Source organism: Elaeis guineensis, chromosome 3, assembly GCF_000442705.2.
Source record: "Elaeis guineensis isolate ETL-2024a chromosome 3, EG11, whole genome shotgun sequence".
Lineage (NCBI taxonomy): Eukaryota > Viridiplantae > Streptophyta > Magnoliopsida > Arecales > Arecaceae > Elaeis > Elaeis guineensis.
This window is the reverse complement of record NC_025995.2, coordinates 118,696,766-118,768,854: the sequence shown is the minus strand read 5'-3', so window position 1 is coordinate 118,768,854 and position 72,089 is coordinate 118,696,766. Positions and strand designations below refer to the sequence as shown.

General features: G+C 37.6%; 3 protein-coding genes, 1 long non-coding RNA gene and 2 pseudogenes across 4 annotated transcripts in view; 3 read left to right on the top strand and 3 right to left on the bottom strand.

Moving 5' to 3' along the window:
* LOC105040557 (transcription factor bHLH162) overlaps positions 1-496 on the top strand; it is a 1,079-nt gene extending 583 nt beyond the window's left edge. The window contains exons 2-3 of the mRNA XM_010917128.4: positions 1-63; positions 209-496. The exon at positions 1-63 is cut by the window's left edge and continues 279 nt beyond it. Coding sequence (XP_010915430.1) covers positions 1-63; positions 209-286 — 141 coding nt within the window. The 3' untranslated portion in view covers positions 287-496. The remainder of the gene's footprint in view (positions 64-208) is intronic.
* Positions 497-18,873: 18,377 nt separating this feature from the next.
* LOC105037845 (wax ester synthase/diacylglycerol acyltransferase 11) lies at positions 18,874-34,358 on the top strand. The gene is made up of 5 exons (XM_073253309.1): positions 18,874-19,156; positions 20,795-21,364; positions 23,434-23,793; positions 33,828-33,965; positions 34,069-34,358. Exons 1-5 carry the CDS (start codon positions 18,923-18,925, stop codon positions 34,216-34,218), a joined length of 1,452 nt encoding a protein of 483 aa, XP_073109410.1. The 5' UTR covers positions 18,874-18,922; the 3' UTR covers positions 34,219-34,358.
* A 1,805-nt stretch (positions 34,359-36,163) lies between these two features.
* On the bottom strand, positions 36,164-36,632 carry LOC140856144 (uncharacterized; annotated as a pseudogene).
* Positions 36,633-40,752: 4,120 nt separating this feature from the next.
* Positions 40,753-41,217, bottom strand: LOC140856143 (uncharacterized; annotated as a pseudogene).
* A 3,496-nt stretch (positions 41,218-44,713) lies between these two features.
* On the top strand, positions 44,714-46,811 carry LOC140856142 (uncharacterized). The gene is made up of 3 exons (XR_012139505.1): positions 44,714-44,939; positions 45,520-45,571; positions 46,613-46,811. It is a non-coding gene; the product is annotated as an uncharacterized lncRNA (long non-coding RNA).
* A 5,295-nt stretch (positions 46,812-52,106) lies between these two features.
* Positions 52,107-52,725, bottom strand: LOC105040558 (protein RALF-like 22). The gene has a single exon (XM_010917129.4). The coding sequence runs from the start codon at positions 52,531-52,533 to the stop codon at positions 52,159-52,161; it is 375 nt and encodes a 124-aa protein (XP_010915431.2). The 5' UTR covers positions 52,534-52,725; the 3' UTR covers positions 52,107-52,158.
* Between the last annotated feature and the right edge of the window lie 19,364 nt (positions 52,726-72,089).

Here is a 72,089-nt window from a genome sequence, read left to right as displayed (position 1 = left end):
GAGATTCTGAATGCCAACTTCTTGGTGGTCGGCGACAAGGCTGTCCACTCCATACACTCCATGGTGATGAACGTATTCAACATATATAACTACTATTATATATATATATATATATATATATATACTTGCAATTAATCACTAGTTGCCAGCAATGGTTACTTATTGAATACCTGCTTCTTCTTCTAAGTTGGAAGTGTTAATGGTGCAGGTTGCGGATCCTAGAGGTGGTTCTGAGGCTAGCAAGGTGTTGGAGAGACTGAAGAAAGCATGTCATCCGTGCTGGTGATGTTGAAAGCCTGTGTGTGTGAAAAGAGAAGGTTTGTTTAGATTCTTAGGACAAGCCGAAAAATAAACAGTGGAAAAAGTAAATCATTTTCCGTAACGGGGGCTACCGTTTTTTTTTTTTCTTTCTTTTTTTTGGTCTCTACTTTCTTTTTGAGTCATGTATCCCCTATGTTGGACATGAACTGGATGCCAAAGATAACTTGCTTAAGAATTGTTGTGGGTCCTATATTTGCGTAACACAAGGGGTTGCTACGATAGGATCGAAACAACCCCGAGCTCATGGAACAAAGCCTGATTGCTTAACGACCACATGAGTCATATTAGCAAGTTTGCATATTTTGGCGTTTTCACCTTAGAAGTGATGGCAAAGGTCTGTTTCTGATTGTGAGTTGTTTTTTTTTTTTTCATCATATTTTCTTTAATGGTCTTTACTGTTTGAAGAAAATAATATGTGGCTGCGATCACGCAAAAGAAAGTACTTGGAGTTCTTGTCTCAATTATGTTAAATGCGTTTCTACTTTTATTTGAGACTTTCCTTCTGTTGCTCGATCGCTCTTAAAATAGAAACCATGGATTTATTAGATTTTTTTGACAGAAATTGATACAAGAGTGCCAAATAGGTGGCAGAGTTTCCATTTAGGATTTCCACCAACAAAGCCTCACGGTATTTCCATCATGATGGTAGAAAATTTTCTGCATGAATCGAATGGATGTATATTGTAGATTTCATTGCAAAATCGACATATCAAGCAATGAAATATGGGAAGAATAAATGAGCTCTTTACATCCATTTTGATATCTAAGTGGTCTTTGACCTTCCCTTCCATCAAACAAAAATATCTACGTAGTTCCATGTATATTTCTATGTAAGATACACATGAAGCAGCAACAGCAAACAGTGGCAGATGAACGTACGGTATGAGAGAGCCTTCCTACATGGTCATGATCGAGTTTCATAGCCACATATTGATGAAACTAATTGGAAGAAGCCAAGTTAAGAAAATTATCACATGAAAATTCTTTTTGATTTTGAGCATCTTAATTATCTGCATCCATGTGAATTTTACTTGCATGATTTTCTAAATGATTCTTTGGGAGTAGGTTTTTAGCTCCTTGTCATTTATCAATTAGCTACATACCCAAGGGTCCCATGCTCGCCCTTTTTTTTCTTTTTTTCTTGCTTGTCCAGCACTGCAAAATTGTGCACGGCGATCTATAAGAAAGCCCACGGTTGAGGTTGACATACTTGAGCCCAACTATCATCAGCTCCTAAAACCCAGCTCCAGTTTATCATCCTAAAGAATGGGAAAAGGATCTACAATTCCTCCAAACACTTTCGCCCTTTGCACGAAGTGTAACGACTCTGGTCCACCACCTTGATCAAGCTGATCATTCATATTTAACACTCTCCCAAAGAAATGTCAATTAGAGAAAGGACTGATAGGGATTGCTTAAAATCTAAACGGACATTATACGGACGGTAACTACGTAGCATAAAAAACAAAAAATGCTACGTCCATTTCTTCACTCTCATTTAAAATCAGTCATATCAGTCCTGTTGTAGGATAGGATTTTCCCTTTTCTTCGCCCTCATTAATTTGATGTTAGTCATGCTAGGACAGGATTTGGTCGAGTCTTTTTCTTAATTAATATAAAAAAAATTATTTATATAAATAATTTAATTTTTAATTTATTTATCAGATTGATGTAAAATTAATAAAATGTCATTTTGAATGACGTTTTATCATCGCCACATCACCCTCTATTTTCCACATAGATGATGTCAAAAAAAAATAAAAATAAAAAATAAAAAATACCAAATAATATGACGTTTTAAAAACATCATATTATTTGGCGTTATTAATCTTTTTCTAAAAAAAAAGGTAAAAAATGAAAAAAAAATAAAAAAATTAAATTTATAAAAAAATAAAAATTTTAATTTTGATAAAAATAAAAATTATCATTTAAAATTAGTATCCTCATTTCAAATTATCTTTTTAAAAAAATATCTGAAAAAAATTGGTGTAAAAAAAAAGAATCGAAAAGAAATAAAAAATATAATTCTAAAATTTAAAAAAATAAAAATTTTAATTTTAATTCAAATAAAAATCATCATTTTAAATTACAATCTCCTTTTCAAATTAATTTTTTTAAAAAAATATCATAAAAGAAGAAAAAAATAGAAAAAAATAAAAATTATAATTTTGAATGAATTTTAAAGAATAAAAATTTTAATTTTAATTCAAATAAAAAAGATAATTTTAAATTATTTTATCCATTTAAAATTAATTTTTAAAAAAATATCTCAAAAAAATCTTAAAAAATAAAAAAATAAAAAATACCATAAAAAAAGAAAAAATGAGAGTCAAATAAAAATTATAATTTTAAATTTAAAAAAATAAAAATTTTAATTTTAATTCAAATAAAAATCATCATTTCAAATTACTTGCTCCATTTCAAATTAATTATTTTAAAAAAATATATCAAAAAAATAAAAAATAAAAAAATATCATAAAAGAGCAAAATATTTAAAAAATGAGAAAAAAATAAAAATTATAATTTTTAAATTAAAAAATAAAATTTTTAATTTTAATTAAAATAAAAAATATCATTTCAAATTATTTTCTCCATTTTAAATTATTTTTTTAAAAAATATTCCAAATAAAGAAGTAAAAAATGAGAAAAAAATAAAAATTCAAATGTTAACTCAAATAAAAAACATAAATTCAAATTATTTTTTTATTTAAAATTAATTTTTTTAAAAAAAATATCCCAAAAAAATTATGGGGGTTAAAAAAATAAAAAATATCATAAAAAAATGATAAAAAAATGAGAAAAAATAAAAATTATAATTTTGAATTTAAAAAAATAAAAATTTTAATTCAAAATTTTGTTCATACCGCACCGTACGTAGCTGTTTGTGTCCGTACCAAATCGAGATGTACCAATGAGGTCCAATTCATCTCATAATTAAATTATCCGATATATTATTATTATTTACATTATAATTTCTATAGCCCTTTAAGCATAACTTTTTCTCTCCTAATGTTCTGAGACATATTAGAGTATGTGTAACTATATCCACAAAGTATAATATTCGATCACTTGAAATTAAATAATATAAAATAAAATTAATAATTAATAATATTAAATAGAATAAAAATATCAAGCGTACAAAAAATAGTATAATAAAAGTTTCAAAAATACTAAGTACAAATCTAAAAAAGACTAAATCCTACAAGGACGTCGTGGTGCCCATGGTCGCTTGGACCTTCTCAGGAAGGTCCTCAACGGCTGCTCTTGCTCCTGTTGTGATGGCTCCTCCCCTATATCAGTGGAGGAAGTCTGCTGGTCATGCTGCTCAGGAATAACGGATGCTGTCGAATCATCTACGGACTGAGCGACCCACTCAACCCTCTTATTTGAATACACGGATGGGCCTGAAAAGAAAGTATCATACTCATGTGGCCAACTGGTACCCAGTGATGTCATCTGGGAGATTTAGAAAGAAGAAGGCGCTGTCATTTGTGGATCAAAAGGTGGTGGCATCTGTGCAGCATCTAGTGATGACTTCTGCAAAATATGCGGTGATGGCATATGTGGAACATATGATGACGGCGTATATCTCATATCTGGCGCATCGACTGCTCCATACCAAGGTGTACAGCTATATGGATCAATACCAATCGCCACCAATATTTCGAAACTTGTCCTCTCTATCTCACGTAGTATCCGAATCCGTTCATCCTCATCAGTCGTAGATAAAGTACGACGAGCGTCCAACACAAGACCTGACATAGAATCAGTTTACAAAATAAAAATAAAATAGTCAATATACTATAAAATATAAAACAAAAATATAACACAAACAACATAAACTAATTTTTATAGTCTTACCAAAAGACGCACAGCAGAACTCTCGCCCTCGTATCCGAGAGCTGCATACCGAGGCTGTCTAATGACTCGCACTGTAATACTAAAAAACCAAGCCATGTAGTCATCGGTATATGAATGGCCTCTCAAAATGAGATCACCATGAATAATGTGATCTCGACGTGCATCCCAAATATCGATGTACTCTGCATATCTGATACGCCAGTCAATATAAGCTCTCCCTCGTCGATCAATACGATGAAGTCCCTGGCTGGTATCAAACTGCTCTGGGATATCCTGAATCTGACCAAACTGCTGCAGGACACGATCGAAAAGATGCCACTCTACCACATCAAAATAAATAAGTGACACCTTAGCAGTCCATATGTCATGTCCAACTGTACACATCTGCAGCAATATAGGCAATATCTCATCTGTATATGGCTCCACAAAAATTGATAGAGTTAAAATAAAAAAAATTAGTAAACTAAAATTTTAATAGATTATGAATGCTGTAAAATGATATTTATAAAAAATTCAAAATTTATCCGTCTATATGTATCAACTAATGTATCCAACGGGTACCTATAAATCTGTGCCACTCTCGTCGATACGTGATAAACGTTGAATGCAACGTTCCATCTGTTTCACAATCTACTCATGTTAAATAAATTTTATTGAATTTAAAATAGTAAATTTTAAATAAAAAAATAATATTTTTATATCTATATCCCAATGGTCTGTCCAGTCTGAATGGAACATCAGGATCATGCTGCTCTGATGGCATCTCGAGCAACTGTCGTCGTAATGGACTGATAGTCGGCATACGCTCCCATATCCAAATCTATAAATTTCAAAAAAATCGTACATGATATATCTAATGTTTGAAATATAATTGAATATTAAAAATAAAAATTTTTAATTCACATATCTGTAATAATACAAGATAACCATCAATCTCGCTCTGATCAGCATAAGAATCTCGATACATAGCTCTGTACCGGCAAGTTAGTACTGCACTGCCCCAACTGAGTCTACAAGCGAAGTCTAAATCCTCTAATAATGACAAAAACATCAACTTCATCTTATTCGATGAAATATCGGGTAACAGGATACCACCTAACAATCGCAGCATCTGATCCCTAACATACTGCTGCACCATCTCCTCTAGTGCATCATCCGCAATATGAAAATATCGATAACGATCATCCAAACACTCAATCCTGAGTTGTGAATGATCGAAAAAATGTGCGTCGGGCTCAAACCCTAGCAATCGCAAGCACAAAGCCTGCCACTCCAGAATGGTAAGCGTGGGATCAACTTCGGTAACTGGATCACCATCAACTGGTAGTCCAGTAAGGATGCTAACATCCTGTAAAGTGATGGTCGCCTCACCAAATGGAAGATGAAATATGTGTGTCTCTGGACGCCATCTCTCAAGCAAAGCAGTAATAAGACCAACGTCCATCTGTATACGATCAATCTGATATACTCTATAAAATTCGAGATATCATAAATAATCCAGCACTCTATGTGGGATGTCCTCTGTCCTCCAGAAGTCAGCATCGGATCGTCGTAGACGAAGATGTCTGGGCTCCTGCAATAAAATATAATAATTAAATAATATATATGACTTTTTAAAAAAAAAATAAATAGTAAATAAGATTGGAATGCTTACACCGCCATCTAAAATAGTCTGTGATCGATGGTACTTCTACAATATAAGAATACTGCTGTCTCGAGGATCGGGATATCGCGAATCGTAAGCTATAATACGCTAATGAATCTAAAATAATGATATTATCATAAGTATATTAAAAAATAAAAAATATGATATGATAGCCATTCATTTTATGGAAAATATATTTTAAACAAAATATTGTCACACAATATAACTTAAATACAAAATTCAGTTCATCTCAAGATATTAAACATGTATATTCAAATACAATCTCACAGAAATATATAAAACAATGACGAAAATACATCTTCAGAGCCTTTAATTTCTTCCACTGCTTGAAGTTGAAGTGTGTTGAAGTATCTTAGGACAGCGGCAGCGGTCATGACCCTGTTTCTTACAAATGTCACAGTGGTTCTTACTTCTTATTTGCCTATCATCCATCTCATTTCGTAGTCTTGTTGACTTTGGTCTACCTTTCTGCTTGGGTCTCAAACGATGATGATCAAGATTATATTTGAATATATGTGTATACATCCAATAATCTTCATGTGGTAATGGATTAAAGTCACCACTCCAAACATTCATATATGCTGTAATTGTATATGCATCATCTACAAAACCACTAAAATGTACAGTAATTTTTTGACACACAGCTAAAACGTGGGAATATGAATATTTGTACATGCTCCACTTTTCACAAGAATATTTTTTTCAGCTAAAGTAACAATATGAGAATTTTCTTCACCTCGTAACCCTACGCTTGCTCTCCTCGTAAGCACTTCATATATACCTCTTTGAAGGTTGAATGCTGTTACTCGGTGCTGGTTAGTTTTAACTTGATCTTCAGCAATCTTAATTGCAACATGAAAAGTAAAAAGATTATTTGGATTCTCCTCTACATATCTCAAAGCTTGGGCATGCCCCATATTGAAGTATTTCACAAGACGATAAAATATCATTTGAATACAAGCTGTAATTGGCATATTTCTAGCTCCTCGTAAAATACTGTTAAAAATCTCCGACAAATTTGTAATTAAGACACCATAGCGCAGGCCATCATCATGTGCCAACATCCACTTCTTCTTTTCTATCTCGGACAACCAGCTCCAAACCTCTTCATTCACTGTTCTGATCCTACCCATAATAAAGTTGAACTTGCGAACTTGATGAGTGCTTCCTGCTTACCATACTGCTCTTTTCAGCTGCACATTTTTAAAATAAGTATTGAAATTACTGCAGATATATCTTAAGCAGTATCGGTGATAGGCACGTGATGGACTCCATCCAATAAACTCATCTGCGATGGCATTTAATATACCTGGATGCCTGTCAGAAATTAAGCATATTCTATTTCTATCTTTGACGATATGTGTTCTGAGCTGAAAAAAAACTAACTCCAACTTGTAGTCGTCTCCTCATCCACAATTGCATATACTAATAGAAATATCCCATTCTCTGCATCAATTCTTGTTGCAATTAACATCTTACCTTTAAACTTTCCATACAAGTGCGTGCCATCAATGCTGATTATAGGATGACAGTGCGTAAAACCTTAGATAGATGGTTGGAAAGTTCAGAAAATATAATTTAAAACTTGAATATTGAAATTCACAGTTTGAAAAAAATTTCATGAAACAACTGTACCGGAATTTGCATGTTGAAGTGCAGCCATATAATAGGATAATTTAGTATAAGACGGCTCTCATTCTCCATAAATATCAACCAATGCCTTCCGCTTTCCATACCATGCTTTCCTATATGACACTGTATATTGAAATTGATCATTAACGGTTGCCACAATAGCTTCAACTTTAACATCGGGATCTTTCTCAACAATATGTCGGACTAGTGTGCCAATCATCCTTCCACTGACATGTTTGTGGTCTCGACTCAACTCCGTAAACAAACAAGTGTGAGGATCCTCATATTTTATGATTTGAAAATATCCATATTTTTTTAACAATGCAGCACAAAGCCTCCATTTATAATTTTGAACATTATCTGATGATGCGCATCGTACGGATCCTAAATTCGAATGTGACTGAACTACATTGTATGTCCGATGCTTCATAATGTGATAAAGATCAACAGCTCTCCTTACACAATCTTTACTCTCAAACATTAAACCTTTAGAAAATTCAGTCATCGAAGAGTTCTAAAACTGATAGTCAGAGTTCAATCTTCGACCAGCACTAACACAACCACCATCATCTAAATTTATATCGTTAAAAAATTATGGGGGTTCGTGCAAACGAGGTTGAGGTTCTCCCAAATTAATATTAGCTTGAACATCTTCATCATCATTCTCATCTTTACCATCATCATCATTACTGCTACTATCCTCATCCATCCAATAGTTTTCATCTCCGCTTTCATCTGACTCAAAACCTAGATTATCAGAATTTATTCCACCAACTATCCAGTCATCATTTCCTATATAAGTGTCGTCTCTCGCACTTACCACTACTTCTAGCAAAGGAGAAGTCATCATAGCAGAAGACACAGGAGAGGTTACCATAGGACTTTGAATAACTGGACAACTAGGATCGGGAGTAGTGAAATGTTGTTCTGCAAATACGGCCTCAACACTATCGGTTTGCACCATAGGAGTTACGAAAGGTGAGGAAGGCCCAAGAATATTGTCCGCTTGAGTTAAAAGCCGACTATAGTATCCAAAGCTCGGTACATCTTTCTTTTCAATATATAATTCTAAAAATCGACATTCTGAATATTTCAAAGAAAAGATCAGCATTTCTTCGACATCTTCATCATCATCAATTGGAACTAAGATATAATTGCTCTACATTAACTGTCCCGACAGATTAGGAGATTTTCATTTCAATTTTATTTCATATATTCCTTTGTCTACAGGAATACTGCTATATAAATGGTCCAATAATTCTTGACGTGATAATGATGAAGATACTCTAATTATTCAATTTGCAGGATGATTGTACTGCACACCAGTTTCATCATTCTGTATTATGCCATCATAATACAATAGTACATGAACTCGAGTACTGACCATTTTATCAGAGAAATCTATGACAAAATCAAAACCAAAATATTTAGTATTACTAATTATTTTATCGTTTCAAAAGATTTACATGATAAATATATCATATCATCAATAAATAGGTACAGATAGATCCTATCCCATTCAGAAATTGTATTAATTCTATAGATTAATTACATTAATCAAATGATACGCAAAAAGGACCGAAAGAAATTTTGACATTATTTTTCCTTAGTTCTCCCCACATGATTGAAAATATGTGAGAAAAACTAAAAAAAAATACTGTCCGATTTTCTCTCGAACCCTTCGTATATCATTCGAATAATGTAATTACCTATACAATTAAATACAATTCCCAAACTGTCCAAACTGGACAATCAATTGACCAATGTATATATTTTACGGTACCTGTATAAAAATATATAATCAAATATATATTTTATATGGATATAGTAGAATATCCTATATTGGTCAACGGACAGGTCTACATTTTCATGAAATGCAATATATTTTAAAATTTTTAAATTATGATCGAATCGAATTTTAAAATAAATCTGAATCTAATGAGATAAAAATAAAAAATAAAAAATAATGAAATAAAAATAAAAATTAAAAAGATCAAAATAGATGGGTGTCGCAGGACCGCACGGGTCCGCCATCAGAGGGCCGCCACGGGCCCGCCGCCGGGGGGCCACCGTCGGGGCCCGCCGTCGGGGCCAGCCATCGGGGCCCGTCGTCGGGGCTCGCTGTCGGGCCCGTTGCCGGGGTCTGCCACCGTGGATCGAAATAGAAGGGTGCCGCAGGGCTGCACGGGCACGCCACTGGAGGGCCGCATGGCCCGCCACCGGGGCCCGCAGCGGCCTGCCGCCGCCGCCTGCAGTCTGGGCCCGCTACAGTGGCCCATCGTCGGGGGGGCCACCGTCGGCCCTCTGTCACCGGCGGTCAAGGAAAAAGAGGGAGAGAGAGAGAGAGAGGAAGAGGGAGAGAAGAGGGGGCCGGCCAAGGGAAGGGGAGGGTCAGGGCCCACCGCGGGGGGCCGCCGTCGGGGCGCGCGGGCCCACCGCCGGCCGTCTGTTGTCGGCAGCCAAAGAAAAAGAGGGAGAGAGAGAGGAAGAGGGAGAGAAGAGGGGGCAGCCAAGGGAAGGGGAGGGCCGGGGCCCACCGTAGGGGGCCGCTGCCTGGGGTATAATTTTAAGAAAATAAAAGAAATATAATTCTAAATTTTAGAATTATAATTTATATTTCTTTTAAATTCTTTTTTTATGGTATTTTTATTTTTTTTCAATAATTTTTTTCAGATATTTTTTTAAAAAGATATTTTGAAATGGGGAAAGTAATTTGATATGATGGTTTTTATTTGAATTAAAATTAAAATTTTTATTTCTTTATATTTAAAATTATAATTTTTATTTTTTCTGATTTCTTTCTCAATTTTTTATGGTATTCTTTATTTTTTAAAATTTTTAAGATTTTTTTTAGATATTTTTTTTAAAAAAAATTAATTTTAAATGAAGAAATAATTTAAATTTATTTTTTATTTTAATTAAAATTTGAATTTTTATTTTTAAAAATTTATTCAAAATTATAATTTTTATTTTTTTCTTATTTTTTAAATAATTTTTTAATTTTTTTATGATATTTTTTAAAAAAATTAATTTCAATAGAAGATTGTAATTTGAAATGATGATTTTTATTTGAGTTAAAATTAAAATTTTTATTTTCTTAATATTTTGAATTATAATTTCTATTTCTTTTCAATGCTTTTTTATGATATTTTTAATTTTTTTATAATTATTTTTTTAATTTTTTAAAAGATAATTTGAAATGAGGATACTAATTTGAAATGATAATTTTTTTTATCAAAATTATAATTTTTATTTTTTTATAAATTTAAAATTTTAATTTTAAATTTTTATCATTTTTTTTTGGGGAATAATTAAAAGCGCCAAATGGTATGGCGTTTTTAAAAACGCCGTGGGGAATGACGTTTTTAAAAATGCCATTTGCAATGACGTTTTTAAACGTTTCTATTTTTTTTTTCCTCGCCTAGTCCACGTGGAAAATGAGGGGAAATGGGAGGATGATGTGGCATGATAAAACGCCATTCAAAATGACGTTTTATCATTTCTGCATCAATCCGGTAAATAAGTTCAAACTTAAATTATTTTGATAATTATTTTTTTTTAATATTATTTAAGAAAAGAGCTCGCTCAGCATATCAAATACTAGAATGCATAATTAATACTCCAGGATCTGAACAGACAGATGGAAGAAGATGATCAGAGTAGTTTTAGATTTTTGAAAGCTACGGCCCAACGACTGATATCTTGAAAGAAGACTAATCATTCTTTTATATAGAAGATATAATCTAAATTCCTCACAACAGTGCACTAGATGGGTTTGAGTTGTGTCTTTGAACATATCTCAACATAGATGATTAAATTACATTTTGCATAGATCTCAAAGCATTCTGAATTTTTCTATTCATCTTTCTGCACAGATTTGGAGATACCAATTAGGCGATCTGACGGTGGATTCATAAAAAAGAAGATGAATCCTTCAATCATATTATAAATACAATCTCTATCTTAATTGTCGCCGCTAAACTCCGATGGTATTGCATCAAGAGACCGGTCGGACATTCCGTTGGAGGTGGACCACTTTCTTCAATCAATGAATTTACAAAGAAAGTCCTCTCGCTATAGTATGTCTTGTGGGAAATCCTCTCTTTCTTATATAGAGATAATCATAAGCTGTTACACCAGAATCTGATAGATTATTAGGATGTATGAAGCCATGATGTGGCAAGCTATTAGAATTTGTCTACTAACCTACAATGAGGATTGTTAGCCATGAATATTAGTGACTAATCGTATTTACAGATTAAATTTGTTAATCATGGATGTCAGCTATAGATTGTACCATATTTTAAGGTTTGCTGGGAGATTTCAGAAATTATTCGAATGGCAGAATAGGCCGACAGCGTGAGGTCAGGATAGAGCTGAGGTTATGGCCCGGACAAATTGGCGTTCGTGCGGGTTTATAAGCACGGGCAATCTGGGAACACTAACTAGAGAGAGAGGGCCACCATGCTAGCACAGGGGCCACAAACAAGAGCGGTATTACACCCTTCTCCTCGAGAGGTCACGCAATGGAGACGTGTTGCATGAGGACGCCAGCTGTAGCTCATTACTATTCCTCAAACTCTGGCTTCTTGACTCCTATCGGAAAAAAAAAAAAAAAACTCTAGCTTCCAGACAATCTAAAGAAATAGCTGAGGCCCTCTATGGATGCTCAGGCTTTTTAAATTATTTTCAGTAAAAATAATTATTGTGATAAAAAAATTAGAGAAAAGGTTATTTGGAAATAATAATAATAATAATAATATTATTATTATTTTTGGTAGAAAGAAATATAATTGTTACGAGGGGAAGGGACATGAGAATTTAATGTAGTGCGAAAGAGAGAAGGATACCTAAGAATCTGCTTACAGCTATGGCTCATCAAAGAAGTCATGATGTTGAATCTGAACAATGAGATTGTAGTTGAAGCATTTCAATTGAATGACCCGCACAAGAGATGCTATTATCTCGCACAAGCAAGCGATGGGGAATCATTGTCCTCATCATCGACATAGCTGGCACAGGAAAAGGCAAACTCGTTAGAAGTTTTGGGCTCTCCTGCAAGACTAAAACAAAAAAGCTGCTATCATTGGACTGTTCTGATGTATGCGTGGATGACTATAAAGCCTTGATGACGTTAATAGGAGATAAAAGGGAGTGGCTCCACTTGGAAAAGATAACAGTAATGATGATGTGCAAAGCATGAAGTCGCCAGGTCACGTTTTCCCCAAACCAAGCTCGGTCACAAAACAAAAAAATGTGCGCTTATGGTTGGGCCGAGGCCCGAAAATTTTTTCCAGAGTCGGGCCAGAGCACGGGTATGTGTTGAGTCCAGCCCAAAGGCCCATTTAAAATCAGCTCGAGAAGACTATACCGGCCCGGACCCAATTAAGCGTGATTGGGCCTCATCCAGACCGTAATCCAAAACCCAATCACTAAGCCCTACTCTCAATCTTACAGAAATATATATCCCTCATCATCCACCATCGTAACATTCGCCACCCATCGTCGGTGCCCTGTCTTGCAGCTAGCCGGTGGGAGAGGATGGAGGGAGGGTGAGGATGGGTCCCTAAAGAGAGAGAGCGAGAGGGAGGGGTGGAGAGAGTGGATGAGGGGTGGGGGGAATGGGAGGGCGGTGCGACTGGAGACTGATTTGGGCTCAACCTTGTAATAATTTGGGCTTCTACTTATCCTAATTCTACAAAAAAAAAAAGGGGTAGCGCTTAAATGATGTCGTTTTTTGATATTGTCAATACAACATGCATGAATCAATCAATTAAGCATTTGAATTCATAAAAATATTCTTTTAGTCTGATCATCTGTGAAAATGTCAAATACTGAAAATTACCTGTGCAGTTTAACGTCAAATAAAGGTGTCATGCTGGTATTAAAATTTGCTGCAAGCTATGGTCCAAACACCGAGTGCCTTCAAACATAGTGGCGCAAACTCTTCCTGGCGATCTTGGGACCACTATGGCCCTCGACACGGTGTTGCCTGCGTTAAGTACTACACTTGATCTTAGCCAAAGCTGAGAAAGATACAGTGCCTGCAATAAGTTGTAGGTGAATTAGGTTAGCTGCCAGCTACCAGCTACCAGCTCCGTAGGCTCGCGGCAAGTGGCTCAACTTGTCAGCTCTCCAATCCTTGGCAAGGCGGATGCCAACCGTCTACCGCCAGTGACTATTTATTGCAAGAAGAATTGGTTCAACACTGTTCCCATTCATGTCCCTGCTTAGTTTCTTGTCCCACGGCTACAGGACTAATTCCTGGGTTTGTAGCCGGTTAAACAAAAAGATTATTAAGAAAGACTATGGATACTATGAATTGCTCCAATCTCATATAGCAACTGAGAAATGATATTAGTGAGGCGTCATGATGAAGCTTTTATTGCAATTTAGCTCGTTTTCAAAGCCACAAACTTTGGTAAACGTTGTTTGTGACCGGGGATTCAACGTGTGCATGCTCTTGTCTTTAATATGAGTTCAAATTTGATAATTGATGGTCTCATTGCAAGTTTAATTACTGCAGATAACAGAAAAAACTAGTGATCTTACATTAAAAAAAAAAAAAAACCTACTGATCGCGTCTTTTTCAACAAAAAAAACAGCTAATGATTACGTGCGTGGCATGTGATGATGATGGAACGCCCCAGATATCTACGTACCAAAAAATTAAAAACAAATATATCCTTAAGCCTTTCACGTTCACTCATTTTATGCTACATAGGATTGAGCACGGATCATGATGCGGTGTATAACATTGACCATTCATCGAATGATAGATGCCAGCAAATAATGCAAACACGCTATACGCTGTGCATACATGTGGCACATATTGTTTGTTGGCCGTTTATTCTGTGATGGACAGCTAGTATAGTATGGTACATCATGCGCACAACCGGCTCCATACAGGAGTATGTGTGGAGTAACCGTGAGAGTGCTCAAAATCCAGGATTAATTTCAGTGGTTGGTTAGAAATAGGCAGTCGATTAATGTGGCAACGGACCACTGAATATCTAATGTTCCTTTGTATCGGTGGCCCACTTTTGTCAATATTATATGTGATCTGTCCCATGTTACTATTGGTGAATATATTCTAGGAACTAGAACATTGGATGTCGGTCAAGTGGCTGATGATTTTAATGCTGAAACTGTAACTCGAATTCCTCTGGCGCAGGGTTTGTGGTTGGATCAACTTGTCTGGAGTCAAATTAACGATGCTGAGCTGGAGATCTCCATGAGGGTTGAACACTTCTGGTGGAAGTTTCCATAGAGAAAGATTCCTCTTAAGCTGGTGTTACACCGGAGGGGCAGTCTAGCAGTTGATGCTATTGCTTGTGATCTTGGTGATAGATGTATCGTAAATTGCGATCATGTTATTGTTTCTTGCGGATTTGCTGGCGAATGTTGGAACTTGTTGGCTAATGCACTTCATTTTGATTTTTTTCCTTCTATCTCTGTTGGCTCTAACGGGATACTTAGTTGACAATCGGAAGCAGAGGATGATCAGATCTATATATTCTTTTTTTGGTTGTGATGATCTAGCGTGCTTGGAAGCAGCAAGCGTTTCAGCAAGCTGCAGCAGGTCCTTCTCAAATAGTGAGGGAGTCCATGTGCTACATTACATTGCTGATGGGATGCATCACTTATGGGTAACTCACTCAAAGAACTGGGGTACTTCTAGTATCTCTATTTGGGGTGAATTGATGCCTCTGTACAAGGTTTTTCTGTTGCAACCGCCTTTGTCATTCATGATTCATTTCATTGCTTGGTATGAGCTGGTGGTCATTCGCTGCCCCATTTTCGGTAGTCTATGCAGATCGAATTAGCTGGGGCTTGGGTGGGTATTTTATTACCTGTAAATTTTTGTTGCGTAGGAGGTCTAATGTCAAGGTGATTCATCAACTGTAATTAATCTAGTGGCTTTCAAAATCATTTGTTCGTAGGGACGTTCGTAGTCCTCTGTTGCAACTTGCAAGATGTGTTGACCTGGAAGCAATCCTTCGATACCTTCCCTTGTTTTCCGTATCTAGCACGAGGGTAACCAAGCTGCGGATTAGGTGGCCAGGAAAACTTTGCATGATGTGCTTCACAAGTTCCCATGACTTTGCTCTCATATTATGGGCTGATGTTTCTGGTGTTTCGTACCCAACAATGTCGACAGGTGTTCATTGTTATTGTGTCCCAGTTCTCTGCAGGATGGATTACTTGTTCGCCAACTCTTGCTGGCAGTGTTTTGGCTGTGATTTCAGGAAGGACTGTACTGCTGTGTCTGCGATTGGATTTCTCTGCTGTGTTTTACTCCCATGCGTCTACTGGCCCGGGCTCTTTCCTGTCGGCCCTACAGGTTATTTTGCTGCTGAAACCCTCACTACAGGCTATGATATATTTTGCTCTCTTCACCTGCGCATTATGGCTCTTCTCTACCTCGCGCAGGCTGCAGATTCCCATCTTCAGGACGTTGTGATGTGGTCTTCACTTTTATCCTTACTTTTCGGTGAATGCAAGTCTTGTTGGATGGATCGTCTGCAGCTCTTGCTCCCTTTGTATCTCTCTTTTATCTTTTTGGTCCTGGACAAGGCCACAATTCAATCTTGCTCCTCTGTAGTTTTGCTGTATAGTTTTAACTTTTTCTTACATACCTGAACTTTAGTTTAGATTTTGCCTCCGCTATGTACCCTAAAAAATATTGTCAGACAGCATCATGCCGTTCCCAGCCTTCCCACATGATGCCAGAAACGGATCGCGCTGGTGTCCCATGTTGCTGAACCATCGTATTAATGGCACGACGCTGCAGAGTCTGAATACGGTGAAAGCATCTGACGTGACTGGAACTAGATGATGTAGGATGAGTCCATAGACCTTGGCAGTCCTCTTTTGCAGAAATTCTATGGGACTTCGAAGTGGTCCACCAGACATGATGGAGAAATTATTTGTTACGACCATTCTATTGTATATATCTTGAACTAATCAATAAAAAGTGAAAGCATCTGACGTGATTACAGCTAGATGATGTAGGATGAGTCCAGAGACCTTGGCAGACCTCTTTGTGCAGAAATTCTACGAGACTTGGAAGTGGTCCACCGGATACGATGGAGAAATTATTTGTTAAGACCATTCTATTGGATATATTTTAAATTAATTAATAAAAAATTATCATATTATTTAAGAAAATAATTTTTTTATTTAAAATAATAAAATTATCATCTGATCAATTATAATTAAGACCGATTTTTTTTCTTTTCAAAATTTTTAATAAAATTTGGATAACTATATATCATTTTTCTGTTATAAATGATGCGATAGTTTTTTATTGGTTTGTTCAAAATATATGTGATAGGGCAGTTCTAATCAATAATTTTTTTGGATTAACTTTTCTTTTCTTTCTCGATGAATAGGTATGGCGGGTCATTCGTGGCCAGCTTTTATTAAGAGACCCAGATAGATGTGCTTAGTTTGATATATCAGACTATAATCATTAATGATGCTCAAAGAGCATATATTCAACTAGAAGATATTTGTATTTATGGAGTTGGTATTTAAAAACAAATTATTTGTACATCAAAGTTGAAGGAATTTTTTTGTGACTGTTTTCTACCGACCGTGGCCCCGCAAGGCTCTCCTTGCAAGGTTAATATTTATCAAAATCAAACATCAGCTACACCTTTGTGTCACCTTTCAATTTAGCCTCTTTTTTTTTTCCGAATTGAAATGAAGTAAGTTACTTCCCTCAAATTTTATTGTTTATCTTAAAAAAAAACTTTTTTTTGTTTGGATCTGAGAGTGAAAAAAAAAAAAAAAAAAAACTCAGAGAGGAAGTTGGTCTTATCTCTGTTGCCGCATGGAGAAAAGAATTGCACGACTTCAAATCTTGCCGACTCAACTTCCATCTAAAGTCATGCTCATTTTTCATATGTCAATATTACCCAAAAGTATTTTTTTTTCCATTTTTTAAAATGGTAGAATCTATTATAAATGTACGCATTTTCTTATTTGGTTCCACCCAGATTTATTTGTCTCAGGAGAAGAGTATGTAATTAATTCATAATATAAACTCACAATTTAAGGCACAAGAACGGCTGCAACTGAGAGCCATTCCAAATAGCTGGGATAAACTACTTCTTCCCAATCGATCGACTCCTCTCCTTAGTCTTTTTCTGCGACATGATTTCATCTGGTTAATGAAATCAAGACCATTCATCTCGAAATATCACATGCATCAAACACTACATGAAAGGGTATCACAGCCACAGGAAGAATCATGTGCTATGGTATTCGCATAATCAAGAAGTTAATGCTAAATCCTTTGATGCTAATCCTTCCATTTGATTAGATGCATATTGCAACTTATGATGGATTAACAGAAATCTGCAGTTCAGTCACACGTGTCACACATGCAAAATGAAGTTTCGCTTGCCGTTTCATATTCACAAAACAAGGATATATAACGCTTTGGCGGTGGCAGCAACCAACTCTCACCTTTTCGGCAAAGAAATCCAGCTGAAGCTTCATCACAGTTATCTCATGGTATTTCTCGCCAAGCCAAGCTTTCAGTCTGATAATGCTATTTTTACTCGATCAATATCCTCTATGCTCAGATTGCATTGCAGAGTGCTGTGGAGCTCTCGATCGTTGCAATCAGAAACTATCAATTAACAACACATGGCATGTATGTCCTGATACGTGTGCTCATGAACCGTCTAGTTCGATAACCATCTATTTTCTGATGATAGTCATCGAGAACTGCACAGTATTTTACGGTATGGTTCGCACATGATGGAGGCTCTTTTCTCATGGTTTCCACGTGTGGAAACCCAACCTATGGTCGTTGGACTGGGTCGTAGCTTTTGCATGAAACAAGGATCCATTCACCTGCTTTGGCGAGAATCCACTGGATCACGCGCCACACAGCTCCAAAGCTCTCCAAACTCTGTCTTTTATCTATCTGCACGGGCCTGAAGGTGACCAGTGGATGGTGATCCTTGAATCCTTCTTTTGCGCGAAAGATGTACCCCGAACTCGCCATTGTCGGGAGATGGGTCCATCAATCGTTTTTTTCTCTTTTTAGTGATGATAAGGCAAGGTCCATCAAACAAACTCGCAACACCAAGGATCGTCTTGCGGCGATACCAACCAGACCCCAGACAATTTTAAAAAAAAAAAGAAAAGCCAAAACAATTAATGCGCATGCGTTGATATAATAATAAAAAAAAAGACGAAGGAGAAGAAAACCCCAAAAGGATGCGGGTGAATTGATACAGCTTGCCAGAGACCATGCACGATGCGCCTCGTGACTTGAAGAATTAATACCACCCACCAACCAAGCCTCTACCAACTTAGGCGGTGTAGGATTCACCGATTCCAAAGAGCTTCTTTCTTTCTTTTCTTCCTACGGTGCTTACCCTCTGAAACTATTTAAGTCAGGCTTGCATCCTCCGATGCCATATGCTACTAGAGTATCCAAGAGAAAAAGGAACAATGTTGGTGGTGGAAGGAGAGGAAGAGAGGAGGGCTTACAACGAGCCGGTAAGCCCGACCGGCCAATACTTCAATAGCTCGGTGCTGTCCATCTGCATCCTGGCGGTGTTCGAGTCCGATATTCCTATCGATGACTCCCCAACCATGTCGACACTGGAGAATTTGTTCTTGCCGGTGAACCCTCGTTTCTCCTCCATCATGGTACCTTCTCTGCTCTCTACCAGGCTAGACACCTATGCTGTTGACTATGTTCTTTCTGACTCTAGGGCTGTGTTAATTAATCTCTTCCAAGTTGTGTATAGGAGGCCAGTCAACTTGGCTACTATCCAGTCCCAAGTTGTTGACTAATTTTTCAAAAAATAGATGCTTGGTTTGCAGAATTTGATCTAGTAGATCTTTGAAGTGTGCAAGATGATACCTGGATGGGGACCCAGATGTTGGCATTAGTTTGGTTTCGAACAACCCTTCCTCAATTTGAACAGTATGATTAAAGTATGCAGCGTCTTGACTCTTGAGTCCAGGCAGATGGCTTGGCTAAAGCCCAAAAAGAGCCACCAATAAGATCTGTCCCTGTAGTCACTTGGGTTGGCTGCTAACATTGACATTTGCTAGTTTGCATTTTAGTGTCCATTTAAGTGTCATTGGCCCTGAAACTAGACATCTTGAAGCATTAATATATATATATATATATATATATATATATATATATATATATATATATATATATATATATGAAGGAAAATGAAACTTGGACGGTACAGATATAACAATTTGGACAGTACAGATATAGCAGTTCACGTTGGACATCTGCTTATAATACGGAAACCAGTATAAAAGCCATGTACTTCAGACCTGTGATTGGACGTAAGCTTTACAAAAGTTTGATATAAGAAAATGCATCTAAGCCTACCCAAAGTTCCGGAGCAAAGTTCCTAAACCAGGCTCTGGTATAAAGAGGGCTTTGTAGCTGGGAGCAGGTAGGTAGCTTGAATTAGGAAAATGGTGGGTTAATAGGTCTCTAATTCCATGTAATTATTATTTGGACCAGGTCCAATTGGATCACGCCAAATCCCACGGTGAATGACACGCCATGTTACCCCTTTTTTTCACCAATTCCTGATTGCGCGTTCATATGCTCCGAGATTTGTCCTGATTCACTTGGATCTGGTCAATGCAATAACTTCTCCACCATCCCAAGTTGGCATGCGAGGAAGCCGCGTGCCAGCGGCCCACTGCTAAGCTACTTAAATGTTTGAATCTGTACACAGGCACACTGACAGTGATAGTGTACCGCTTTTTTTTTTTTTTGAAATTAATGGAGGTCGGGAAATAAGCCACCAATCCTTTATTGATGAGAGATACGTACAGTGGAGATTAACTGCTATTTATTCTTTTTGGTAAATAAACTGCTAATTATTTTCGAAGTAACTGATAGAGAGAATCTTCCGGAAGTGGTACTACTAGAAAATAGGACGGTTAACTGTTATTAGTGAAAGAATGAGAGCGTGACACCAGCATGTGCCCCTTGCCAAGACATTTAATCATTGAGCTATTCCAATTAAAATACAATTAAGGTGTATCAACATTTCTTTCAAGAAATTTAGTTTTTTTTGGTACAGCTTTCAGAAATTTAGTTGGTAAAATCATTGGAGGTTGATGTCAATAACCTAGCTCTAATTTGTGCCCCCCATTCAATTGAATTGTACTTTCATCAATCTTATTTCTATCTAGACAAATAAATAAATAAATAAATAAATAATTTTTTTCATTATTTTATTTTTTATTAAAAAAATTCTCTCTCTTTTTTTTTTTTATTTACAAATCAACATTTTGAACCAGGTGCAAGATGAGCACGGGGTTCAACAGTGGAAGAGGGTCAAGGTCAAGCTGGAAGACCACGTTAAACTTCCTACCTTCCCCCCGGGCTTGGAATCATATGACCAATTCGTGCAGGATTACCTCTCAGAGATAGCAGTGGAGAAGCTCCCCCAAAGCCAGCCACTGTGGGACCTCCACATCATCAAGTATCCGACAAGCACCGCCGAAGGCACGATGGTGTTCAAGCTCCACCATGCACTGGGAGATGGCTTCTCCCTCATGGGAGCACTCTTCTCTTGCTTACAGAGAGCCGACGACCCTTCCCTCCCTCTCACCTTTCCTACTTCTCGAGAAAAAGCAATGAAGAAGAGTTTATGGGGGAGCATCCGTTGGAAAGTGCCTCGATTTCTCTCCATGTGTGCTAACACCGTCCAAGACGTAGGGTGGAGCCTTTGGAAGAGCAATTTGGCTGAGGACGACGTAACTCCGCTCAGGTCCGGCGCTCCGGCGGTGGAGTTTCGGCCGATCACCATCTCTTGCATCGAGTTCGCTCTTGATGACATAAGAAAGATCAAGGACAAAGTCGGAGGGGTAAGCTTAAGCTTTTAAATCTTGGAAAAATACACGAATAACACAAAAAAATCACTCAGCTGCCGTGGTGACTTGTTGGTTATTGTCCCCTTTCAATTGGGACAGTGGACTGGACAATCCAGCTAAGCAATGGGCCGCAGGGAAGCTGAGTGGCATTTTTGAGCAATTTTTTGAGTCACAAAACTGCTCTTGAATCTTCATATGCTTTGATTGTCATGTACTTAGGATTACCTAACATTCCTACAATATTGATTAATAAAAGATGTGACACATGGGTTTATTAGCCTAGCCGGTCCTAATTATCAATGGCTTAAGGTGTTGGGGATAAGTGTCACTAAAACTAGGTTTATCACGTGGGTTTATTAGCCAGGCCGATCCTCCTACCAACAACTTAAAGCTTTTGGGTTGCGAGTCTACGAAACCATACAAAGCCTACTCGGAGGGAAATTTCAGCAACGGGGCATATTGTAGTTTTTTTGTTGTTGTGCATTCTTGTCTTCATCAAGGAGAAAAAAGAACTTACATAGGTTTTAATTTTTTTTGGGGTCTATCAAGATCAGGCAACCCTCAAGACTGGTTGCAGAGGATTGCTAGTCTGATTTGGGATTTTTTTTTTTTCAAATTTGTGCATATTAAAAAATTGTTAAAAAAAAAATCATCTGTTCAATGTAAAAATGGGCAACTGATTGGAAGCTAGGCAACGTCTAACTAGCACCACCAACTTGGCCATATACAACACCAATCTCCAACTGCCACATCATCTCAACAAATAATTAAGAAATGATTTCATGGATGATCGATGGTGGTGCTTGAATGTGTATAGCTGATAAACTACGGAGAAATTGGATATATAAGGTCTTTTGATTGGACATCAATTGAGTGAGAGCATCTTATCTAATAAATGGATCTTAGCATGCATCATTTGTTCATATGAACATTCAAATAATAATAATAATAATAATAATAATAATAATAATAATAATAATAATAATAATAATAATAATAATAATAATAATAATAATAATAATAATAATAATAATAATCATATAGGTTTTTAAAATTAGTATACTCTAAGGGATGGATTGTGCTCCTCTCAGTATTAAGAGTGTATGTACTTCTCTCAAATTCATGATAATTAGGTCTTTTAATGGAAGATATACACTATTAATCATTATCTATATCACTAAAAATACTTAAAAATCAAATATCAAATATTTTAAGGATCTCTAGTCATCCATACATGAACATAAAAATGGATGGTTTTTATTATACCAATGTGCTTATATGATAAAGCATTTAAGTTGAGAATTCACTTTATTGTTCATGTTCTATCTATATAAAAATATATATAGAAAAAAAATTAATATATTTTAGTGCCTAGACAGTAACAAATGCAGTTTTGTATCAATTTAGTTATTCACTTTGCACCCACTTGATCTATACATTAGCAATCATCCAAGCATACGGGTTTTGGTTTGTGAAGATTTTTACGTGGCCTATAGATTATATTCAACAGGATGGGTCTTCAATTTAAATACTTTATTCTTGATTTTGAACTTGAGAGTAGTTACCCTTTCCTTTTGGAGGAGCAAAATCCATCTCTTTTATATTTATTTTTTTGTATAGTCATTTCTTCGAGCAAAATGGTAAAAAATAACACCATGGTTTCAAAGTTAAAACATATATGAAGAGAAAAAAAAAAGTAAGAAATAAAATAAAACGAAAGATAGGAAAATCAAAGTTACAAGAAGCCATGTAAAGAAGCTCAGGCCAATCCCTGCATAAATTAAGCAAGTATAAACCAAATTGAAAAGCTCAACCGGTCATGTTGTCACCTCATGTCTATTATTGTTGGCTTTAACTAGTTCGGGTGGAGTTGATTTCACAAGGTTTGAAAATTACTAAGTCAACAATCTAATTAATTAGCTCAATTTTGTATTCATAAAAAATTAAAATTTTAAGAAAGTTAAATGTGCAAAGACAACTTGCACTTTGTTATTATTAATATTCCGATTAAATGTTCTTTTCTGCATCTGTTAGCTTGATGTCTAACATAGAACTTTTAGTAGACCGTGAATGATGTGATCAGTGGAGTAATATTTTATGGGACCCAATTGTACATGCAAGCCGTGGGTCAGGGTCAAGGTAGGAGTGCTGCCCAAGTGACGGCCTTGGTATTGCTAAACACTCGAATCATCGCCAGCTACCAGACCGTAGAAGAGATGACGAAAACTAATGCCAAGTCTCGGTGGGGGAACCAGTTTGCCTTCCTCCATGTCTCCATCCCAATGTGTAAGAACGCCGACAAGGCCGATCCGCTCTACTTCATCCGAAAAGCGAGGAAGATCATCAAGGCAAAACGAAGCTCGCTTGCTGTCTATCTCACCGGCAGATTGCTCGAGATGCTAAGAAAACTCAAAGGCCCAGAGGTATGACTTATCGTTACAAAATTCTTCAATAAATTGGTGCGTTAATGTGGTAAAAATATTTGCCAATTTTGGCAATTTCTTTCCAAAAATAATGGTTACACCAATCCAAGTGCAAAAAACTATTGAACATGTAGGAAAAATATGAAGAAGTAGATTTTGTAGAGAAACTTAATATTGGCTGCAGAGGAGATGATTATATGCATAGGACTCAAGACTATTTATAAATATTATGAGATGTAGGACATTAAATTAAAAAATAAAATTCTAAAAGACATTGAAACACTCTAGGCATCCCACATAAATTAGTACACTTCGAAAAATTCTAAGAGACACTTGGACTTGACTTTTGGACTTCTAGAATATTCAGAATTTTCTCTTATATTTCTGCAAATTCATCATATTCCAATACTCCTCCATGATGAATTTGCTGGTGACTCCAAGTAAAGATCTTAGAACTTTAAATCTCTTTCTTGGCAGGGACTTTGTAGATATATCAGCAAGTTGGTTCTTAGACGTGCAATAGACAATCTCAACTTCTATAGAAGACTCCACTTTCTGAATAAAATGATACTTGACTTTCATATGCTTCGTTCTTCCATGATGAACAGGATTCTTGACAATTGTAATTGCTGATTGTCACATTGTATTTTAGTAGCCTCTACTTGTTGTATGCCTATATCTGCTAAAATTTTTCTTAGCCAAATAGCTTGATTCACAGCACCAGCAGCAGCTATATATTCAGCTTCAGTTATAGATTGAGCTACTGTTTCTTACTTCTTAGAGTTCTATAAAAACACTTCCGATCCCAGTAAAAAAACATATCCTGAAGTACTTTTCATGTCATCAATATTTCTAGTCCAGTCACTATCGGTGTATCCAATTAAACATACTGCATCACTAGCTTTAAAGAAAATTCTATAATCTAAGGATTCTCTTAGGTACCTTAATATCTGTTTTGCTGCTTCAAAATATGCTTGACTAGGTGATTGCATAAATCTAGATAATAAACTTGCTGGAAACATTAAGTCTGATCTAGTAGAAGTTAGGCAGAGTAGACTACCTACCATACTTCAGTATACCTTCTCTTTTGCTTTCTTTTCTCCAACATTTTTGGATAGATTTTCATTAGCCTCTAATGGTGTAGCAGTTGCTTTACATTGTCCCATGTAGAACTTCTTCAATAAATCTTCTGCATATTTCTTTTAGGAAATAAAAATTTTCTTCTCAGATTGAGAAATTTCTATGTCAAGAAAATGATTCATGACTCCAAGATCTGTCATCTTAAAAATTTTCTTCACATCATCTTTGAATGTTTGGATCTTTTCCTGATCACCTCTTGTGATAAGTAGATCATCAACATATAGAGATAAAATTATGATCCCAAAATGAGAGGAAAAGGTCCGGCCGAAACAGAGCAAAACAGGATTCACTATTTTCAAAGATTTTCCGACGATCCTGACGGCCGGCGAGGAGTTTAAAAATATGGGAAGAAAGAGAAGAGGGAGAGGAAGAAAGATTGAACCCTTACCTGAACTCCGGGGGCTTCTTTGACCTTCAATTTTTGGCGAACACGAGAAGAGGCTGCTGCGGCTTCTTCGGAGAAAAAGAGAGAAATCGGGCTCGAAGATCACCGGTGGAGGGTCTTGAGAGAGGGAGAGGCTTATTTATAGGGGATCCTAGAGTTCTAAAAGGCCTAGAGTTCTTCTCCGATCGGGATTCATCGGAGAAAAAGACTCCTTTCAGGAGTCCTCCTTCCATCCCTTTTTTTTTTTTTTTATATCTGGGTTATTATATTCTCCCCTCCTTAAAATAATTTCGTCCTCGAAATTAAGTTATATTGTTCTAGATACCTATTTCAAAGTATACATTCTTCATGTCATTCTCAAGCTTATAATAATATCTTATATATTATTTATTTCTCATGATCTTGTTATAACAAAAATTATTTGAAATTTCAAACTCATCCCTTCTTATTGATTTCTCAACTTTTTGAAGAACTGTAACATTTTAGACTTGTATTAATATACCACCGTTATTTGTCTAATACATTTCACTCGAAATTCATAATTATCTCAGACTACCCTTGATAGAAAATAAATAAAGGTCAAACATCGGGCGCTCTTCACAATCATCGATTTCTTTCTTCTCTTGACCTTCCAACAAATTTTATATGTAATCTCTCATCTTAAGAAAAATCTCAATCTTCTATATCAGTATGAGTAATAATATTAAATTTAAAAAAAATGAGATCTATGTCAGGATATTCTAAGTTTGAACTAATATCAGAACTATCAAGCTGTTAATAAACTTGAGATATCTAAAACTTTTTGGCATTATCTACAATGAAGTAACCTACTAACAAAATTATCCGACTATGATCAGATTAAAAATCATTCCTTATTTACAACTAATGTATTCCATAATATCTTCAGAATCAAAGAATTAATATTTCTAATCAAATTAACCCACCATGCTTTTGCTGCGCACTCTGATATTAATTTATCAAATTATTTAAGTCTATCAAAGATAAAAATATCCTTATATGTTAGATCAATCCAGGATAGATCTAACCTTCAAATTTCATATAGAACTTAGGGCAAAACCTTAAGTTTCTTTATCTTTACTACTTTTGGGTATAGCATATTAAATCTTGATCCACTTTCTATGTTTGAAATCATTGCATAAGTTTCATCACTTTTCAAAAAATCCGACATGTCTAGAATTAATTGGAGTTAATCTTAAATTTACCTTACAATCATTTAGATAATTTCTAAATTAATCTTTCTTTTTAAAAGAATTAATTCTAACTTGACAACTAAAAGAACTCAAGCCAACATCCTTAAATAGAATCAACTTGATTATTTCTTATAGAGCTCTCTTCATCACAACCCTTAATATTAATCGATAAATCCATAGAAAATCTTGTCCCTTGTATAAGTCATTCAAAATTTAACACTAGCAAGATGTCTTAATTTAATTTAAAAATCTGAACTTTGACTTGAATGATTAATACACTTCACCATCTTCAATAATCACAAAAAAAATCTAATCCAAAGATAGTAATATGAATTATTAAAAAGATTTCATCATAACCTGTATATCATTCTCTGACACAATAAATTTTCTTCTTTAATTTAACAATAATATCAAAATACTTTTGAACCACTTAGAAGAGTAAGCTTTTGACTTGAAATTCAATGCAACTTGAAAGATCAAGGAATCATATTCAGAATATGATATTTTGAGTAATCAAAAAATTTCATCAAGATGTGTATCTCATATTCTCATAATAAAATTCAAGTATATTTTTCATTTAAAATTGAGTTTCATATATGATCCTCTTGTAGGTTCAATACTCAAAAATATTTTTCTCTCATATGATGAAATTTCTTCTTAGACCATACCCTAATTAACTTTCTTTCGATAAGTCCAAAATTCATAATGCTCAGTCAATTATCATCGAAATTAGAAAAAGTATCATGATCTTCGATCATATAAGTTTTACATTCCAAAATCATCTAGTATACTCAACATAACTTATCAATACCTCCCACTTCATTCTAAGGTCAACTCTTTTCATACTTAGGTCAACCTTACTAATTAAAATCTAAGATATAACTCGTCAATTCTATTATAAATATCATATACCACTTATACATAAAGTTTCATCTTAATATCTATTGATTCGAAATCTAATTACTGAATCATTTATTTTATGTCTGTCATATTCCTTATGATCATAACCTAAGTTTAAATATCATTAAAATCATAATTTTAAATAATTATAATCTTAAGCTTAAATATCACTTAAATCATATTCTCTAATGATCATAACCTAAATTGTAATATCATTCTATCATACCTTTAATAATCATAATCTTAAACTCTGATTTTATCAATCATACTCTATTGATTATAATCTCAAGTTTTGATATCACTTATATGACAATCCCTAGTGATCTTAAACTTGGGCTCTAGTACTGTTCTGTCATATCCTAATCACTGGTATCATTTGCTCCAAATAAACGTAACCTAAGCTCTAAGCTCGGATGCCACTCCGTCACATCCTACATAAAGTTTTAATATCACTTCATAATCTTAGTGATCTTAAACCTAAGCTCTGATATTATTCTGTCATATTCCAATCACTTATATTATAATCCCTAATGATCCTAACCTATGCTCTGATACCATTCTGTCACGCCCCGAACCCAACACCCGGGTAGGATACGTGATGGCCGCACACTCCTTAGAGCAAGCCCTAAAGAATATGCAAGGCCAAAATAAATATTACAACCTTAACATCCATAACAATTAATTTCAAATATAATTCATAAAACCTTGCATAATTACAACTTAAATTTCTTCAATTCTCTGATCAGATACTATGACACTATATTTATCCTTCTGCTCACCCGTAAATCCAAGCCATAGCCAATCTAAGTCATCCTGTAACTCTGAGAAGAAAAAAGAAAGATGAAGGGGTGTGAGCTTTACAGCCCAGTAAGAATTTTCATATCACACTGATATAGTAATATAGTCTGAAAATAAGGATAAGCAATAAAATATAAAATCTCATGTTCAATGTCCAAAATAATGCAAACATTCATAAATTTTCTGTCTTGTCAAAATAGATGCATCATCATATGTTAACAGATAAAACACTTTTGTTCAACAATTATTTCATGTCTTATCTTTCATTTCTCCTTTCATAATCACATGATTTTTAACCTTTTCTTTCTGGTTCTGGACTATCCAATTCTATACCTCAGTCATCATTCGGATCGAATCCATTTAAAAAGTCTTTCAAGACTATCCCAGGATGAGCTCCTGACCGGCTGTCCCACGTACCAAAGCCCGGAGAGGCTGTCCCAGGCATAAGCTCCTGGCGGGCTGTCCCAGACATGAGCTCCTGGCCGGCTGATCCACCGTAAGCCAGTGGGGGCTGTCCCAGGCATAAGCTCCTGGCGGGCTGTTCCACATGACAAGACTAATCCAAACCATATATCTCTTTCTTTTCATTTAATCATTATGCGTTGATTTCATCAAATCAATTCTGACTTGCATTATGATCAATTCAGATATGTCATATCCATATAATCATGCCATCAATCTCTGATACATATATATTGACATAACATACTCATGCTCAAAATCAAATAACAGTATCTCAGGTATAATAAATTCATCGATCTCAAATCCGACGATGCAAAAACCAACGATGCAAGACCAATAGTAAAATAGCATATATATAATAGTGATCATGTACAGGGATTCTTACCTTTATCGGTGACTGATCCAAACACAGAAATCAATGTTCTTTTTTGATTTATGAATTTCTTTAACAAAATATTCCACTCGATATCATTTGCAGATGATCATCTCTTCGTAACCCTGATCAATATAAAAATCACATATGGAGAAAATTACCGATAATCGACCTGATAATACAAATCTAGGATCTCTCTTAGGATTAACCAAAATTAGGATTTACCTAAGTATCTGGATCCTCCACTGATCCATAAGACTTCTAGAGAAAGAAAATTCATGAAGAGAGAGAAAATTTTAGAGAGAGAAAGTAGAGAGAGAAAGTGGAGAGAGAAATCTTCATATCCTTCCGATGAGGCACTCATGATCGAGATCATCAGAGGTCCTATCAGAGTGACTCAATATGAATCAAGTGTTACAAATTTCGAATAGGATCAAACTGGGATCAGATCTCCGCATGAATTTCGGAGCAATCTCAAATCATCTTATTTTCATCTTCAAATTTATTCTAGGGTTCATGATGCAATCAGAGAAGAAGAAAAGATTCTAGAGAGATAAAATCCGTAAAGAGAGAGAAAAGTCTAGAGAGAGAATCTAGAGAGAGAAAATATAGAGAGAGAAGGTAGAGAGAGGAGAGAGAGAAAATTTTTCTCTCTTCTTCTTCTTTTTATTTTATTTTATTTTATTTTTATTTTTATTTTATTTCTTTTTATTTTTCCTTTTTCTTTTCTTTTCCTTTTTCCTTTTTTTTTCTTTTCTTTTTCTTTTTCCTTTTTCTTTTCTTTTCTTTTCTTCTTCTTCTTCTTCCTTTTTCTTTTCTTCCCGCGGCCTCCCTTGGCTGAAACAGGGGAGGACCGTGAGGTCCCCCCCCTCGGTGGCTCGGGCTCCGACGGGGTGGCGGCCTGGCCGGAGATCCAACAACGGCCGGCGATGGGGTTCGGCCGGCGGCTCTTTTTTTTTTTTCAAAAAACAGGGGATCCGTCCCCTTTCTTCATGAACTCCGACCATTGGCCGGTCGCCAGCGGCCAAGGCTTTCAGAGAAGGAAGAGAGATATATGGGAGTCCGGTCTCGGGGATGGGACGCCGCAACCGGCGGCGCCGGTGGCCGAAAAAGAGAGGAAAAGGTCCGGCCGAAACAGAGCAAAATAGGATTCACTATTTTCAAGGATTTTCCGACGATCCTGACGGCCGGCGAGGAGTTTAAAAATATGGGAAGAAAGAGAAGAGGGAGAGGAAGAAAGATTGAACCCTTACCTGAACTTCGGGGGCTTCTTTGACCTTCAATTTCCGACGAACACGAGAAGAGGCTGCCGCGGCTTCTTCGGAGAAAAGGAGAGAAATCAGGCTCGAAGATCACCGGTGGAGGGTCTTGAGAGAGGGAGAGGCTTATTTATAGGGGATCCTAGAGTTCTTCTCCGATCAGGATTCATCGGAGAAGAAGACTCCTTTCGGGAGTCCTCCTTCCGTCCCTTTTTTTTTTTTTTTTTAATCTGGGTTATTACACAAACTTATCAGTGAGACTGATAAGAGTCTTCTCAACTAGCTTTTGTTCTTTGATCTCCTCTCTATAGAGCCATAACTGGTTCACAAGTTCAAGAAGCCTAGAAGAATAATCTTTGATGGATTTTGATTCTTTAATCTTCGAATTCTCAAACTCCCTCTTAAGCATTTGAAGCCTTATGGTCTTGACCTTTTCAGAATCTTGAAACTCAGTTTGAAGAATCTCCTATGCTTGCTTTGCAGTTGTAGCATCAATAATTCTTGAGAAAATAGCCTTAGATACAGCAGAGTGTATGAGAGTTAAAGCTCCGAAATTTCTTATAGATGCCTCTTTTTGTTGCTTTTGTTGAGCTGCAGTTAGCTTAGATATTGCAATTGCAGTGAAGCCATCTTCAACAATATCCCACAAATCATATGCTAATAGATAAGACTTCATCTTGACAGGCCATACATCATAGCCTTCTCCCGAAAATGTAGGTGGTGGTGGAAGTGAAAAACTAGAAGAAGCCATACTTCTTCTATGACGGTAAACAAGTAACTTTTGGTTTTGTATCTTGAAGGAATGGTGTAGCAAAGGCTATCAAGAATTGACAAAAGCTCTGATACCACTGTTGAACATGTAGGAAAAATATTAAGAAGTATATTTTGTAGAGAAACTTAATGTTGACTGCAGAGGAGATGATTACATGCATAGGACTCAAGACTATTTATAGACATGATGAGATGTAGGACATTAAATTAAAAAACAGAGTTTTAAAAGACATTGAAGCACTTTAGGCATCACACATAAATTCTAAGAGTCACTTAGAAGAATTCCAAGAGACACACATGGACTTGACTTTTTGACTTCTAGAATATCCAGAATTTTCTCTTATATTTCTGTAAATTCTTGATATTCTAATGAAAATAGTCTTGTTGGTGTTCAAAAATAGTAGTTGGACATGACTCATGTAAATTTTTTTTTTTTTGAAAGTTTTAGTTAATCTAAAACAAAACTAGCTAATTTTGGTTCATGTTACCTAGTAGTTGGCAAGTAAGAAGCAAAACAGAAATGCATTATAAATGACAGCTTACCTGATCTCTAAGAAGCATTGTTGTTTGCTGCTTCTATGCAGTAACTGCATGCATTTTTCGATCATTTAAGATGTCAAGACAAAACCATCTGTTTTTAATCACTCATATCATATGTTCTTTCGATATCGACATCAAAAAACTGGTTAGATGTTTAGGATGTAAGTCAATATTGGACAACCATTTTTTTTTTTTTTGGAGGAGAACGGGAGGATTATCCATCCGGTAATGTCGCTAAAAGATATTAAGTAATGTTGGACCACTTAAAGTATAATAATGAATTAAGATGATACAAAACATAGAGATACTACCAAATGTTAGGTCAGAGGGCACAGTTCGTTGAAGACATGGAGAGGAAGCTCTTTTTTCTTTTTCTTTTCCTTTTTTTTTTTTTTTTAAGTGTATGGGTATCTACCATCATTCATCCTCTCCATTATTCAAATCCCTCAGTATTGTGAGAGCTAGTTTTGGTCCGCCTAAGGAGCCCAACCTTCGGCCCAGGTAGAATGGTGCAGTTAGAACCTCTCTTGAGTCTTAAAAGAAAAAAAAATCAAAATGAAAAAAAGAAAAAACATATTGATGTGCTAGACCGGATGAGTGATGGAGGCATGTGCATGATATAGATCATGACATGCTTCTTCCATATCATCATAACATTGAAAGATTAATTATTTTGAATATTTATTTCTTTAATATGAAAAACTTTTTGAAAAAAAAAATACAAATAATGATTTGAAGTGATCAGATGTAAATTATTTTGTCCTGCTCATTAATGCTCTTTTTAGGTCAGGGGGATGTTTCTTTCTTGATCTATTAACATATTGGATAATCCTTCTGCATGTATTGTGTAATTTTACTATAAATTGCTTTGGTTTTTCTCCAATAGCTCATGAATTATTTTTATTGAATTGATAGACATTTTTCATATTATTTTTGTTCTAACTTCGATGAAGGAAGAAAGTAACATGAATTATAACAACTATTTGTTGGAGCCTTTTTTTTGGGAAATAGCAACAGATAATGGAAAGAAAAAACCCACTATGTGTTTTTGCATGTATAGCCCTCATCATCATTTTGTGCTCAAATGCATGACAGTGATTTAGATATTCAATTTGTTAATTATGCCAAACTTTGTTTTCTTTACTAATGTGTTTGCTTTCTTTTACTCATCAATGCTCCTTTCAGATGAATGTGAGTTGTCTTTCTCAATTTACTAATGTATTGGATAATCCTTTATACATTTATGTAATTTTAATATAAATTGCTTTGGTTTTTCCCCAATAGCTCATCAAGATTCATTAGAACTCTCTTTATTAAATTAACAATATTTCTGTATACAGTTCACATCCAACTCTCATAATCATTTTATACTCAAATGCAGCAGTTAACAGCAACTTAGTTGTAGGTAACTCATAGGTCAAGCCTTAGAGATGTTTCACCACTTTTCACCTAGCAAAAGATTAAAAGTATGAAAATTTTGACCCTCCAAACAATCTTAAAAATTTACCCTTATTTTGGTTAAAGAAACTACAAAAGTAGCAAACTCTGCAGCACAACCGGCAAACATAGTCCATCTAAATTGAAGATTGACTAAAGTTACAACATTCACTAGAGTAACCATCAACTGATTTTGCCAAATTTACGTATAGAGCATGAGCAAATATGCAACAAAAACATTGTTCCACTGCATGACTGGATGCAGGGGCTTTAAGGTCTATGCTCGAGCATGTCGTCAGTAATGCTAATACAAGTGCGTAACTAAATGTTAACAAGAGTCACACATGTATCTCAAGCTCAACATGTACGTACTGCACTTGACCTCATAGTGAAAGCGAGTCCATATTGTTGCTCGGCAGCAAAATATAGCACCAAGCCAATCTCGATCAACGGGCTATGTCGACCATCAGCTTTCCCCCAAAACTCAAGACATGCCGATATATGTTGGTGCTACAACCAAGTGGCACCCATCCGGATATGAGAAACAACTCGAACTTTCATCCCGTACATTCTTGTAATCCTTTGTTCCAATAAAATTTGGGTGGTAGTTCTCCGCTACTTCCCTTTTTATCAACAAATTAAAAAAAAAAAAGTGAAACAAATCGAACTAGTAGCTGGAATCTAATCATGATATTGACTTACTTTCTATGAGAATATGATTGCACCAACTAATGCAGTGTCTCTTTTGTTTTCCTTAGGCTGCTGCTTTGTACATACATACAACACTAAGGAAAACAACCATGACGATCTCGAACTTGACCGGACCAATTGAGCAAATGATCATTGCTGGACATCCAGTTAGGAGTTTCCATTTTATGGTAGTCGGAGTCCCACAGGTAATTTATAATCACAAGAGTTCAATGTTATGTTAATGAATCATTTGTTATCAGCTTCTTGGTTCTCATGGCTAGTGATTGGAACTCACGAACTTGCTTGTAGAGCCTTACCATATCTGTCATAAGCTACGCGGGCAAGTTGAAGGTGGCTATGGGAGGAGAGAGAGGCTTCATAGATTCGGAGCTTTTGATCTTAAACCTGAAGAAGTCGTTTGAGAGGATCTTTGAAGCAGCAATGGGCAAGAGAACTTAAACAGGCTTTTCTACAGATAGAACAGATCTTTACAATTGCCGCTTCGAGATTAATTAATGGTTGCTTGATTCTTCAATCACTGATGAGAGGATTAAACAGAATTGTGCAGAAAGAAATAAGCATCAAGGCTGATTCCTGGTGTAACACCCTACATTTTAACACCCAGAAACTTTCCTGTGCGCGGATCTTGATATGTCAATGAACGGCAGATGGGTGACCGTGACAATTTATTTTTGATTCCAACATTATATCTCCAGTGGGATGGTTGTAAAATGCACAGTGCAACACGAATATTCGATCTACCCTGAACAATAATTTATCGTTCTCAATTCTGAGTTCAAAGAAAAAGCTCATCCTAGTGCCTGTTAGGATATTGAGATTTCTCTGTCACAAATCTTGATGCACTGATGATCATGTGCACAAATCTGAATGTGATATTGCAATCTAGAGTGCCTAGATTTGCCCAGCAGGATGAACCGAGTACCCAGCCAGCAGGCCTACCGGACTTTTATGAGGTAATATTTTGAACGCATCTACCTACTACCATACGAAAGAAAGGGTGGTAGAGCACCAATGCCATGATTAAATTGTATTTAGATTATTCTTTGGGATGGACCACTCAAGATTTAAGTATTTATAGAAACTCCAGTAGGTACGTAAATGAGTGTGACCACTAAAAACAAGTCTAAATTTTTCCCACCGTGAGCCCTAATTCTATTCATCTGCATGCTTCCACCACCTCTCGCATGCGGTACACATGCAAAGATATGTTCACAAGAATTCTGAAGCTAGCTACTACGAGGCCTACTTTTTTTTATTACGATTCAAAATTATATTTCCCTTTGGTGTGCCAAAAAAATTCTTAGCATGATATTCTACATTGAAAGACAGAAATATTATTACAGTGTTCAGTCTCAAAACATAAAACTTACATCAAATAAGGAGATTCAATGTTGTTGTGACCAACGTCAAATGACATCTAAAATGATGCAAGTTTAAAATAAAAAACCATCGGGAAAAGGTGTAGATCCTTTATTACCTGAGGCTATAGGAGCTTCCTGCCTGTAGGTGAATCCGCCAGAATAAATTGATGAGGCCCATCAATTTATTCGGCTATAGGAGCTTCCTGCCTGTAGATCCTTTGCTGGAGTTGCCTAGGATGGTATGCTCGGATGATTTACACATCACCCATCTCAGAGATGGATGTCTATCACCCATCTCTCAACTCACACCATCTTTTGGCAACTCCAGCATGGCATCGCTATCTAGCATACTTATAAGAGATGGGTAATCATAACCATCCATTTCCAGAATATATAGGCCGGTGATGAATTATCCAAGTATGCATCATTCTTTGTGATGCAGAAGACGTTCCGCAAAAGATCTGAATTTGTTAGAAAATGGTAGCTGCCATCACACCGTCCACCCACTTTTGCTGATTAAAAAATTCTAATAAAGATGACAGGTCCTTTTATGCCAAAGCAAGTCATTGGTCATATGATTCCATGGAACACACCCAATACGAAATAAAAAAAACTAACCAATAAGAAACAAAATAAATATTTCCTTATACTTGAGTTACTAATAGCTCACAGAACTCCATGAGCCATACCTCTACACTTATCATTATTGTTAATAATATGCATGTGGGGTATTATCCATAAAAATTGATACAATGCATGACAATCGATGAAATATAAAATTTTTTATTAATTTATTATAAATTTAACACAATACCATCATTACAACGAATATCTTTTTTTCAAAACCTTCATATGCTATACCACCTGGTCCACCTACGAAAGAAACAACTAGAGACGAGCAGCTTATTGGACACAACTTTTATTCCACCTCCCCAGCCTCAGTTCGACCCGTGCATCTGCATCATCTCTGTACTTCAGAAAAGTGCAGCACAGCAAACTCGGTGCATAACAACACCATGCAGTCAAGCATGCCCGCACGTCCCGTACTCACACCTAACCTCAGGCTTACACACCTTCCCACGCTCCCCGCAGTTAGCAACGTCGAAGGCCACCGCGGTGCACTTCCCATTGCAGCAGAGCTGTCCAGAACTTGCACTTATTGCCGCAGAGCCCGCAATTATTGCGATCGCCGAGCCCGTAGCGGCAGTGGTTCTTGCAGCAATAGCGGAGCTGGTTGCCGTCCTTGGCCTCCGTCCCCGAGCATATGTTGTTGGTGGCTGGATCACATTGGTCTCCTCTCTTCACATTCTCGGTAAGGAACGGGCTTCCGGACCGGGAGCTGAGGCTGAGGAAGTGGGCCATCATCGCGCTAGCGTAGCCATCCGCCATGGTGGGCACAATAAGGCATTGTACAACGATCATAATGATCAGCAAGATCAAGAGAATAGAGGCGGTGGGTCTTCGACAAGAGAGGTTTCGGGCCGTGGCCATGAATTCTCTCCTCTCTTATCTTTCGCCTTCTTCTCTTCTACAATCTCAGCTCCTCTCTTTTTCCCTATATATAAGAGGGTGGGCTTAGAGGTGTTAAGTGGACATTGAAAGAGAAGGGTGACGGGTTAACAAACCATGCATGAACTCGCATTCCTTTTGTGCAAGCTCTTTATCATACGGCTAGCTCTTTCGTCTGTAACTTTTTGCTTAACTAGTTAGGTGGAGTTGATGTATAACGAGGTCCGGAAACTTGCTAATTTATGTTGATCAAAAAAAAAAAAAAAAAAAACTTGTTAATTTATTTTAACCATATTCCACCTACCAGCATGAATTTTGTTTGCATCAAATTTTTTCAGAAACATACATGTGCGAAGGCAATTAGAACGTTTAAATTATTAATTAATAATCAGCTTCGATGTTCTTTACCCTGTACGTGCTGGGTTCAGTTCTAATTTACAGTTTTCTCCCGATTTTTAGCGGTACCGTGAATGATGTGATTATAATTGGAGTAATATTTTGTGCGACCCAACGATACACGCAAGCCATGGGACGTCAAGATCAATTGGGGGTGCTCAAGGCTCGAATCGTTGCCAGCTACCGAACCATACAAGAGATGACTCGACCTTACACTGAGTCCCGAAGGGGTGGAACCAATTTGGCTTCCTCCATGTCTTGATCCCCATGGCTATGAACGCCGACAAGGCCGACCGGCTCTACCTTATCCGGATGGCAAGGAAGATCACCAAGGCAACACTAGGCTCGCTTTCTGCCTCTCTCAAAGACAGTTTGCTCGAGATACTAAGAAAACTCTTAAGGCCTAGAGGTATGACCAACCATTACAAAATTCTTCTTAGATTGATCCATCAATGTGGTAAAAGAACTTGTCGATTTTGTATTCCTGTCGAACTAGCTTTAATCCCAACTTGCTTTGGCAATATTTTTAAAGTAATAATGATTTCACCAACCAAGTGCTAAAAAGAAAATGTCGTGTCACAGATATAGTAGTTAGACGTGCAGCGAGCCCAATAAGTTCAGCCCAACTCATGTCAAGAATTGGTCAATCTCTGTAGCTGGTAGTTGCGAAGAAAAAGGAAAACCAACCATATATTTGATGTGGCTAGGGATGTTGGAACAACTAACCACTTTTTTATCTCCCATGTTGTCCGATCTTTTGTATTTGTTATCAAACAAATGGCTAGATGTTAGGGATCTAAATCAATGTTGGGCCATTTGAAGGCTGTCATTGACTATATGATATGAAACTTAGAGATACCACCCAACTCTAGTTCGAATGTACCACCAAATCGTTAGATGTCAAGGATCCAAGTCCATGTTGGGTCACTTTAACCACTGACTATATGATGATATGAAACATAGAAATACCACTGAACTTTACTTTGAAAGCTATCAGAAAAATCTAGTTCGGATAGTCTCACTGAACTTTTGTTCTGATGGTTCAATCCCTTGCCATTAGAAGAGACGAGGTGGCAAATTATATCCTATACCTGTGTACCATGTAGGCATGTACCACACCATTTGTCCCGTCTCCTTCCCATAGGCCCCATTCATCATGCACACCACTCCATGATTGGCCCATAGGAGGAAAACGAGGTGATTGGCATGGTGCATAGCAATATTGGTGCACGTGGTTTCAACAACAATTTAGTGATGAATGGATTATGGATCAAGTTCTTAAAAGTGATGTTTCAACCAATTGTATGGATGGTTGTGGGCATCTTTCAACATTTTTTGCCTAGTAAAAATTAAAAACATATTTTTTTTGGGCACTTCAAACTAACTCTTTCTAATTACTACTAAACTTTAGTTTGGATAGTACTATTCCTTACCACTTAAGGCAAATGTTTTCAATTTCAAAGGTGTTAATTTTCCTTTCAGATCGGCCCTGTTTCTCAATGTCTCAATTTCATAAGTGTTAGGTTTGATTTACCTAGACCTGAAGATTTGATTTTTGGCATAGGTGAAAGAGAGTGTGGGTATGGTGTAGAAGTGTATGTACTTAGAATCCGGCTCTCATCATTCTGAAAAAGGCCACGGATACTCTACAATACCGCAATGCACCGCTTGGTGCATTGCATCGTGTGCGCCATTTATTGCACGATAGATGGCTGCACGTGATCATGCACGCATGTATATGCGGTTGTGCGCACTGTCTATCATGCGATGGATGGTACGAGCAGTGCACTGTACCGTGCGGTGCACTATAGAGGATCCGCATACATGTTGAGAAAATTGTAAAAGAGAAAAAAGAAAAAGAACTTCGGAATTTACCCTAACTTTGGTTACAAAATCTCAAAAGGAAGCACCACAAATCATAAACATAGTACATGTAAATTGAAGTTAACTAAAATTACAACATCCACTAGAGTAACAAATATTTAAATCTATTATCAGCACTCAGTGCATATAATTTTTTGCAATTTTGGCTAATTTTAAGAATCATTATAACCAATAATACCAAAACATATAACACCAGAGTCATATGTACTGTATCGGCCATCAACTTTGCCTTTGAAACACATTATATGGGCCTACATATATGGTGATATAGGCAAGTGGCAATCTTCCAAGATGAGAAGAAATGAAATGGTATATAGATTATTGCAATTTTCTTTAGAATATGGTTGCACCAACTAAGGCCGACCTAAATTTCCCACCAACCTGAGTCCTAGTTCCATTCATCTCCAAGCCTCCACCTCCTTTAATGGGCGATGTGTTTTGTGTGTGTGTGTCTATATATATATACATTCAAAAATTAAAATTTATTAAATTACTTTAAAGTAGATATGTCCGTGAGAATCAGAAAATAAAAGATCTAACGATTGAGAAGGAAAATAAGCATGAGTAGCAACAAATGATATCATCCAATCCACAGCATTGTTAGTTTTCTTAAAATCATGTTTAGCTTCAAAAGACTAGGGAGATAAGGAAAGATATAGTTCATGATAATTCTTATACTAATTTTGGACCAACCATTTTTGTTGCTTGACATATTACCCATTTGTGTACAGACGTCAGCATGTTGTAATTTCTTCAGTATCTTTAATATCTTTTTTTTGATAAAAAGGACAGCAGCAGCGGAGAACTACCTTCCAACTGTTATTAGAAGAAAGGGTTATAAGAATGTATAAAATGAAAGATAACTAAAGAACAGAAACAAAAAAATATAGCAAAAAGGTAGGATTTTCAACTCTCATCGGTTACAGACCCACATCCCAACATTGTAATTTCTTCAGTATTCAATATCAAAATGTAAAACGATCAAATGAGGGGATTCAATATTGTTTGACGACAAGTCCAAATTACATCTAGCTAAATGGGGCAATCTTTTTGAAAAGAAATATAGTAAAAACTATTTAGAAAGAGGGAATATATCCTGCATCACGCCTGTGGCCATGTATAGGAACTTTTTACCTTTGAGTGCATAGCACAAGAAGAAATTTATACAAGGCTCCTGCGCCTTTAGTGAAAGGAATCTACGAACTACTTGGCATGACGAGCGACAGGAAGTGATTGATGCTTTATACAACTTTAATGTGCATTGCATTGATCCTGCAAGGAGAAGCAATCCCTTCCTACCATGTTACATGCTCCGCTGTGTAAATATATATATATTTTTTTTGCCTGTTTTTGGTTACAAAGTTTGAGCCTGGTAGCATTATTGGTACATACTACAAATCTAGAATAGAGTCTTGGAAATGCTGCCTCAACTACGTCTAAGCTACTGTCTGCCTTAACTTTTGTCTAGGATGCTTTGTAGTAAACGTAGAGGGACACCACCGAAAAGGTGAGCTATGAGGAAATTCGGGGCATTAGCCATGCCTTCGCACCTATAATTTTTTTTCTTTTTTCTTTTTGAGGTTAAAATGCCTTCGCACTAATAAATTATTGTTGCTCAAAAAAGAGGCAACATTGTTACAAAACTCTCGTATACCATCCCACCATTTGAAAGAAATAATGCTAGATCTTACCAAAAAAAAATAATAATAATAATGCTAGAGACTCAACCAGGTTTATCAGACACAGAATTTCCATTCATCCCAACCCCAACCCTATCAGTGTACTTGTATGATATCTACATTTAGAAGTCGCTACCAAGTAGTCAAGCAAACCCGCAGCTCCCATACACCTAACCCCAGGGACACATACCTTCCCACACTTGCCGCAGTTATCAACGTCGTAGGCCACCGCGGTGCACTTCCCACCACAGCAGAGCTGCCCAAACTTGCACTTGTTGCCGCAGAGCCCGGAGTTATATACTGCGATCGCTGAGGACGTTGCGGCAATGGTTCTTGCAGCAATAGAGGAGTTGGGTGCCGTCCTTGGCCTCCGTCCCCGAGCAAATGCTGTTGGTCGCCGGATCACATTGGTCTCCTTTCTTCACATTCTGGGCAAGTAACCGGCTCCCAGGCCGGGAGTTGAGGCTGAGGAAGTGGTCCATCATCACGCTGCCATAGCCATCCTCCATGGCTGATGCAATGTGGCATTGCACGATGATGGAAACGATCACGATCGATAGAGTGGAGGCCGCTGATATTGTTGGAGGAGATAGGCTTATGGTGGCCATTCTCTCCTCTCTTAACTCTCGCCTTCTCTTGTCCACTCTCACGTCTTCTTCTCTTGAAGTGGGGTGGGCTTTGGGAGTTTAGGTGGATATTAATTTGAAAGGAAAAAGCTGGACTTTGAATATTCACGGGTTACACCATAAGCTCACATTCCTTTGTCTCGGCTCTTTAATTGCACTGCCATTTCTTTTATTTCACTAACGCGGCTCGATTAACAGATAGCGCATGATTTGCTTGCATCGGTTTCTTCTTACCAGGCTGAGGTTTCCTACTTCAATGACCTTGGTACAGTATTGGATCTTTCTGGGACAGCCCGTCGGTGGTGCTTAGAATCTGCTTATTTGGTGTCTCTCGTGCAGCCGGGCCTTTTTTTAGTATTTAGTGGGTTACAAGTCAAAATATAAGCACTTAATTGTGAGCTATCTAAGTTGTTAATTTCTCTCGTATGTCAATAGATCCTGTTGCCACAAAACTCCAAGAAGATACTGATATAGTTGAAGCTGGACAATGATGGAGATCCGCAATGCCAAAAAGTATCTATAAAGAAAAGTCTACACTTGTTGGGATATTTTAACGGAAGATCCTCCAATGTTTGAGTTAGCTGAAGTTTTGAAAGTAGTGGAGGAAAAATAACAATAACATTACAGTTAGGAGAGTAGAGAGAAAGCTCTAAAGTATTTAACTATTCTCGCTTTCTCATCTTAGGGGTTCTTCGTATTTTTTATATTTGGAGGTTAAGTCCATACGCCGTTAGCTGGAATTCGTGAGTTTGTTAGGCTTATTTCTGTAAATTGTTTGGTGACGTTCTAGGCTTTTATTATGGGAGAAATATTTTCATCTTCTTTGAATTGAGATTATTAGTAGTAGATGTCAAATGCAGACTTCTTCTGTTGGACTAGTCGATTCAATAGTCTTGATTTCACAGCTGGTGTGATCTCACCATATCATCTTGGATGCATCTTGCAAAAGAATTGATCCTGATTGGCTAGTCTTTTCCGCAACAAGTCCTATATTTAAATTTTATTAGTAAAATAGTCTTATTTGAAGATGGTTGGGCATGATTTGGTACGGAATTTAGAATCCATTTGAGTTTTCTTCTTTAATGGCAAGAGTTCTTTTTGTTACATGAATTTGAAAGTTTTATTATTAAAGGACGTTACTTATTACTACCCCAAAAAAAAAAAAAATTCTTATTAATTCAAAATGTGAGAATTGATCAGAAAAACTTGAGAATGAGGAGAGTTGATAGGATTTAGTGTTGTATTGCTGGGTATTATTATACCCAATGTGAAGATTAAGAACAAATAAAAACTCCAACTTGGCCATAGCGATTAATCTCTTACCAAAATGTGATGGATAAAGGGTTTAGATATTGCTGAATCATTAACTTTAGATTTTAATAGAATAGTTTCATGTTGATGGTGCCTTTGCTATATACTTAAGGAACTACTTTTGTTCCTATTCATTTTCTTCCACTGCGCCTTCTCAATTATACTCGTTTTGTTTTTATGTATCTAGTTACCAATATCCATATGATTTTCTAAAAAGAAGTGCTGAATCTGAAAATTAAAAAAGAAGAGACAAACTCAGTTACAACGAACTCAAACATGTGAAGTTTTTTCTTGTTATCTTCATTTGTCCTCAAAGACTAGGGACAGAACCTTACACTTGGTTTCGAGATAGAAGCTTATTAATTATCATGGACTACACTGTTCCATAATTTGAGTTTATAAATATTCTATTTGAAGCCCACAGGTTCGGATCTCATGCCTGAAATCGCTAAATACACGCAACTCGACCGGGTTCATAAAGTCGAAGTCCAAATTTGTGTCCGAATTAGGCTATAAAGGTCTCCCATTTAAACGTTCCGATATCCGAATGCTGACCTTTCTGTACTGGAACGTGGGTTCTATAATTTATTTGGTTTGTATCTTTTGACTTCTAAAATTCATCCAGGGTCTTTCCTAGGAATCTCCTACAAACTGCAGTTTGACATTCATAAGTTACGTCAGGTCGACTACAGTATGATAGTATCATGACATAACAATGAACGTAGTAAAATGTGTGTTTTGACTATGAAGAAAGAAAATTGAGGTAGAAAATGGCGATATGGAACTTGGCGGTGATTATTTTATTTTAGATGTTGCAACGCAAATAGCAGTACAATTGATGATTTTTTGATTCCTCTCATGAATCCATGACGCATGGATTAGAAAGTGAGAGCATGAAGGTTTCAATAGATAAGAAAGAACAGTGGTCTTTGATGCCATTTCAAGATCCTATCCAAAAGTTCGAGCATTTAAATGGATGGGCCTAACAGTTTACAAGCACCATAGGAGTCAACATATCCGATAAGGGACTATTATTTCTCAACAAGATAATGATGATGGAAAAAATTTAAATAATTACATGGAATGGGAGTTAGGGGACCAAGCGACCTCACTACACTTTAAACTTAAATTGTCATAGGCATGAATTAGATTTGAATTGAGAGATAATATGGTCCAATACACTCCAATCCATGGGACAAGGTAGAAACATACTGCAACAACAAATGGAATGCTTCAATGCAATATATGGTATGATTAAAGAGAAATAGAGTGAAAATATGTCCCAATTCCTGAAAGGAGCAGAAATGGCTCCTTATGGCAATAGCCATAGCTCAACATGTACATGCCACTATGCCAGGGAGTTGAACATAACATAGCCCGTAAGCATTAGTGGGGCCAGGCAAAGAGGATAACAACCTTAGAGGCATTATAGTTTTTCGTCGAAATTAAGATAAAATATTTATGTCTTATGAATTTGCTTGTGTCCACAAATCTTTGAAGGGTTTTGCAACTATGTTTTATATGGTTTTCTATGAAGATCGTAGTCATTACTCAACCTTTCCTTAATGCATCAAGTGCAATTAAAAAACTTGAACTTGCATCAATTCAAATATGAAACATTACATTCTGTCCATGCTCCCTTGATGATCATTGCGCGCATAAACTTCAAATCCGACACGGTCATGAGATGCATACCTGTCCCTTTCATGCCAAACAGACCAGTCTCATTTTTAGATGCATAAAAGTTCCAATTGGTGCGTTTAATTTACCTTTTGTAATTTTCATCTAAAATACTTCATTCACGCGTAGATGTTTCGCTAGACACGAGCACCTCCAATAGTGCGTTGCGTTATGAGTAGACCCACTCAAGCTTCTAACGCTCATGGCGTCCCTTCGCTGCATTACCTATTTACCTTCCTACCAAATAAATAAATTAATTAAAAAAAAAAAACTGTACCAAAAATTAAAAGCTACCGTACATCTTACGCGATGTCGTCCAAGACAAGCGCACCGGTTGAACGGTTCCTGATCAATGTAAAACATGTATTCTCTCAAGAGCCTTGGCAAACGGCCATAAAAGCCCCCAACCTCCCTTCGCTGGTGGCTTCATCCTCTATTTAAACCCCACCCTGCATCTCGCGCGCTCTCAGCTTTGAGAGCGGCCGAAGGCCACGAAGAGGAAGACCAGGAGAAGAGCGAAGGCAAGAAGGGCACGGGGCACCGGGCGGTTCTTGGAGGCGATGAAGCAGCAGGCGGACGTGTACGGCGCGCGCGGCAGATCATCTCCACATCGAAGTGCTAGTTTCCCCTTTCACCCTCGCCTACGACGTCGCTGCCTCCCCTCCCCGCGGCTTCGGCATCCCTGAGCTCGCCTCTCCTTCGCCGCCATCTTCGTACGCTGCGTCTTTCTTTTCTTGATCAGAAACCGCCTTCCTTTTTTGAGTTCTTGATCGGAGATTCCGGTTCTTTTCAGTTCGTGATCGATTTTTTTTAGTTTTTTTAAAATAGAAGCTCTGGAAAGCCCTAGTTGTACAATATCTCTGAGGTCTTGATCGTAGATAATTGGGTTTTTGGAGTTCCTGATCAGAAACAATTTCGTTCTTTGAGTTCCTGATTGGAGATTATATTGATCGGAGATTTTCGTTCCTTTGATACTTGAAAAATCCTGTTGTATAATATCTTTGAGTTTTTGACAAGTAGTTACGTCCTTTGAGTTCTTGAACAGAAGTATTTATTGTTCTTTTAATTCTCGGAAACCTTAATTATAATATATGTTAGTTCTTGATTAGAAATTACGGCAATTTGACCAGTTGATCGGAGAAATCACATTCTTTGCGTTCTTAACTGGAGAATGCGTTTTTTTTCCTGAGTTCTTAGAAAAATCCTGATTTTTGTACTTTGTCTCCCAAGACATACACACACAAACACACACAAAGCAAATGATAGTCGTTTCTTTTATGAGTTGGGTTGCAGGTGGTAGCAACTATTGGAACCTACGAATATTCCCTTGGAGTTTGGAAAGAAGGTGATCTGCCAGAGATAATGCTTTGTTTGGCTTTCTTGTTGATGCTTTGTCTTGTTTCCGGTATATCTTTTTGTTGCAGTTCTTTCTGTCATGATTGTATTTGTGGTATTTAGGGACCAGTATTTTCTTGATCTCCTTGCAACTTTATGTATGGCTTGTAGGTATTCCATAGACATTTGATGCTTGTGGCACCGTCCCTCTTTTAAGATTCTATTTTTTTAAAAAAAAAATATACATCAAAAAGGGGACTTGTGCACTGGAAGACAAAAGGAAATAGTTGAATGTAAGCGCTCATTACTAGAGAGAGAAAGTTGTACGATTTTATACTTCAGTTACATAGAAAAGTTTGATAAGCTTAGCTTGGTTTTGAAGATGCAGCAGAAGGTGCATTTAAATTGTTTGTGTTAAGACAGAATAGATTTGGTAACTTGTGCTCATGTGAATGTTGCCTTTTTGACTAGCTTCAGGTTAAGAAAGCCTCAATATCATTTACTTAGTTATATATATATGTATTCAGATACAATAATAAATTCTCTTAAACTTAAGGAGAGTGATATGAATATGTGCTTCCCAAATCTTAACAACATGCTCAGGGTTCATCAGTGCTCAGCTTTTAACAATTTCCTCTCTGTTTTTGTTCATGCAATTATTTGAGTAATTCAGAATTATTCATGCAATAATTGTCTTCCTCAAATAATACTACCGAGAAAGTTGTATTCTACTATGCATTGATATTGATATTCTCATGATTCATCAAGCCATGTGGACTCCAACTTGGACTAAATTTCCTAATCCAAAAGTATAAATCATGCAAACTAAAACTGCCATAATGTAGTGCACGTATGCTTGTTCATGCTTCAGTAGTCATTTCCAATAACTTTTTAAGGTGCTGGAAGTGTAATTCTTCCTTTTTTTGACCTTAACTGTAAAAGTAATGAGCAACCAGTTCCATTTGTGATAATAAATCAGAATGGACTTGTGCTTATAAATATGAAATACATTCTGTGGACTTACACATGGAGTTGTCTTATAATTTTCCAGGAATTATTGAACATGCAACGGTTGGCAAGCATTACGATGCACCATGTGCAAGGGTGCAGAGAAGGTGCACTATCAACTGAAAATTATGGCCCAAAAAGGTAGAGTCATGTCGATAATTGAAGTTTTCTTTTCTTGTCTTTTTTTCCAGCAATGGTATGGAGCTTTATCTGAAAAAGAAAGATTTTGTATAAAATTCCTGTATACATTTCTGACTGTTGGGAAATAACTATTGTTTCACGAACTTTTCCGTATATCAATTTGAGGAACTACAGGCAAATATCCAAATCTGCAGATTTAAATAATTTATAGTGATGTTCTGCACCCAGTACATATTTTGTTCGTCTCAGCATCATATCAGCATTTTGCAACAGGTGTGATTCCATCAACTCTTCTAGTATGACATTGGTCATCTGTCTTCATAAGCAACAGTTGTTTTAAAAACTGGAAACTGACGTAAAGGTTTTAGGGGGAGTGCTCTTATATGAAGGTGATATATAACATGAAAAGAAAATTCCTACTGTCAATAACTCAACCCTAGAGGTCTATTTCTTGAGGATGAGTCCACCCAATGACCTCCCAGTGCACCAAGCCCAAGTCATTAGACAACACTCTATCTCTACTCTGTACTTGTTGACTAGATCATGATAGAACCATGCCCTTCTATAGTTTCACCTCTTTGTCAAAACCTTACATATTTCTTTCCTTGTAAATGACAGCCAATTAGAACAAAGAAAAAAGTTCTATACCATTTTCTTGTTGTTAGTACTTACTCTTTTCCAAGCTAGGCTGGTCATTGCTGATTGTGGGTTTTCTTGTCTGGTACCAAAACAATTCCTACTCCACATCCATTATATACTTCTGTCTTGTAAAAGAATTTGAAAATTGTTATCAAGTTCTCACCAAACAATGCATCTCATTGATTTTCAAATTCTGTTTCATAGGTCACTTTGGACTAAGATCTTCTGATCAAGCAATACTTTGGATTTTTTGTACCTTGCAATGGAAATTCAGTTTTCCATCCCCACATTGGAGGCCACTGAAGGTCTAAAAGTATCCTTACCTTATAGGTGCTTCTACACCAATCTGTCACATCCTTGCTCCTATAATGCAACTCAAATGTATATGTCCCTCTCAGTCATCTGGAGAAGAACTTAAAATAGAAACAGCAAATAGACAAAGCGATACACTTAACTCTCTAAAGTATCACCATTTCTTCTATTTACAACCAATTCTAAGCTTCTCCTAGCCCCTTCTGCTCAACTTAACATTGCCAGGTCAGAGTCCTAGCATAATCTTCTTTGTAAAGTCTATCCATATTCAACCTTCTTCATAAGCTGACATTATCCTTGCATGCATTTCCTAACCTTCAAAGTCACCTTTCAGTTAACTCAATTTCAATTGCTTAACTCTTCTGATTCCCTCCTCCCTTGTTTGCTATAATCTGATTTGAATTCTCTAAGTTGTAACTTTTATTATTCTCCATACTACTCCTTGGTGGAAGTTTTCCTACTAGGAATATAGACAAGTATTAGTTAAATGGGGGAGTGTCTTCTGCCATTGTAAATGAGTTCGCTATTATGTTGACAATCTTGTTATGAATCCTCTCCTAATTGGGTTGAAAAAATATGAAAAATAAACAATTAAATAATCATGGTAAGCAGTAGAAATTCACCCTAATCTGTGACATGAAAAAAAGCATCTAAGAACTGTTGCATATTTATAAGTAGATGTGAACAAATTTTGAGGATAACATGAGACAGAACTTAATTTGATGTTTAAAGTCATTAGTGTGTCCATAGGTGACGATGGAGGTAATATCTTGAGGGAGAACTTGAAAGAGAACTTCATTTTCTCATAAACCTTTGTCAGTTTTCTTAGAATGTAGCATCCCTAGCTGACCTTCAGGGCAAACAAACTTTTATTTATTATGAGATATATTATTATTTAATTTCTTCTTTCTCACATAATCCATTATGTTACTTGTCGTAGCCTGTAGGTTTAACTCCAGTATAGTTTGTGCAGTGTTTTTTTGCCTCTTTTATCCTTTAAAATGGTAGCTGAGCAAATCAGATACAAAGAAGCTGAGATTGGATGGCAGTTTAGGATAAAAGACAGCATGATCTTTTTTGTTCTGGTCTTGGACTGCTCTTATAGAATGCGTCTTTTTCCATTATGGTATTGTCTAGTAAGACAAGCATCTAGTGTGCTTTATATTACACAAAAGCATGCATGTCAATTTGTGTTTCAGGTGTCTAGGCATCATGGTTACCATCTCAGCCAAGATATTGGTTTTTAACAGTACAGTAAGATGTATGTAGTAAATCCTCTCTTGTTATCTTGGATATGAACTGTTGTATTTCCACATATTAGCTGATTAAATAATCTCACCTGAGATTTTCAATCAATCAATTATATCTTGTTGCTTTCTTAATATTTATGCTCGACAAACATTAATGTTAAATTTAAAATGGTTATTTCCACTTCTACTGTATTGGCTGATATTTCAGTATCTTGATTGTTATATATCTCTCAAGATATTGAGTTTCTTAGTTTTTGTAACCAATGATAAACCAATATCCAGGTTATGTTGGTATCTCTCACCCAATGGGATGAGTGAAATATTATAGGTTCAGAGGTTGTTTGGCAGGAGACTTTCCATATGGAAAAAGCAATATAGTTTGTAATTTCACATAGGAAGTTACCATTCATAGGATCCTTTTGAACATGGATCATAGTGTTTTTGCCCCCTTGTACCATTGCTCGTAGCATGAGGGACCCAAAGATTACAGCCTTCTGGTTAATTACCATATGTCAAGTTGCAAGGATTCAACTATAATGATGAGTCAAGCAGAAAGTTTGTTGGGCATACAAGGTTCGTCTCTTACATTATTAAATTATTGGCATGCACCATATTTTTTATGGACTTTTAGATTTTTTTTTTTTTTTGATTACCAGCCTTGTGCATATTACATGAGGACCATATTTGAACTTAACCAAATTGGAGGTTAATTCACACCTTGACATATGCATAAACCAGAAATTAGCTTGATCTAGATCTTAATTGCAAATGAAATCATCAAATCTTTTAAAAAACTTTACATGAAACATGGCAAATGTGTATAACCACCAAATTGAACAAGGCTGTCAAATTAACAAAAGGCTATCTTATTCAGGATCTCATTTTGTTGCTCAACAACCAAAAATAAATAAATAAACATAGGATACCAAATCCAACATTCTATATTGCATATAACCCATAACACCTGGGCTCAAATCTAGCTTCATGATAATGAGGCCTGCTAAGTAAAGCAGGGTCTAAACTCACAATAAGCCAAATTCACCCTGCTTTTAGTTTTTGTTCGTAAGTTTATGGTGCACTTATATCTTTGCAAAATATTTGTATGGCCTCATGATTATTCTGATATTCTCTGCAAGCTGTAAACATGATTTTGAAAACCTTTTTATTCAAACATCATAGGACATCCATACAACCGGTAAATGTGCACTATTTTTCTCTCAGTCCTGTAATTATGTTCTGTATTCTGCCTGGTGATATCTTATGCATCCACATATGGATTTTTTTTTCTATTTTGCATCTTAGAGTTACTAATGAGTTTTTGTGTTCATATTGATTTGTGACATCGTATATGGGAATCTATATTGTATGATCAACTACAAGATGTGGTTGGTATGTGATAACCTGGTTGGGAGCACCTACAGGCACGATGTGAGTGTAAACATGTTTTTGAGGATTTTATGTACTCTTTCAGAAATATGAAGTGCAAACCTCATCTAATGATACCAAATATATATGTTTTCAAGAAACTGCTTCATCTTTCCTCTTTTCTTGTCTTTGAGGTTGTTGGAATATCAAACCATAAAATATAGTCCATTATGCCCCTATTGATATTGGTGAATGTATTGGCTGACTAGCACATTGATAGTTTATATGGGTGCTTGATGAAAGATTTTGCCACTAATTTATGTTTTAAATCATATATACAGTTAATGTTCATCCATAAGCTCTAGGTACAGATTTTTTGCATGTTATTTGCTATGTCTATACAACTTCATTTCCTATGCAATTTTTCCAAGAAGATACACAACTATACCATCCTTTTCCAAAGAGATACACTATCAACTGTATATTAGTTAATTTCTCATGTATTTTCTTATAAGATATTCTTTCAAAGAGAATTTTTGAAGAGAAATATATGTAGCTTATTCAGAAAGTGAAAAAAGTAACAGGGAATAAGAAAGTGAAAAGTAAGTGTATACTCTGGATAAAGTTGATAAAAAGGAAATATATCTTTGTTGCAGTAATATACAGCACCGAAGGAGGACGCGAGCAACTTGAACTCATTTATATTTGATAAATTTGTCATTGTTATATTTAAAATGATCTGACCACAATGATCCAATGTATTGAAGAGATTACTTTATGTTATCATTGTCCTACATCTGTCCAAGTTATCATTTAATAACCGAATTATTTAAAAGTAAAAATAAACAAATGCATGTTAAACAAATCTGAGGATTAGGCGTGTAATAGATATTTTAGTTGAAACAAGATTTGTTAGAGTTGTTAGAATTTAAAACTTTTAATAAGTGGGATTTAGGAAGTAAGATATGAGACCTGTGATAGTGGATGATAAGGCTTTGATTTAGGAATTTAACCTAACTTTTTGCATGGGCTGTCAGACTCAATAAAATTTTTGTGATTAAGAGGGAGATATACAGATTAGAATGGTAATTGATGGCTGAAGACTCAAAACTTGGTGGCATATGCGAGAGAAGAAACAAAACTGGAAGGTAAAAACAAGATCCCAAATGTATAACTCTAATCATGTTTAGTCTATTTTATGAGATTTGGGTTCTTTTATTTGTTTATTTACTTCACAGGAAGGATTTTCGAGTTTTCTTCCAAGTCTGCAGGATATAATTCAGATTGATCCAATTCTGGTCTGACTTATTAAATTGTTATGCATTTGAGCCCAATACTTAACCTTGGCTATCGCTGAGTGGTTAAGTTGGTTAAATTAATGCTTGAAAATCAGATATGAAAGTTAAGAAGCCATTGCTTGTCTGAATCCACCATGGCAACTTCAAAAATAGATCATTGTAGATAAATGAGAGAAACAGGATGCTTGATAATCTATATATCTGTGGTGCATGCTGCTGGAAACCAAATCATCCATGCAGCTTTTTATGCGCATTTCCTCCACAACATTCACGAAAACGAGTTAACCAGCCATAGGTCTCTTATTACAATCACAATACACGTTGGTAATAATATTAGTATAATTGTAGAGCCAGCAATAATAGCAGCACTCTTAGGAACAAATTTGATAGCATAGAATGGAATGGAAGTTACGAAAATTCACCGGAGGAGGAAAGTAGGGACCCCGTGATGGAGAGTAGTGACTCTGTACATAATAATAATCATAACAATAACCAAACCAGATCTCCCAGCTATTTTTCTCTTGCTAATTGCTTTTTCTTTTTTTTTTTTTTTCTGTTTTTTAATCTCTTGTTCGATCGGGTGCTCAGTTGAAGATCCTCTGGCACTGGGTGATGACGCTGCAGCCACGGCGGTAGGGGTTGGCCCTTTTCCCTCTGGAGCAGCGGTAGTACGAGTGGCCTCGGCGGTTGCATGGGACTCGGTTCCTGGAGAGCGCGCCGTAGCTGATGTATCTGACGCCGGCTCTGGCCAGGCCACGCCGGCTGATCCCGGTCTCGGTCTCCATCTCCGCGTCCTCGTCGGTGCACTGGCCTAGAAGCCCGTCACACGTGTCATCCCCCCTGGCGGCAAGGAAGTCCGCGAGGGCCTCGGAGGCCACGGTGTTGAGGGCCGACGAGTTGGCGACGCAGGCCACCGCCAGCAGGAGGAGGAGGAGGGGGAATACGAGGCGCGGAGCCATGCGGCAGAAAGGTGGTGTGGTTGGGTGGCTCTTGATCTCTTTGCTTCTTCCCTTCTTGGGTATCGGTTTTGTTGGTTATAGGCTGGCCTGGTCCCTAATTCCTTTCCTCTCGCGTGGGAGCGGGAGAGATGAAAGCCGAGTGGAGAGGAAGGCGGGGAAGGGTGGTGGGTTTGTGCAGTTTTGGAAAGCTAACGTATGGTGGGCTTTCGTTTGGAACGCCGTTTGGGCCGGGATCCTGACATGACGCCGAACCACAAACGAAAGCTGTGGCTAACTGGCATTTACTATATTTGCCACCCACAGTGTAAGCCTCCACTTACCCAGTTCTATATTCGGTCGTTTCTTAAAGTACCGCTTGTTTGGCCCCAATTTTGATGATTATGTCTGCTACTCAGACGGGCTAACTCGCAGGAAGGTGAAGACTGTAGGAAATGTAATGCAGCGCATCCTCCACAGGCATGACTCACGCGTATCTGAATACTTGCTGGTACTTGGATTTTTAGTTCAACTCTCATCCTCCGCCAACCTTCTCACTTTAAAAATCTTCTACAAATCGAGCACATGGAATGATGGAAGTTTTTGAGATGCCGGAAAGATATTTGTGGGATTCTCTTTTCACTTAAAAGCAAATATGGCGGTTCCACTCTTGGTTATTGATAAAGTTCAGCGATCTTTTCTTTGGGATCATGAAATTGGAAAATGTAGAATTCATTTGATTTCTTTGGCTGATTTTTGTAGACCAAAAATAGAGGATGATTCGGGTCCAGTTGATTCGCGAGTTCATTGTCGTTCTCTTCTTCTCAAAGAAGCAGCACCTTTGATACTTGGTTCATATTCACTTTGGGTTCAAATTATTATGGTAAAGTAAAAATTCAATGATGGTTGGGAGTCCTATTGTTGTGGGAGAAGGTATTCCTCTATATGGAGGGTGATGGCCAAAGAAGGGAGGTCTCTAACTCACTGCTTTCAGGGACTTGTTGGTAATAAATCATGTATTAAAGTTTTAGAAGATACATGGCTTGATTACACATCTCTATTACAAATATCTATGTACATTAATTCTGATTCGCAGTTGGATGATATGTCATTGTTAATATTTATCTCTTTAAATAGGGAATGGCATGAGAAAGTATTACATGACTATTTTGCTCAAGAGTTGATAAGTTCCATAAACGCTCTCCCCATTGCAAAAGTATTTGTTGCAGATTTGTTGGTTTGGTTAGGGAATTTTACAAGTTTTTATTTTCTTCGGGTGATCTAACAGTACAATCTCTAGCTTTTTTCTCTTTGGTTTAGCACCTTGATGTTACCCCATGAGTCAGGATTTTTTGACGGAAGTTAGGCTGAAACCATTTGCCATGTAATTCTTTTTTGATGCATAGGGGTATAGTTAGGGTTCGTAATGTGACTATTGTGGTGTATATGAGGATGTTAGCCGTGTATTGCTTTACTGTCATACGATGAAAGATACTTGAAAACTTCTCACTATAAATATCACGTCCCAAATCTGAGACATAATACGGTCATGCTATCAAGGGATGCAGCCCTCGATAATACGAAGCCACATTCATTTTTAATTATAATAACAAATGTATCATAAATAAAAGAAATAAAACGATTCAATTCAATTTCTTAATTAAATCAAAATTGGTTCAGAGCACTTAAATCTAAAAGTAAATATCAACCCAAGTTTCAAGATTCATAATTAAATAACTACAAGTCCGTGATCATAAAATAAATGAAACTTTCACTACAAAATTTTCAAGCTTGCTTCGTAGATTCTCAAGCCTAGATATTTTTCGTTGGTTCTAACCTTATTCCTCTGTACAAGAAAAAAAAATAAAAAGAATATGATGTACACTAGTCCAGTAAGTAGAACTTGCACTTGTTTATCGGATCAAGCATAAGTTTTTTATGATAATGCAATATTTAAAAAATAGCAGATAATACAAAATAAAGTATTTTATAGAATATATAATAAAATAAGTCATAAACCAATCATGCATGCATAAATCATGAATATTTCATAAATATATTTCGTAAATCATTCTTGTCATATGTCTATGTCATATTTTTAAATCTTGCTCACAGATATTCGTGTTATGATCACTTTATACCGTGATAGAGCCAGTGTTCTTAGTCGATAAGTTTATATTTTATATGTCAACTTTATACCCGCTAGCAGGGCCTGTGTTCTTATGGATGTTAACTCCGGATGTCAATCTTTCCATAGGGATTCGTTCGTAGCTATCTAAGAGCCTTTGAAATTTTTATATTTTTTTTCTTAAAACATACATATACATAAGTGAAAATCAATAAAATTCATACTTCATAGACATTCTATTTTTGTTAAAATATATTCATAAAATTCATATTCATAATAAAATATGTTTTTTTTCATATATCTCATATGCTGATCTTTGTTTTATAAAAAAATATGATTTCATCATCAACAATTCTTTACATAGAAAAATGATCATTTAAAAATAAATAACGAACGTAAGATCCACTTATCTCGATCGTCTTAAATCTTTAGTCTTTCTTAAATGAATCAGATAATTTTATTTAAAATATTAAATCATAATCAATTTTTATTTCATATATTTAATAAAATTAAATAATAAAAAAAATGATTGATTGGATGACCAGTCCGATAGACCATCCGGATACTAAATCGATTCGGAGTCATCTGTAAGATCAACATGGATCCCTAAAAGAGGAAAAGATAGTCCGATACAAGATCTATAGGTCTTTCTTAGAGAGAGAAAGAAGGAGAGAGAAATTTTAAAGAGAGAAAAAGAGAGAGAAATTTTAGAGAGAGAAAAAGAGAGAGAAAGAGAAAATCTTCTCTCTCTTTTTTTTTTCTTTTTTTTTTCTTCCCTTCTTACTTTCTTCTCTCTTTTCTTTTCTTCTTTCTTTTCCTGGCTGAACAAAGGAGGGACACGAAGGAGGGGGGCCTTGGTGGCTCGTGCTCTGTTGAGGTGCGACGGCACGGTCAGAGGTCCGACAGCAGGTGGTGGCGTTTGGTCGATAGTGACGGAGTAAAAGAGGGCCGGTGGCAGGCGGTAGGACAAAAGAAAATAGAAAAAAATTGAAAAAACAAGGGACCGCCCCCTTTCTTTAAATTTTCTCCGATCATTGGCCGATCACCAGTGGCTATGACCTTCGAAGAAGATAGGTAGAGAGGTGGGGGTCCAAATCCAGGAGTGAGACGCTGCAAACGATGGCGTCGGTGGTCGAAAAAGAGAGAACAAAGTTCGGTCAAATAGGGACAAAAATAGAGTTTTTGTTTTTATGGGATTTTCGACGAATTCGACGGTCGATGAGGGTGCACGATGCCATGAGAAGGAGGGGAAGGAAGAGAGAAAGGAGGGTTGGGGCTTACCTCCGACTTCGATGAGGTCTCCAACGAGGATTTGAGGCAAACACGGTGAAAGCATCCGTGGCTTCAATGGAAGAATCTGAGGAGAAGGAGAAAAGAAAATCAGTGCTCGACGTGGCCAACCATGGAGGAGGAAGGAAGGATTTTATAGGGCTCTTCCTCAGATTCCTATTTGCCCTAGGAGTTCTTGATCTAATCGGACAAGGGGAGGAAGAAGAAGACTCCCGTTGAGAGTCTTCATTTATTTTTTTTTATGGGCTTGATGGGCCAAAATCGGATGGGCTGGTTTATTAGAACAGGGTATTACATTCTATCTCTCTTAAAAATAAAGTTTTATCCTCGAAACTTGGTATATTTTTACTCTTTTACCAATAGGGATCTTAATCTTCATACTATCCTTACTATACTCTTAAATCTGGTTCCATCAATCCTAACTTCCTCATCTAAAATTTATTTATTTATTTTTAACAAGACATTGATGAAAGGAACTTTCCTAAGAGAAGATATAACATATAGTGGCTTATTTAATTCTATATATTTATTACTTGGAAGATGTAAAAGAAAGAGAAAATTCATAATCAAATAACATATGAGCATCTATGAGGTAACTAGAATGGTATCTGTAACTACTTGATTGCTTGTACTGACATCTTGTTGAGTCAAGATGAACACTCATGTATTTTCTTATTATTTCTGATCTGCTAGTTTGAAAGTCTTTGAACTGTCTTTTTTTCTTAATAAGACAATCTCATGCCATATGTCCTATTCTGCCGCATGAAAAGCATGCTCCCAACTTTTTGAGATAAAGTCCATAATGATTTTTGCCACAATATTCACAGATCATAGCTTCTTTATTATTCTCTGTAATATTAGTAGAATTTTTCTATTGATCATTTAAATTTTTTATTGGTCTCGAACTCTTTTTGCTACTCCTCTCCTGTTCTAATCTTTTTATCTCAGATTCTACTTTCAAAGCTCGTTCTAACATATCTTTATAATCATTAAAAATGTGAGAAGACAATCTAGATCGAATCTCATATCTTAATCATTGCTTAAATCTATTAGCTTTGCTCCTTTCAGACTCCATAAGCTGGGGGCAAAAACGGTCTAACTCATTGAATTTGTTTGCATACTTTAATACTGTCATTTCAAAGCCAAGAACTCATTTTTCTTTACTAATCTCATTGTTTCGGAGAAGTATTGATCATAAAATATCTTTTTAAACTTCTCCCAAGTCAACTGGTCATCGATATTCTCATAGACAGCCTTTATTGCAATCCACCAAAACTCGACGTTTTCTTTCAGCATAGATATGGCTAATTTGATCTTCACATTCTCAGGATACTGTAGGACATCGAACAACTTCTCTATCTTTCGAATCTAGGTCTCTGCAACTAGAGGATCAGGTCCACCCTGAAACAATGGTGGATTAAGCCTTTTAAACCTCTTATAATATGACTCTAATGATGGTGTAGGTTGAGGAGCAACTTGTGTCTGCTGTTGTTGCTGAATATGCTGAGCCACCACTTGACATACTCCAGCAATATTTGTCTGAGTGGCTGGCGCATTAGGAGCCCGCTTAACCGATTGGTTGGCAGCTCCCCACGACGTCATTCTTGCTCCTCTTATCCTAGCAGCCATATTTGCCAAAGTTTCGTCCTCCCTGTCACTCATCGTTTTCTATCCAAAATTTAACATTATTCTATTTCTATAACAAAGCAGTAGTACAGTTAATAAAATTTATCCTTCTTTATTAAGTCAGAATCTAACTATACATGACCTAACTATCCACAAATAGATTTTAAGTTCTATCCATGATCAAACCTATAGCTCTGATACCATAGAATATCACGTCCCAAATCCGAGACATAACACGGCCATGCTATCAAGAGATGCAGCCCTCGATAAACAAAGCCACGTTCATTTTCTTAATTATAATAGCAAATGTATCATAAATAAAAGAAATAAAAAGATTTAATTCAAATTTTTAATTAAACCAAAACTGATTCAGAGCATCTAAATTCAAAAGTAAATATCAACTCAAATCTCAAGATTCATAATTAAATAACTACAAGTCCGTGATCATAAAATAAACTAAACTTTCACTATAAAATTTTCAAGCTTACTTCATAGATCTCTAAGTCTGGATTTCTTTCATCGGTCCTAATCTTATTCCTCTGTACAAAAAAAAAAAAATAAAAAGAATATGAGCTTTACTAGCTCAGTAAGTAGAACTTGCACTTCTTTACCGAATCAAGCATAATTTTTCATGATAATATAATATTTAAAAAATAATAGATAATACAAAATAAAGTATTTCATAGAACATGTAACATCCTGTTCTAAATCGAGCCCACCCAATTAAGCCCATAAAGCCCAAAACAGAAAAAAAAAAAATAGAGAACGACGGGAGTCTTCTTCTTCCTCGAGCTCGACTAGGAGAAGGCCTCTTAGGGCCAACGAGGGACTCTAGAAAAGTCCTATAAATCCCCCCTCTCCTCCTCCATGGTCTGCTATGGCAAACGTCAGTTTTCCTTCTCCTTCTTCTTAGATTTTTTCGTTGAAGCTGCCGACTCTATTTTCATGTTTACCTCAAATTCTCGTCAGAGACCTCACCGGAGTCGGAGGTAAGCCCTGACCTTTCTTCCTCTCCCTCTTGCCCTCCTTCCCATAGCTTCGTGCATCCTCGCCGACCATCGGGATTGTCAGAAAATCCACAAAACATCATACCTTATTTTTTCTTGTTCGATCGAGCTCTTTCTTCCTCTTTTTGACCACCAGCGCCACCGCCCATAGTGCCGCACCCATAAGTCATGACCTCCACCTCCCTAGCCTCCTTCTCCAAAGGTCATGGCCACCGGTGATCGGCCAATGATCAGAGAAATCCAAGAAAAGGGACGGATCCCCTATTTTTCATTTTTTTCTAAATCTCCCACCGACCGAGTCTCGCTGCCGGCGATCTTTTGCTCTCTGCTGTCGGCCACCACTGTCGGACCTTCGATCGTGCGCCGCCCTTCGTCGGAGCCCAAGCCATCGAGCCCCTCCCTCGGTCCCTCCTCAAAAGAAAAGAAAAGAAAAAAGAAGAAAAGAAAAAAAAAAAAAAAAAAAATTTTCTCTCCCCTCTTTCTCCCTCTTTTTCTCTCTTCTCTCTCCACTTTCTCTCTCTACTTTCTCTCTCTAAATTTTTTCTCTGTAAAAATTTTTCTCCTCTTTTGTTTTCTCTCTCTCCTTCTCTCTCTAAAATTTTTCTTCCTCTATTCTCTATCCATCTGATTCATGGATCCTCGTATGAGCTAGAGATGATGTACCCAAAGCAATCTGAAACTGCTTTAATATCTGTGCAAGATATCGAACATCATCCCGATCATGTCAAATACCCTTGAAACCTACTATTGATGAACCTATTGATTGATATTGATCTTGATTTCACTTCATGCTTCATGATTCTTTGATCGAGTCACCTACATCTGATTTTTGGTTAGAAAGATCTGAATTATCCCAACATCCGCGTACCGGTCCAGTCTTCTTTCTTTATTATTGAATTAATAAATATAAATTAATAATATTTTTAATAGTTAAATAGGTTTGATAAATTTATCTATCAAAGTTTGAAGAGCTAGGACAAAAAAGATAAGTAATCCTGACACTTTTACTTGCTTTTGAAATTATTGATTATTTTAACATGAAAAAAATTATTTTATATTTTCATAGAATAAAGATCTAGCATATGCATTGTGAAATTCATGATTTATCATAAAATAGTAATTTATGAATATTTTAATATGAATGATTTTTTATAAATATGAACATATATTTATGAAATATATGTCTGGTCATAAAAGGAATGATTTCACGATTGTTTTACTGTTAAAGATTATTTATGATTATGAACTTTATAAAATTATCTAGTATCTTATTTAAGCATGATTTAAGAAAATATATTTGATGAAATATGATTTAAGAATGTCTATCTTAAGAAACATGGAAAAAGGCTCTCAGATAGCTATGTACGATCTTGCCAATGGGTGATAGTTATTGGCATATGACCTTGCCAATGAGTAATAGTAATTGGCATTCAACCTGCCAATGGATAATAATAGTTGGTATACGACTCTGCTAATGGTAATAGTAGTTGGTTCATGATTATGGTCTTGTCACGGGTATAATAGTGACCTTAGCATTTAGTCTGAGAGAATTGACAAATGATTTATAACTTTATATACAAAGTTGATATAATTTATGAATTTGTGTATGCTGTGCATTGAAAATTATGTTTGTGTAAATCGTATGATTTATGTATATGCAAGAACATTATTGATTTATGATATATTGTTATTATAAAAATTTTATGTTTCAATGATAATCATCTTTTCTAAATGATTTATTGATGGATGTAAAATTTGTGTTGATTGGATAAGATAGTGTAAAGTTTACTTACTGAGCTGGTGGAGCTCATATTTTTTTTTCTTTTTCTGTCCAGACAAATAAGGTTAGAAATAAAGATGATCTAGCTGGAGGATCTACACCAGTAAGCATGGAGATTTGCAGTTGAAATTAAAGTTATAAGATTATTATGGGCTTGTAATCAACTACTGATAATTTTGTTATATGGTTTTGTATTTGATTTTGAATTTAGATGCTTTGAATCAATTTTGGTTTAATTATTTGATGAATAATGAAACTGAATCTTTTATTTGATGGATTTTAGCTGATTATGATTAATTGGCTTCATGTTATCATGGCTCCATCCTCGGTAGCATGGCCGATTATGTTCCGGATTTGAGCGTGACATTTAATGGTATCAGAGCTATAGGTTTGATCAAAGATAGACTTAAAGTCTAGCAATGGAAGATAGGTCTCGTTTAACTAGATCATATTTAATTGAACAAGAATAGATAAGTTTTTCTTAAAATTTCTGTTGCTCATTTAAGAAAGTTAGGATTGATGGAACCTGATTTAAGAGTATAGAAAAGATAGTATGAAGATTAAGATCTCTATTGGTAAAAGAGTGAGGATATATTAAGTTTCGAGGATGAAATTTTTTATTAGAGGGGTAGAATGTAATATCCTGTTCTAAATCGAGCCCACCCGATTAAGCCCAAAAGCCCAAAAAGAAAAAAAAAAAAAAAGATAGAGAATGAAGACTCCCAACGGAAGTCTTCTTCTTTCCGAGCTCGCTCGACTAGGAGAAGGCCTCCAGGGCCAATGAGGGATCCTAGGAAGAGTCCTATAAATCCCCCCTCTCCTCCTCTATGGTCTGCTATGGCAAACGCCGTTTTCCCTTCTCCTTCTTCCCAGATTTTTTCGTTGAAGCTACCGACCCTGTTTTTGTGTTTGCTTCAAATTCTTGCCGAAGACCTCACCGGAGTTAGAGGTAAGCCCCGACCTTTCTTTCTCTCTCTCTTCCCTCCTTCCCATGGCTTCGCGCACCCTCGCCGACTATCGGGATCATTGAAAAATCCATAAAACATTATGCCTATTTTTTTTCTTGTTCGATCGAGCCCTTTCTTCCTCTTTTTCAGCCACCACACCGCCGCCCATGGTGCCACACCCATGGGTCATGACCCTCTCCAAAGGTCATGGCCGCTAGTGATCGGCCAATGACCGAGAAATCTAAGAAAAGGGCGGATCCTCTGTTTTTCATTTTTTTCTAAATCCCCCGCGGTCGAGCCTTGTTGCCGACGATCTCTTGCTCCCCGCTGTCGGTTGTCACTGCTGGACCTCCGACCGTGCCGCCGTCCTTGCCACAGCCCGAGCCTTCGAGCCCCTTCCCTCGATTCCTCCTTAAAAGAAAAGAAAAGGAAAAAGAAGAAGAAAAGAAAAAAAAGTGAAAAGAAAAAAAAATAAAATTTTCTCTCTCCTCTCTCCCCTCTTTCTCCCTCTTTTCCTTTCTTCTCTCTCCACTTTCTCTCTCTACTTTCTCTTTCTAATAATTTTCTCTCTCTCTTTCTCTCTCTAAATTTTTTTTCCTCTATTCTCTCTCCATCTGATTTATGGATTCTCATATGAACTTGAGATGATGTACCCAAAACAATCTGAAACTGCTTTAATATCTGTGCAAGATATCGGACCTCACCCCGATCATGTCAAATACCCTTGAAATCTATATTGATGAACCTATTGATTGATCTTGATCTTGATTTACTTCATGCTTCATGATTCTTTGATCATCACCTGCATCTGACTTTTGGTTAGGAAGATCCTGAATTATCCCAACATCCGGACTATTAGTCGAACTAGCCATCCGATCTATAGTCTTCTTTCTTTATATTGAATTAATAAATAAAAATTAATAATATTTTTAATATATTAAATAGGTTTGATAAATTTATCTATCAAAGTTTGAAGGATGGATGAAAAAGGTAAATAATCCCGACACTTCTTACTTGCTTTTGAAATTATTGATTATTTTAACATAAAAAAATTATTTCATATTTTCATAAAATAAAGATCGAGCATATACATTGTGAAATTCATGATTTATCATAAAATAGTGATTTATGAATATTTTAATATGATGATTTTTTATGAAATATGAACTCTATATTTATGAAATATATGTTGATTATAAAAAAATGATTTCATGATTATTTTACTGTTAAAGATTATTTATGGATTATGAACTTTATAAAATTATCTAGTATCTTATTTAAGCATATTTAAGAAAATATGATTTGATGAAATATGATTTAAGAATGTCTATCTTAAGAAATATGAAAAAAGACTCTCAGATAGTTATGTACGACCCTGTCAATGGGTAATAGTTATTGGCATATGACCCTACCAGTGGACAATATAATTGGCATACGATCCTGCCAATGGGTAATAGTAGTTGGTATACGACCATGCCAACGGATAATAGTAGTTGGTATATGATTATGGCCCTGTCACGGATATAATAGTAATCTTTGTATTTAGTCTGAGAGAATTATTAAGAATCATAATATGAAAAGAATGACAAATGATTTATGACTTTATATACAAAGTTGACATAATTTATGAATTTATTTATACTGTGCATTGAAAATTATGTTTGTTTAAATCACATGATTTATGCATGTGCAAGAAATTATTGATTTATGATATATTGTTATATAAAAATTTTATGTTTCGACGATAATTATCTTTTCTAAATGATTTATTGATGCATGTATAAATTATGCTTGATCTGGATAAAATAGTGTAAGGTTTACTTACTGAGCTGGTGTAGCTCATATTTTTTTTTCTTTTTCTGTCCAGACAAATAAGATTAAGAAACAAGGATGATCTAAGCTGGAGAGTCTACACCAGTAAGTATGGAGATTTGCAGTTGAAATTGAATTTATAAGATTATTGTGGACTTATAATCAACTACTGATGAATTTTTTTATATGGTTTTGTATTTGATTTGAATTTAGATGTTCTAAACTAATTGTGGTTTAATTATTTGATGAATAATGGAACTGAATCTTTTATTTGATGGATTTTAGCTGATTATGATTGATTGGCTTCGTGTTATCGTGGGCCCAATCTCTCGATAGCATGGCGTGTTATGTCTCGGATTTGGAACGTGACATAAATATAATAAAACAAGTCATAAATCAATATGCATACATAAATCATGAAATTTCATAAATATGTTTCGTAAATCATTCTTGTCATGTGTCCATATATGTTTCTAAATTTTAGTCATAGATATTCGTGCTATGGTCACTTTATACCCGTGACAGGATCAGTTTCTTAATCGACAAGTTCATATTTCATATGCCAACTGTATACCCACTGGTAGGGCTTGTGTTCTTATGGATGCTAGCTTGGATGTGACCTTCGCATAGAATTTGTTCATAGCTATCTAAGAGTTTTGAAATTTTATATTTTTTTTCTTAAAACATACATATACGTAAGTGAAAATAATAAAATTTATACTTCATAAATATTCTATTTTCATTAAAACATATTCATAAAATTCATGTTCATAATAAAACATGCTTTTTTTTTCATATCTCATATGCTAATCATTATTTTATAAAAAAATATGATTTCATCATCAATAATTTTTTGCATGAAACATGATCATTTAAAAATAAATAAGAATTATAAGATCCATTTATCTCGATCGTCCTAAATTTTTAGTCTTTCTTAAATAATCAGATAATGTTATTTAAAATATTAAATCATGATCAATTTTTATTTTATATATTCAATAAAATTAAATAATAAAAAAATAGTTGACTGGATGATCAGTCCGATAGACCATCTGGATACTAAATCGATTCAAAATAATGTCGCTGAGGTCAACATGGATCCCTAAAAGAGAAAAAGATGGCCCGTTACAAGATCTATAGGTCTTTTTTAGGAAAGAAAAGAGGAAGAGAAATTTTAGAGAGAAAAAAGAGAGAAAAAAATTTAGAGAGAGAAAAGAGAGAGAAAGAGAAAATTCTCTCTCTCTTTTTTTCTTTTTCTTTTTCTTCCCTTCTTCCTTTCTTCTTTCTTTTTTTTCTTCTTTCTTTTCCTGGCTGAACAATGAGGGACACGAGAAGGGGGGGCTTGGTGGCTCATGCTCCGACGAGGTGCGACGGCATGATGGAGGTCCGACAGCAGGTGGCGGCGTCTGGTCGATGGCGACGGAGCAAGAGAGGGCCGATGGCAGGCGGCAGGCCAAAAAAAAAAAGAAAAAAATTGGAAAAACAGGGGATCGCCTCCTTTTTTTTAAATTTTCTTCGGTCATTGGCCAATCACCGATGGTCATAACCTTTGGGAAGATAGGAGAGAGTGGGAGTCTAAACCTAGGGTGAGATGCTGCAAACGACGGCCTGGTAGCCAAAAAAAGAGAACAAAGTTCGGTCAAACAGGGACAAAAACAAATTTTTATTTTTATGGGATTTCTGACGAACCCGATGGCCGGGAGGGTGCATGATCCATGGAAAGAGGGGAAGGAAGAGAGGAAGGAGGGCCGGGCTTACCTTCGACTCCGATGAGTCTCCGGCGAGGATTTGAGGCAAACACGGTGAGAGCATCCGCCCTTCAATGGAAGAATCCGAGGAGAAGGAGAAGGAAAAATTGGTGCTCGATGTGGCTGACCAAGAGGAGGAAGGAAGGTTTTATAGGCTCTTCCTAGGTTCCTATTTTCCTAAGAGTCCTTGATCTAATCGGGCAAGGGGAGGAAGAAGAAGACTGCTTGGGAGTCTTCATTCTTTTTTTTTTTTGTTTCATGGGCTTGATGGGCCAAAATCGGGTGGGCTGGTTTATTAAAACAGGGTATTACAATAAGATTTAGACATGCCTATTCCTCTGTTAGTTTGCAGTTTTTATGTGGTGTGGCGGCTGGTAGGTGGAGTATCTTTTAATCTACTATTATTTATATGGTTTCACTTATTTGAAAGGTGAGAAATGAGAGAATCTTTGAATAGTCTATCTCAAATCCAGCTCAAATTGTTGATCTATCCTTTCATTTGGCTTTTAAATTCATAGAGACCATAATAGAAGGCCTATCTCACAACCCATGGCTCTAAGATACCTACGACTCTAGAAGTTCCTTTACCTCCCCTACTTAGGTAGCTTGGGATCCCTTCCTTGACGGGTGTTTAAAATTAATTTTGATGGTTCCATGAAGATAAAGTTGGTGGTGCTAGTTTTATAGTTCGGGATCATGTTGAAAGACTGCCTTAGCTAGTTCACGACAATTCCCAACAGTTTCTGTTTCACAAGTCAAACTCTGAGCAGCTTGGGAAGGGCTCTTCGATGCTATCTCCATATTGCACGGTACAAAAATAATTTTGGAGGTGATTTCTTCATCGTTGTTTCTTAGATTTTTGAGATTTGACGTCATCGAAATTCTTTCCACTTCTATCTAATTTGTTTCACCTCATTTTCTCTCTTGAGTTCTTCCATGCAAAACATGTTTTTAGAGAGGCAAATAAAGTGCTGGATTGGCTTGCGGGCTCAGCTTCATTGTTTGGTCTTCACGTTGGATCATCTATTCCTTTAGACCTTTCTCTTTGACTAGTATCTTTTGCTTCAGACGTTTGTTTTCTTTATTTTTGATTGCTTTTGTTTTTATGTTGATGTGTTTCTTTTAATTGCTTTTGCCATCGTGCCAAAAAAGCAACATACAAGTGAATCAGGATGAACTCTAGGTGTTGCATGACCAATAAAAGTCTGCTACTCATCCAATTGTAAGAATTTTCCATAGCCGAGGGGAGGATACAGAGTATCTCACTCATTAATTTCTAGCAGTGCAACACACTCCCTTTAGATATGGATGCCCTGGTTCGTGACATTAGCACATTGTCCTCCACCACAGTCACCGTTTAGCAAAACAAAAAGATAGATTTAAGGGACAACCATTTGGCTTACACCTTTCTATCAAATACCTCTTAAATCTGTCTGGTACTTGGGTTGGTGGTTCCCCAATCATTCTTCCTAGCAGAATTGTTGCTTAGCAGAAAGTAAGAGTGGACTACTAATAAGGGTCAGCCATGAGGGCTCGTGCAGAAGCTTGTTGCCTGAGATAGAGAGCAGCAGAGCAACTCCAATACGAGCCAGTTGCATGGCAGGCAGCAACATTGTCAGGGAGCCTCAAGTCTTGACGGGGTAACAATGGTTGATTAGAGGTTGTTCTCCTCACCAATTAAATCAATCATGAATGACCCTTACTCAGGGGTCTTCCGTGCTCCTATCAGAATTCCTATCAGCTCTTTCAGTTTATAAGTCGAGCATATTGGAAAGATCATCAAGTAGATTAACTTGCTATACTCGCGAGAAATTAAGGAGATCCCAAGTTTTGCAAGGGCATGGTTACTTCATGGGTGTTTGTACTTGCTTTTTCCATGGAAAAAGATAATTCTGCACCAATAATAGGTGGTGTCTCTGAGATAATCAAGCTGTTTCCACACGACAATAGTCTTGATAGCTATTTCTAGTGTCTCAGAGGCCAACCATTTCTCGACTTGGCCTTTTATTGCACCCAACTATTTATCAAGCAAAGTCTGCAACTAGGTTTACTAACTGCTTTGTCTCTCTGCAAGCTCGAGTGCTTATTATTAAGTAAGTTGTTGTTGTTTTGCAAAATTGGTGGCACAGCCTTGATGATGGTCATCATCATTTGATACACTTCTCAAATTGCTAACTGATCCCAAGAACTCGGTCTACTAATTTATTACTCACACCGTTTAGATGTCATTCATGCAAGGGTATTCTTAAACTGATCTGCTGTAGTAACGCTATCTTTATGCATCATTCTAACGTAGTTTTTTTTCCCAGAATTATCATGCCAATCTAGTAAGGAGTTCTGGATGACAAAGAGAATGTTTTAAGTCTGACAATGTTATATATACAACTAGAAAAACTCAATTCAAATTAAAATAAGTAGAATTGATTTAAAGAGAACGAACTGTTAACAGAGCAGTTGAACTTACGGAACTGGGAGCTCTTCCATTGGCCCACCGAGTTGTGGCCATTAGGATACTTGCCTAGTCTTATATCTCTAGATCAATGAAATGTCGGTGGAAGAAGAAGAAGAATGCAAAGAAAGTCTAATTCCTTCAACCCTCTAAGGCCCACGCTTCCAGACAAGTCCTCAATCTTTTCCATTCTGTTCTGCCCAAATCATTATTCAATAGCTACATACAGTATCATGGCGGGCATCCAAGACCATAAGGCAACCTAAGAGAGTAGATGCTACTGAGAAAAACTTGACCTTTCCTATCTGTTAGGACAATCATTTACTACTACATAATTTCCTGAAAAGCATGGGGTACGCACTTTTCGAAGGTATACCCACACTGCAGAGATAACAGGCAAGATGATCTGGCTGCCGTCCGATACAACCGTTGGTGCTTGTTGGGGAATACCGATCGATTCCACTCGTGCCGACTTATAATCGGACATATACAACCGACCGACCGACCGACCGATCGACGACTGTCGACCGACTGAAGATATGTCGGTCGGACAGACCTTTCCTGTCCTCCCGCGACGTGTCCGACTGCACCGGGGCGTCCGATGCCCGACTCCCGCGACGTGCCCGACTGACCGTCGGAGGGGTCCGAATATCTACCCGACGCCCCTCAGCTGGCCACCAACCTAAGATCGGTCGACTCCTCCAATCGTCGTACTACTGTCAGGGACTGTCGGTTCTGACAGCAGCATGCGGCACTGCCCCTAGGGGCATTATCCCACCTATGGCGTTGTCAACCCTAGTGATTTGACGGCCCCACGGCGATTTGACATCTTTACGGCGACTCTGACAGTCTACAGTGAATTGACAATTCTTCAATTGTCCGCGCCATTAATGACGGCGCCATACCACGCTCCACTATATATATCGAAGAAGGCAACAGTGCTAGAGGCTGGTCCAAAAACTCTCAGGCTTGCTCCCTTTCTCTTTTTCTCTCTCTCTCGTTGAGCTTCCTGTCTTCATTTCACTGTTGTCTAGTCTCCTCTCTGACTTGACCGTCGGAGGGTCCCCGTCGGAGCTGCCTCCGGTCAGTGTGGACTTTCTTTTGCAGGCGCTTATTCCCGGCGACCAGGCGATGAGGGAATTGGCCGCAACAGATTGGCGCGCCAGGTAGGGGCCCAGCGTAGTGCTTCATCGACAGCACCAGGGATTGCAACCCCCACGGAACTAGAAACATCTCTCCAAATGACAAAGACAAGAGCTCAACGGTCGAGGGTCACCGGATCGGCGAGGCATTCTTCCCGTCGGAAAGAGGCCTCTCCTCCACCCTCCATGGCAGAACCTAGTTCCCCCCATCCCGCAATGACCACGGAGGCGCAGATTGCAGCGATCGTGCGGCAGATGACCGTGTTGACAGACGCGGTCAAGAGCCTTCAACAACAACCAATCCGGCTGCCGCACTCGCCCGTGGAGCAACCGGCAGCACACCCGATGCCCTCCAGGAGCTTCTGACTGGTGCCTGACCTAGGGCACAGGCCGGAAGGAAAAGCGGAAGAAAGGTCGGGCCCCTGCTGAACCCAGCAGGCCCCCCACCGATAGACGGGTCTCGCCCCGACAACAGAGTCTGAGACCGACGCATCGCAGGTATGACTCCTACACCCCTCTCCTCGCTCCTCGTGCGCAGATCCTGATAGAGATCGAGGGAGCGGAGTATCTACGACGGCCTCTGCCTCTGAAGGCAAAAGGCCTCGACCAACACGGCTTGATCGCTGATCGTCGAATCAACGGCTCGATCATCGATCGCCGAACCGACGGCCTCGGCCTCTGAAGGCAAAAGGCCCCGACCAACATGGCCCGATCGCCGATCGCCGAATCAACGGCTCGATCACCGATCGCCGACCAACATGGCTTGACCGCTGATCGCCGAATCAATGGCTCGATCATCGATCGTCGGACCGACGGCCTCGGCCTCTGAAGGCAAAAGGCCCCGACCAACATGGCCCGATCGTCGATCGCCGAATCAACGGCTCAATCACCGATCGCCGACCGACACGGTTTGATCGCTGATCGTCGAATCAACGGCTCGATCATCGATCGCCGAACCGACGGCCTCGACCTCTGAAGGCAAAAGGCCCCGACCAACATGGCCCGATCGTCGATCGCCGAATCAACGGCTCGATCACCGATCGCCGACCAACACGGCTTGACCGCTGATCGCTGAACCAATGGCTCGATCATCGATCGCCGACCAACACGGCTTGATCGCTGATCGCCGAATCAACGGCTCGATCATCGATCGCCGAACCGACGGCCTCGGCCTCTGAAGGCAAAAGGTCCCGACCAATATGGCTCGATTGCCGATCGCCGAATCTACGACTCCATCGTCGGCTTGATCATCGAATCGCCGAACCAACGGCTCAATCTATGTCTCGATCATCGAGGACACATCGGATTCTACGATGGAAATCGAAGGGGCGGAATATCTACGACGGCCCCCACCTCTGAAGGCAAAGGGCTTCGACCAATGCGGCGGGCTAACTTGCCAACTTAGCTTCGACTATGAAAGGGCAAAACGCCAAGACAACCGCGATATACCCGTCCGACCAAGGTCTAGGCAACGGATATTCGACTTGCGACATACCGACCCGGTCACGACCGGTCGAAGGATATTCGGCTTGCCACCGTCTATCATACGACTCGACATGCTACGTCCATGGATATTCGACTTGCGACATACCGATCGAGCTACGACCGGTCGAAGGATATTCGGCTTACCACCGTCTATCACACGGCGCGGCGTAAGTATCCAACGTAAGGGTATCGGGATCCGACTTATCATCGTTTTCCCCACTAAACGCGTCGGACGACATCTGACTGAATGTGTCGAAAGAGATCCGACTGCCAAGTCTTACCCGACGGTCAGTCGGCTTTCGAATCGATAAGTACGCCCGACTAACAATCGGGCGAAGTACGTCCGACTCACAACCGGGCGAAGGACGCCCGACTTAAGCCCTCGACCATCGGAAGGCCGATCCAAAGTCGGGACTTGCTCTACCTTCGTAACGGCATGCATTACCGAATGTCCTAACTGATCTATATGGGTTAGCGACTTACGTGTTCAAATGCATCCCACAACACATGAAAAAAGAAAGACATGAAGAAGAAAAAAGTTCAAAAAACTTCGACTTTGATTTCATTGAAGATCAAGATAAGCTTACAAAGCTGGGCCAGAGCCCGAATACAAGCCGGAGCAAAAGGAAAAACAAAAATGGAAAACCGACTAGTCCTCAGAGTCGGCCTCCTCCACTGGACAACGGTGGGGGACGATCGGCGAACTTGCTCTGGCTTCCGCAGTCGGGGCCGCCTGATCTTCGGTAGCTCGCTCTGTGTCTTCTTCGGCTTCCGCCCTGGTGGTGAGGCCTTCCGATGTTGGGTCGGTCGTCTCCTCCGCAGCTGGGGCCTCCGACTCCGGCAGAACAATGCTGCTGAGATCAAGCTCTGGGTACAAGCTTCGAACGGCCTCCCGAGCATCCTCATACCCGACCCGGTATGAAAGGAAGCCGCTCTCCAGAAGCTCTTCTCGGTACTCTTTCGAGTCACGGAAGTCTTCGACGGCCCGACCCATGGCCTCCTTCACCGACTCCGCTTCTGCCCTCGCGATGTCTGCATCGGCCTGGGCAACGGATAGACCTTCCTCGGCCTTAGCGAGATTTTCGAGGCTTACTCGGAGCTGCTCGCGGTCGGCCTTCAGCTCCTTGGCGAAGCTGTCCCACACGTGCCGAAGCCGACGGACGGTCCGGGACTTCTTCTTCGCGTCATCCCAGGTCGACTGCAGCTCCGACTCCGATGTCGCCAAGGTGCCCTTGAGTCGGGAGACCTCCCCCTCAAGTCGGCCCTCCCGATCGACCGACTGTTGCAGCTGGTCGACCAGGATGACCTTGTCGGCTTCAGCGGCCGCGACCTTATCTCTCCAAGCCGCGCGCATGTCGCCAAACTTCCGGTATCCGGCTTCTAGCTCGGATATGTTGTAAGCCAACTGCACAAAACAAAACCGACCGTCAGGAGACCGAGCTTACGGAAACTACGTTGAAAGCAAAGGAGAGAGGAACTTACCCGGATCATCATCGGATAGAACGAAGACAGCATGTCGGAGACAAGCTGGTTCTTCATCGCCTCGATGTCGGTGGGAAGGAGGAGCGCCTGGCACAGCCTCCTGGCCAAGTCATGATTGGCCAGGCTCGATGTACCTTCGGGGAGTGGGAAGTCGGTCGATCCTCCACCGTCGGCCGACCGTCCTTCATCGCCCGACGCCATGGGGGTCTTCCCTCGGCCGGATGCCCAGGCCCTGACGTCGAAGATGGACGGTAAACTCGAGCCCGATCGAGTCTCGACCGTCGGTGCGGCAGCAGCTGGCGCGGGTCGCTCGGGCTCGTGCACCTCCTCCCGATCCTCCTCTGCCGGCTGAGCAGCCGGTGCGCCATCGACCGACTCATTGGCCGCCCTTCTTTCGGGCGAAGCAGCGCCCTCGCCCGACGGTCCCTCGGACAGGACTTCGACGAGCACTGTTGGTGCGGACACCAGAGCCATCAAAAAATCAGCAACATAATTTAAGTTTGATTTGGATCGAAGAAGCCTCATTAAATTGATTCTACTTCAGTTATTTATTTTCAGTCAATAAATTTTAATGCATTTGGCTTTGGATCCATAGGGCCATACTTGGATTTGTCCACGTCACCTTTGGAGCCACCACTCTCCACATGCCAAGAGAAGAAATATGCATGCCAGCATGTGTCGTGC

What these genes read in the sequence shown, in the direction of transcription:
- LOC105037845 (XM_073253309.1), top strand. Translation starts at nt 18,923, where the DNA reads ATGCTACTAGAGTATCCAAGAGAAAAAGGAACAATGTTGGTGGTGGAA. An exon ending in TCAAGGACAAAGTCGGAGGG is followed by an intron (nt 21,365 to 23,433) that starts GTAAGCTTAAGC and finishes AACTTTTAGTAG; the next exon opens with ACCGTGAATGATGTGATCAG. An exon ending in GAAAACTCAAAGGCCCAGAG is followed by an intron (nt 23,794 to 33,827) that starts GTATGACTTATC and finishes TGTTTTCCTTAG; the next exon opens with GCTGCTGCTTTGTACATACA.
- LOC105040558 (XM_010917129.4), bottom strand. Translation starts at nt 52,533, where the DNA reads ATGGCTCCGCGCCTCGTATTCCCCCTCCTCCTCCTCCTGCTGGCGGTG.